The sequence below is a fragment of the Vicia villosa genome, linkage group LG5 (genome assembly GCF_029867415.1).
Source record: "Vicia villosa cultivar HV-30 ecotype Madison, WI linkage group LG5, Vvil1.0, whole genome shotgun sequence".
NCBI classification, from domain to species: Eukaryota; Viridiplantae; Streptophyta; class Magnoliopsida; order Fabales; family Fabaceae; genus Vicia; species Vicia villosa.
This window is the reverse complement of record NC_081184.1, coordinates 113,642,495-113,714,583: the sequence shown is the minus strand read 5'-3', so window position 1 is coordinate 113,714,583 and position 72,089 is coordinate 113,642,495. Positions and strand designations below refer to the sequence as shown.

General features: G+C 35.4%; 4 protein-coding genes across 13 annotated transcripts; 3 read left to right on the top strand and 1 right to left on the bottom strand.

The window, feature by feature from the left end:
- Positions 1-17,655: 17,655 nt before the first annotated feature.
- On the top strand, positions 17,656-26,339 carry LOC131602054 (protein SEMI-ROLLED LEAF 2-like). Of its 6 annotated transcripts, none has more exons than XM_058874041.1 (21): positions 17,656-17,721; positions 18,118-18,176; positions 18,301-18,488; positions 18,633-18,707; positions 18,909-19,024; positions 19,571-19,685; positions 20,006-20,134; positions 20,612-20,659; positions 20,869-21,065; positions 21,159-21,355; positions 21,441-21,733; positions 21,805-21,954; positions 22,051-22,344; positions 22,542-22,691; positions 23,204-23,279; positions 23,877-24,004; positions 24,160-24,354; positions 25,068-25,205; positions 25,287-25,412; positions 25,562-25,768; positions 25,924-26,339. In XM_058874041.1, the coding sequence occupies exons 3-21, from the start codon at positions 18,354-18,356 to the stop codon at positions 26,083-26,085; spliced, it is 2,931 nt and encodes a 976-aa protein (XP_058730024.1). In that variant the 5' UTR covers positions 17,656-17,721; positions 18,118-18,176; positions 18,301-18,353; the 3' UTR covers positions 26,086-26,339. The 6 variants fall into 6 exon arrangements, with proteins under 6 accessions (XP_058730024.1, XP_058730025.1, XP_058730023.1 ...); XM_058874042.1 differs by lacking the exon at positions 17,656-17,721 and adding an exon at positions 17,729-18,032 and having other exon boundaries at positions 25,933-26,339; XM_058874040.1 differs by lacking the exon at positions 17,656-17,721 and adding an exon at positions 17,731-17,974.
- An 8,803-nt stretch (positions 26,340-35,142) lies between these two features.
- LOC131602051 (ATPase family AAA domain-containing protein At1g05910) lies at positions 35,143-44,157 on the top strand. 2 transcript variants are annotated; one of them, XM_058874033.1, is made up of 11 exons: positions 35,143-35,287; positions 36,364-36,651; positions 38,487-38,588; positions 38,680-40,512; positions 40,600-40,788; positions 40,941-41,083; positions 41,885-42,130; positions 42,219-42,405; positions 42,608-42,673; positions 42,777-43,026; positions 43,547-44,157. In XM_058874033.1, the coding sequence occupies exons 2-11, from the start codon at positions 36,427-36,429 to the stop codon at positions 43,921-43,923; spliced, it is 3,618 nt and encodes a 1,205-aa protein (XP_058730016.1). In that variant the 5' UTR covers positions 35,143-35,287; positions 36,364-36,426; the 3' UTR covers positions 43,924-44,157. The 2 variants fall into 2 exon arrangements, with proteins under 2 accessions (XP_058730016.1, XP_058730015.1); XM_058874032.1 differs by having other exon boundaries at positions 43,544-44,157.
- Positions 44,158-44,778: 621 nt separating this feature from the next.
- On the bottom strand, positions 44,779-52,694 carry LOC131602052 (uncharacterized). 3 transcript variants are annotated; one of them, XM_058874034.1, is made up of 16 exons: positions 52,594-52,694; positions 52,385-52,494; positions 51,950-52,105; positions 50,465-50,990; positions 49,917-50,067; positions 49,242-49,352; positions 48,852-49,077; positions 48,238-48,480; positions 48,008-48,160; positions 47,687-47,920; positions 47,367-47,609; positions 47,047-47,289; positions 46,618-46,687; positions 46,270-46,415; positions 45,984-46,051; positions 44,779-45,100 (listed from the first exon to the last, which is right to left on the bottom strand). In XM_058874034.1, exons 3-15 carry the CDS (start codon positions 52,094-52,096, stop codon positions 46,028-46,030), a joined length of 2,517 nt encoding a protein of 838 aa, XP_058730017.1. In that variant the 5' UTR covers positions 52,097-52,105; positions 52,385-52,494; positions 52,594-52,694; the 3' UTR covers positions 44,779-45,100; positions 45,984-46,027. The 3 variants fall into 3 exon arrangements, with proteins under 3 accessions (XP_058730017.1, XP_058730018.1, XP_058730019.1); XM_058874035.1 differs by having other exon boundaries at positions 52,583-52,601; XM_058874036.1 differs by lacking the exon at positions 52,594-52,694 and having other exon boundaries at positions 52,385-52,523.
- Positions 52,695-64,533: 11,839 nt separating this feature from the next.
- Positions 64,534-68,841, top strand: LOC131607072 (endonuclease III homolog 1, chloroplastic). 2 transcript variants are annotated; one of them, XM_058879117.1, is made up of 10 exons: positions 64,534-64,812; positions 64,930-64,990; positions 65,063-65,131; positions 66,034-66,152; positions 66,490-66,556; positions 67,031-67,122; positions 67,308-67,445; positions 67,527-67,631; positions 68,059-68,142; positions 68,331-68,841. In XM_058879117.1, the coding sequence occupies exons 1-10, from the start codon at positions 64,549-64,551 to the stop codon at positions 68,478-68,480; spliced, it is 1,149 nt and encodes a 382-aa protein (XP_058735100.1). In that variant the 5' UTR covers positions 64,534-64,548; the 3' UTR covers positions 68,481-68,841. The 2 variants fall into 2 exon arrangements, with proteins under 2 accessions (XP_058735100.1, XP_058735099.1); XM_058879116.1 differs by having other exon boundaries at positions 64,927-64,990; positions 68,331-68,840.
- Positions 68,842-72,089: the final 3,248 nt, after the last annotated feature.

Here is a 72,089-nt window from a genome sequence, read left to right as displayed (position 1 = left end):
TATACAGTGTGTATTTGTTTGAGGCAAGTCCAACGGTGGACGAGTCCCCTTGTTTACTCCGTATTTGTATCGGAAGTGAGAATAACCCCGAATCCGTGGTGGATTCGTTCATTTTTGTATGATCCCTATAGATCCGAGCGGACTAATAGGATAGGCGGACTCACTGAGATTTAGTAATCTCATCCCATTCCAATTATTTCTTTTCAGGTGGCTCGAGGCAAGATCGCGGTAAGGGAAAGATGGATTAGACCTTTTGGCGATGCTTGGACGTTTCTTTTAGTTTCTTATCGTGCTTGCTAGTTCTTGTATTTTGGATATGTACTGTATGATGTACTTATATTTTGGCCATGATACATTCGGCTTATGTATTCGTGTACTTCTATTTCCGCTGCAAACATTATGTAATTGTTGTCTTATGAACCATATTTAATACTTTATGCATATTATTCTAGATATATATGTGTGGGGTGTTACAGTTGGTATCAGAACAGGTCGATCCAAGACTTTGCTAAGACGCATCATAATGCAGTACAATTCTGCCTCATATGTGTTTAATCAGTATGATTCCTTATGTCTTATTTATGGAATTGAGCCTGATTAACTTGATTCCATGCATAGGACAGACAAAGAGATGGTTGAGCAACACAGAGGTCCCGGAAGGCCCAGAACTAGGAATGTGGAGCCCGAGCATGAAGCCGGAGGTGCAGGCGTGCCTTGGCAACAGATGATGCAACAGAACCAGATGATGGCTCAAATGATGCAAGGCATGCAGGGACAACAACCTCCTACTCAAGTTCCCGTTCCTCAAGCTGCAGCTGGACCGGATTTTCGTGCCTTCTTCAGGATGGATCCCCCAGAGTTTGTTGGCGGACTTGATTCACTTTTGGCTCATGATTGGTTAGCTGGTATGGAAAGGGTGTTCCAAGCTATTCAGTGTACTGAAGAAGAGAAGGTGATTTTTGCTGCTCAGAAGATGAAGGGACCGGCTCTTAGGTGGTGGAACATTGCATCCAGTTATTTCACCACACAAGAGATTCCTAAAGATTGACAGCACTTCAAAGTGGCATTCTTGGAGAAGTATTTCCCTAATAGTGTGAGGACTCAGAAGGAGCGAGAATTCCAGAACTTCAAGCAAGGTGACATGTCTGTTTCTGAATATGCAGAGAAGTTCGAAGACTTGGCTGATTACTCCCGACAAGCTGTTTATGCTCCAGATGAACTATGGAAGATTGACCAGTTTATGATGGGTTTGAGGGCCGGCATTGCTCATAGTGTTTCCCAAAGAGAGTTCACTACTTATGCTGAATGTCTAAGACAATGCTATGTTGCTGAAAACAGCTTGAAGAGGGTTCAAGAAGAGAGGAATCAGAACAGGGCTAACTTTAGGGAACAAGGAAGATCTACTCAACACTTGAGGCCCCGTAATCCTCCACCAAAGAAGAAGCAGGTTTATGGTGACCAATCGGCTCAACCGCCCCATTGTCGCAAGTGTGGAAGGAAGCATACCGGGGAGTGCAAGTACGTTTCTGTGACTTGTTTTAGATGTGGCGAGCAGGGCCGCATAGCTCCACAATGTCCACAAAAGAGGATTCCTGAGAAGACTGCAGGTCATGTTTACACCTTGGATTCAAGAAAGGCCAAGGGAAACCACAATCTCATTGCGGGTACGTGTTATGTTAACAATCAGCCCTTATGTGTTTTAGTTGATTGTGGAGCCACTCATTCTTTTGCCTCTACCGAGTGTGTTTACTGACTTGGTTTGGAAGTTACTCCATTACCCAATCCTATGATTATTTCTTCGGCAACGGATGATACCGTGGAAGCGAGACTAGTTTGTAAGGGTTGTTCGGTGTCTTTTAATGGTCGTGACTTCCCGATTGATCTAATTTGCTTACCCCTCAAGAGGCTTGATGTTATTCTAGGGATGGATTGGTTGTCTCTTAACTCGGTGTACATTGGTTGCAAAGAGAAGGCCATATTCATTCCTGCTGAAGAGACTTCTTCCGATGATGCAATTACCAAGTTGATAGAAGGTACGATCAGCGCGGTTAATTATCTCTTTTCTCAAGAAAGATCCTTTCTTTTAGTTCTTCCCAAGGAACCTTCCGTGAGAGTTGAATTGTCAGAGATTCCAGTGGTGTGTGAATTTCCTGATGTGTTTCCAGAGGATATCACTTCTCTTCCTCCAGAAAGGGAGGCGGAATTCTCAATTGATCTTGTTCCTGGAACAGCCCCAATTTCCATCACTCCTTATAGGATGTCTCCTATTGAACTCAGAGAACTGAAGAGCCAATTGGAAGAGCTTCTTGCTAAGCATTTTATCCAACCCAGTGTTTCTCCATGGGGAGTGTAACACCCTTCTAAAACCCCGCAGAAATTAATAAAATAATTCAGAGTAAAACATGAAAACAAGGGTGCCACAATTCAATTTAAAACAAATTCATCATATGTTCATTGTCATGCTTTCACTAAGGAACAATTCACCATAATACATAAAATCTCATGTTTACACAGCGGAAAATTCATCATACGGATAAGCATAACATCATCTATGCAATATCCCACATAATCTAATACAATAACAACAACACGATAGAGTATCATCATAAACTCTAATCTAACGTTCCCCCAGTGTTACAATATCAGAGCATGACACCTGACGCTACACTAAACAAACTGACTCATGGGCTAATCCTCACCGAGCCAAAAGCCGCTACTCGTCAATCTGAAATCATCAAAGTAAGGGTGAGTCTCATCACAGTTAACAAATGTTATAGCATCTTAAATAACAACACATCATAGTTATATTATTCACCCAATTCATCATATTCAGATTATCAGGAACATCCATCATTTACACAAACGTCAACAAAACACATCTTTCGAACAGATAAGCATACTCAACATTATTTCAACAAAAACACACAACCAACACGTCATCAATATTTATAACACTGGAATACTTCCAATCATGTTATAAACGTATGCATATGTATGAACTGACACTATGCATGTGGTACCAAAATTCGTGAATCATATTCACAGGACTTCTCTCTTTGATACTGCCCTCTAGTCGCTCACACCCCACATGGGCACACGACTACTGCTTCATCGCTCACACCCCACATGGGCACACGATGACTTCCCGCTAATCTCCGCACAATGGGAATTAGCCTTCCAATGCAAATGATTTATGAATAATGCACACATGACACATACTTACATCTTCATACATCATCATCATTCCGATGCTTAACATCGCTTAACACCTCTTACCAATAAGGTCACAACAAGTATGTACATGTTTAAGCATCATTCAATCATTCACATACATACACCACATCATCACAATAACATACACATCATAGTAATGTTAATTGCCACCATAACCAACATATTAATATTAACAGCATATTAATATTCACAATCATCAATCATCACCATCATCATACATCGTTACATCTATCATCATTACACACCATGTAATAATTTGATAAATCAACTCAACAACATAATCACAAAACATGTATTCATTTACGACATGTTATAAACCAACATCACCCAATGAATATCATAATCTCATCACCAATACAAAACATGTATCAATAATCATATATAAATAAGCACATATTTGCTACAATCATCATCATCATCAAGAATAGCAACATATATTTATTATCATTCTAAAACCAATCAAATCATCATCACTTAGATCGTTAAATAAGGTTCAGTTAGCCCAAAACGGCGCATCAAATGAACCAACGGTTAGAAAGTTATGCCTCTTTAAACTTTCATAAAATATCACAAAACATCACAGCACGCGGCGCCATCACACATTCGCGGCGCGGAACGAATCGGAACAACGCCTTCGCGGCGCGGTCACCTGTTCGCGGCGCGTACTGAACTCTACCTTCAGGTTCGCGGCGCCTCCTCTATGTACGCGGCGCGAACCGCGATTCTAAAAACCCCAATCTGCAGAAAAACAGCATTCCATATATCCCAAACACCCCAACACATACCGGTGCGAACATGGAGAATTAGAATGCACAAACAACACAAAAACCACTTCGTAATACATCAATTACACATCAATTGAGATCACAACACCATAGATATCATGGATTCAAACATAGGGATCAAACATCATACAATCCTATCCCAATCCCTAAATCTATCATACGACCCAATTGACTCAACAACATCCCTAATCAACATCATTATCCAAGAACACAATAATAGATGATAATCGGAGAGTCCCCCCTTACCTTAGCCAAGAGTGCTCAATCTTTGGTCTCTCCATCTTCAGCTCTCCTTCGGTTCTTCGTGTTCCCCAGAACCTCTGTTCTTTCACGTTCTTTCTTCTTTCTTTTCCCCAAATTCCAAAATGTTTTATGAAAATAACATTTTAATTAGTAAAGGGCTTTACCAACATAGCACCCCCCTCTTTACTAACACCACACTTGGCCCAATAGCCCATCTCATAATTCTTTCCAAATAATCCCACCAAAATACCGAATAATTCCAAATAGTAATTTAATTTTCAATTAAATTAAATTTAGAAAATATGGGGTGTTACAACTCTCCCCCACTAAAAGAGTTTTCGTCCTCGAAAACATACCTCAAGTAACCAGCTCGTATAAGAGTCCTTCACCTGACTCTCCAGCTCCCAATTAACAGTACCATCAGTCCATCCTCAAAATCCATCTGACATAACCAACAGGAAGCATGTTTCACACATTCAAATCCCAGTTCTTATGTCACCTTTGACTATCCAAAGTATACCACCCGCTATATCTCCAAAAAGATTAGCACAACAGAACATAGGTACAACCTATACAATACGCTCAACAAACGAGTAATACAATTACACAATTTATAGTATGATCACACTGATCAACACTGCAGTAATGCATTCCATCTACCAAACATACCAACCTTAGACACACCTTTCCATCTAAGTGATAATGTAATACTTACATTTTTCATCAACCACTTCCTTCAAGAACTCAATACTCGTATTCTTATACCATTGAATTCCAATTATCTGACTCCTCTTAAGTCACACCAGTAATTATCCAACACGTTACATTCCGCTTTTTCCGCACTACTCTGACTACTCATCACAATCACCTATACCAAATAGATTTCTGAGTTTTACCTGATTCCGACTCTCTTTACTCCTTCGTTTCAAGGATCATTCTTTACCATCCATGGTACTAATCCACCACTCATCAATACTTACTCGCACTTAAAACCAAATTCCTGATTTACTTCATCTATTAAACATTCCAACCATCGGAATGAGTGCACACACAAGTAATTATAATCACGCTCGTCATCCTCGATACACCATTTCTTACAAAACAACTCGATTTGAGTTTCGCTCTTTTCTAAGAATTAAATCAATTTCTCCCTTCATAGAGTATAATTCCTCATTATATCTGGAATCTACAATAACCCCTTGACAACAACACAAAAATATCACAACGTCACATAGCATCAACTCTTCGTTTTAATCCCGCCGAATACGTACTCGTTAATTACGCACAACCATAATAACATATTCATCATCTCGGCAATTATTCAAAGGAGTTATAATTCTCCGACACGACATCCTTACATCCACTGAATTCTGAATCCAACATATAGCTCAATACATATTCTCTATGTAGGCTTCCGACATATTAATTCCTTACTTTCCGCGAGTAGTACTCATAACACTACTCCTCATCACAATTTTGCTGCGCGACTCCGATTACCCATCTTAAGTCATCATCCACCATGTCGCACTCTTTCATATTCACTTCTTCATAAGTTCACACAACATAGTGAGTGATTATTCTCACGGCTCAGTATCCATCACATCTTAAACCATTAAGGTAACAAAACAAGCTTATCTCTTCTATATGATTTCATCTATTACCAACAAGAGATTTAGGGTGATCAAGTCCTAAATTTGTCAATATTAGTTGAAAATCATATTTAAGCATAAACCGTCGTTACTACATAATAGTGTCCCTTTCCGAGTTTGCACCCAAACTCATTAACATCGTCATAGTCCAATAATTCACTACGGTGTCCTGCTAGAATATCCTTCTGAAGCTCAAAACATCAGTTACACAAATCCAATCACTCAACCTCATCACATCGTTTTCGTCGATTCTGAATTCACCGCCTTTACTTTGGTAATTCAAAGTCAACCTATCGATCAACTCAACATCAGCTTTCTGACCTTCTCTAATCTCGTCACGAATACCACTAGTAATCTTCTAGCATACCCAATCAAACACTACTAGGAGTGCCTTCACATACTAACTCAAGTCTCTAAATTGTCCAATTAAATCCAACTCATTCGTCATTAGCACCGACATTTTAAGGACTTCTTACGCAACACAATAGCACAACATTCATAACTCGTGGTTTTAATCCAAATTCTATTACATCCTTCACGTCCAATTATCATCCCACTCGGAATCTCAACAAAGTCTCTCTCACGTCAACAATGTTAGAAATTCCCTACAATCCTTCTTTTATACTTATCGTTATTTTGCCATCACAAATACGATTCCAAGGGTTCTAAAGTTTATTCCATCTTTACTACTAATTCACTCTTCACTAAAATCCATCGGTACTCAAATCATCTTTATTACCGAATATCTCATCGACTTATTCATCAACAACATGTCTTACTCAACTTCGTTCCGAATAATCACGGTAGTAGGCATTCTTATTCAATAAGTTTCACACTTCCATAACCGACTTCAGAACCCCTCCTCATAGGGTCACTCTACTGTATTTATAACTCTTCCGTAACTTAGAACACAATCCCTCCTCCTCGTAGGTTCAAACGGCACATTAATCCGACACTCGGAACCCAAGATGTGAATTTTCCAATCATTGCCCGAAAAATGCAACACTGATATCATGCAGCGACGCTCTATACGATATATCCAAAACTCCTCAATTGGTAAATTCAATTCTTAAAATTACTCCTCAACAACCTGTTAATTGTTCCTTCGATCCCTTCAACACTGACACTGGCATCCCGTGCAGTACCAATAAATAAGTCTAGTTATAGGAACAAGAGTAACCGTAACTCCGCCTCTTACCAACGCCATCCTGTCACAATTAATTATCTTACAGCTGTTGCGACCATTTTTATAACAAAGTTCATCTCGTTAGCTTTCCGACGCTTCAAACGGAACTCAAATCGGATGTCCAGAACTCCAGTTATGAATTTTCGAAGTTCCGCAGCTATTCAGCAATTTTCCTGCGTTTTGCTTACAAAAATCTCTTTCCCAAAACTCATTCTCTTCAACTCTATCACATTCCAAACAGCCCCTTATCATATCTCTTCACTTCCAAACATTCTTATGACTTGAGCAACACATCCCATTGCTGAAGTGCGATTTCTGAAACATTACAACATCAATCCTCTTTGCAACTTGCAGCTGAACCTCTTCTGAGTCGTAAGGCTACTCAACTGACAATTTCGCAGCGCACCAGTAGAGCTGACACATTGCAACTCTCCAATCTCCTTCTCTTACAATAACTGTCAATTACCTCTAATCACCTTCCTTCAAGATGTTCCAACTCAATTCCCAGTGAAGTCTTAATTCCAAGTCACCTTCAACTCGGGAAACAACAAACTCCGACAACGCTCGCACTGTTTCCAACAACAGCTTACTGAATCAATCTTCTTCAACTGAAACATAACCGATAAGCGAAGCTTCTCCCCCACTTGTTTCAATCCAACACCTGCAGCAAACAACCAAGTACCGACAGTGATTCACTCACATGTCGCATACCAAGGATTAAAAAATGCCGACAGTATTCAACCGTCGTGCAACTCAACTGACTCAACAATTGGCCGGACGGACCGACCTGCTCTGATACCACTATTGTAACACCCTTCTAAAACCCCGCAGAAATTAATAAAATAATTCAGAGTAAAACATGAAAACAAGGGTGCCACAATTCAATTTAAAACAAATTCATCATATGTTCATTGTCATGCTTTCACTAAGGAACAATTCACCATAATACATAAAATCTCATGTTTACACAGCGGAAAATTCATCATACGGATAAGCATAACATCATCTATGCAATATCCCACATAATCTAATACAATAACAACAACACGATAGAGTATCATCATAAACTCTAATCTAACGTTCCCCCAGTGTTACAATATCAGAGCATGACACCTGACGCTACACTAAACAAACTGACTCATGGGCTAATCCTCACCGAGCCAAAAGCCGCTACTCGTCAATCTGAAATCATCAAAGTAAGGGTGAGTCTCATCACAGTTAACAAATGTTATAGCATCTTAAATAACAACACATCATAGTTATATTATTCACCCAATTCATCATATTCAGATTATCAGGAACATCCATCATTTACACAAACGTCAACAAAACACATCTTTCGAACAGATAAGCATACTCAACATTATTTCAACAAAAACACACAACCAACACGTCATCAATATTTATAACACTGGAATACTTCCAATCATGTTATAAACGTATGCATATGTATGAACTGACACTATGCATGTGGTACCAAAATTCGTGAATCATATTCACAGGACTTCTCTCTTTGATACTGCCCTCTAGTCGCTCACACCCCACATGGGCACACGACTACTGCTTCATCGCTCACACCCCACATGGGCACACGATGACTTCCCGCTAATCTCCGCACAATGGGAATTAGCCTTCCAATGCAAATGATTTATGAATAATGCACACATGACACATACTTACATCTTCATACATCATCATCATTCCGATGCTTAACATCGCTTAACACCTCTTACCAATAAGGTCACAACAAGTATGTACATGTTTAAGCATCATTCAATCATTCACATACATACACCACATCATCACAATAACATACACATCATAGTAATGTTAATTGCCACCATAACCAACATATTAATATTAACAGCATATTAATATTCACAATCATCAATCATCACCATCATCATACATCGTTACATCTATCATCATTACACACCATGTAATAATTTGATAAATCAACTCAACAACATAATCACAAAACATGTATTCATTTACGACATGTTATAAACCAACATCACCCAATGAATATCATAATCTCATCACCAATACAAAACATGTATCAATAATCATATATAAATAAGCACATATTTGCTACAATCATCATCATCATCAAGAATAGCAACATATATTTATTATCATTCTAAAACCAATCAAATCATCATCACTTAGATCGTTAAATAAGGTTCAGTTAGCCCAAAACGGCGCATCAAATGAACCAACGGTTAGAAAGTTATGCCTCTTTAAACTTTCATAAAATATCACAAAACATCACAGCACGCGGCGCCATCACACATTCGCGGCGCGGAACGAATCGGAACAACGCCTTCGCGGCGCGGTCACCTGTTCGCGGCGCGTACTGAACTCTACCTTCAGGTTCGCGGCGCCTCCTCTATGTACGCGGCGCGAACCGCGATTCTAAAAACCCCAATCTGCAGAAAAACAGCATTCCATATATCCCAAACACCCCAACACATACCGGTGCGAACATGGAGAATTAGAATGCACAAACAACACAAAAACCACTTCGTAATACATCAATTACACATCAATTGAGATCACAACACCATAGATATCATGGATTCAAACATAGGGATCAAACATCATACAATCCTATCCCAATCCCTAAATCTATCATACGACCCAATTGACTCAACAACATCCCTAATCAACATCATTATCCAAGAACACAATAATAGATGATAACCGGAGAGTCCCCCCCTTACCTTAGCCAAGAGTGCTCAATCTTTGGTCTCTCCATCTTCAGCTCTCCTTCGGTTCTTCGTGTTCCCCAGAACCTCTGTTCTTTCACGTTCTTTCTTCTTTCTTTTCCCCAAATTCCAAAATGTTTTATGAAAATAACATTTTAATTAGTAAAGGGCTTTACCAACATAGCACCCCCCTCTTTACTAACACCACACTTGGCCCAATAGCCCATCTCATAATTCTTTCCAAATAATCCCACCAAAATACCGAATAATTCCAAATAGTAATTTAATTTTCAATTAAATTAAATTTAGAAAATATGGGGTGTTACAGGGAGCTCCTGTTCTTTTGGTAAAGAAGAAAGACGGAAGTATGCGTCTTTGCATCGATTACCGTCAACTGAACAAAGTTACCATAAAGAACAAATATCCTTTACCACGGATTGATGACCTCCTAGATCAGTTGAAAGGAGCTAGTGTGTTCTCGAAGATTGATCTTAGGTCAGGGTACCATCAAATCCGAGTGAAGAGCTCAGATGTACCTAAGACTGCATTCAGGACCCGATATGGTCACTACGAGTTTTTAGTTATGCCATTTGGTGTGACTAATGCTCCGGCGGTTTTCATGGATTACATGAATCAAATCTTTCAGCCATATCTGGACCAATTTGTAGTAATCTTCATTGACGACATTCTGGTGTATTCTCGTACTCCCGAAGATCATGAAGAGCATTTGCGGATTGTGTTATCTACTCTTCGAGAGAAACAGTTGTATGCCAAATTCAGTAAGTGTGAATTTTGGCTATCCGAAGTAAGTTTCCTCGGTCACGTCATCTCGGGAGGAGGCGTGGCGGTGGATCCTTCTAAAGTAGAAGCGGTGGTGAACTGGGATCGGCCAAAGAATGTGACTGAAGTCAGAAGCTTCTTAGGTTTGGCAGGCTATTACCGGAGATTTATTATGGGGTTTACTAAGTTAGCCTTACCATTGACAAAGCTTATGCGAAAGGAGGTTGCTTTTGAATGGAATTCCGAGTGTGAGCAAAGTTTCCAGAAACTTAAGAAGAAGTTGACTAATGCACCCGTGTTAGTGATTCCAGACCCAAACCGATCCTATGAGGTGCTCTGCGACGCTTCTAAGAAAGGTTTAGGCGGAGTATTGATGCAAGATGGCCAGGTGGTAGCTTATGCGTCTCGGCAATTGAGATCTCATGAAGAGAATTACCCGACCCATGATCTTGAGCTTGCTGCAATAGTTTTTGCACTCAAAGTGTGGCGACATTACTTGTATGGCGTTCACTTCGAGATGTTCAGTGACCATAAAAGCTTGAGATATCTTTTTTACCAGAAGGAATTGAATATGCGACAAAGGAGATGGATGGAGTACCTTAAAGATTATGACTTTGAATTGAAGTATCATCCAGGAAAGGCTAACAAAGTGGCAGATGCCTTAAGTAGGAAGGAATTTCGAGTTGCGGAGTTGATGATGTTAGAACATGGATTATTGGAAAGGTTTCGAAATCTTAACCTTCAGTTTGAATGGACGCCCAATGGTGTGTTGATCAGTAGCTTGAGCATCCAAAATGAACTGCGAGAAAGAATTCGGATATCACAGGGGTTTGATGAGCAATTGCAAGCAAGTGGAGGCATGTCTGATTTTGTGAGAGCACCTGATGGAGTAATCTTGTTTAAGCAACGAATGTGTATACCGAATGATTCTGAGTTGAAGCGTTCGATTCTGGATGAAGCACACAAGAGTAGATTTTCTATTCATCCTGGATCGACCAAAATGTATCAAGACTTGAGGAAAGACTTTTGGTGGCCAGGAATGAAGAAGGAGATTGCAGAGTATTATCACAATGTTCCATTTGTCAACAAGTTAAGATTGAACATCAGAGGCCAGGAAGAATGTTACAACCACTAGAGATACCAACGTGGAAATGGGATTCTATCTCCATGGATTTCATTGTGGGATTACCTCGTACTCGAGGCGGGTATGATTCTATATGGGTAATAGTGGATAAGTTGACTAAGTCTGCTCACTTTTTACCTGTAAAGACAACTCACAAGGTGATTCATCTCGCAAGGCTTTTCATAGCGGAGATTGTACGGTTGCATGGTGTGCCATCTAGTATAGTGTCTGATCGTGATCCAAAATTCACTTCAAGATTTTGGAATATGTTTCATAAGGAATTGGGGACTAGACTAGATATGAGTACGTCTAACCATCCTCAATCCGATGGGCAGACGGAGAGGACAATCCAGAAGACATGTTGAGAGCTTGCTTTCTAGAAGAAGGTGGGAGTTGGAAGGATCATTTGCCTTTAGTGGAGTTTGCATATAATAACAGTTACCATACTAGTTTAGGTATGGCTCCCTATGAGGCTCTATACGGGAGGCAGTGTCGATCGCCTTTATGTTGGGCCGAAGTAGGGGAGAAGAGTATTCTTGGACCGGAGATTATACAAGAAACTACCGAGAAAGTCAAGATGATTCAGAATAATCTCAAGAAAGCCCAAGACCGACAAAAGAATTATGCGGACAAACGGAGGAGGCCTTCAGAATTTGAAGTTGGTGATCATGTGTATTTGAAGGTCACTCCAAGATTGAGGTTGGGAGGACCGTGCAAAACGCGAAAACTCAGTCCGAGATATGTGGGACCATATCAGATTATGAGCCGGGTAAGTGAAGTGGCTTATCAGTTGGCATTACCGCCTTCACTATCCGGGCTGCATGACGTATTCCACGTATCTCAGCTCCGGAAGTTCGTGCCCGATACTTTCCATCCTATCCTTCCGGATTCTATTGAAGTAGAACCAGATCTTTCCTATGATCCTCAACCTTACCGTATCTTAGAGCGTGCTAGCAAGTCCCTACGGAGTAAGGAGATACCTATCGTGAAGGTGATGTGCGATGAGACGCGTCCTGAGGAAGCTACTTGGGAGCTTGAGTCAGAGATGCGGGAATCCTATCCTCACTTGTTTTGGTAAGTTTTCGAATTCGAGGACGAATTCTATTTAAGGGGGGAGAATGTAATACCCGATATTATATTTATTCAATCTTTATTATTACTAATGTGATTGGTATAAAATAAGATGGATAAATATGATATATATTTCTACTAATTGGTCTTTTGTGCTAACTAAACCTATTAGTGGCAATAGAAGGGGTATAATGGTACTTTCACTCTTAAATGGAATTGGGACTTGTTGGGATCCCTCATTCTTTTCTTGATCAAAAACAGAATTTTGTGAGGGAGAGAAAGAGGAAAGGAAGCGTGGAAAGAGAGGAAGAGGAAGAAAGTTTCAAAACTTGGTCCAAGCTCACTTCTTGCATGCAGCAAATTCTGTCCAACCCTTGCTCCTATCATCATCTCCATCTTGCTTTCAGCTCTATCATCATCTTCATCTCCTCTTAAGGTGAGTCCCTAGTTAGTAGCCATGGGGTTTTGCATGTCGGGATTCAATTGGGGTTTAGGGATTGTGAATGAATCTATGAATCAATGATGCTAAATCTGTTTGCTTTGCTCTAATCATTGCATGCTGATGTTCTTAATGGTATTTGTATGATGAAATTCCGTTTGGACTGTTATGCAAGTGTAGGGGATCAACTATAGGTTGTTTGGGACTGGTTTAGAACTCCTAAAACGCAGAAAATTGATTCTGCATCAGAGTAATCGGTTACTGGATCCTGGGTAATCGGTTACCTTGTGTAAAATGGCGTGGCTGGGCATTTTTGATGTCAGTAATCGGTTACTGGTCCCAGAGTAACCGATTACCCTGGGCGCAGGGTGAAAATTCAGCAATCTTGGGAAATTCATATCTCCCGTTTCGTGTATCCGTTTGACGCGTACCATACATCGTTAGAAAGCTAATTAAGTGTACTATCTAGGAAAATTAGCCTTAGTGTCTAAATAATATTTTTCGATATATCTGACGCACCTTCAGTTAAGTGCGACACTGATAACATGTGAAGTATGTGTATTTAGACCGAATTTTCTTCATTATTCTTGATAGTTGTGTTATGTCATTGCGTACTATGCTGGAAATATGAAAACTCCGTCGTTTTGGTTAAACGATTGAATTGTTTGCCTTGTTTGTGACCTTGACATTACGTCATATTTCTGTATGCTTGAATCGAAGTGGCCGGAAGGCTAGATTGGGACGCTGCTCTGACTATTTAGTCTATGAGCCCTCCCGGGCCGTGTAGTCCAATGGAATAACCCGTTCATGTGTATTGTTCGATATGGTGTGCATCTAAGCTACCGTTGCAGTGTGCTCGTGAGTTTCCGTACGGGGTTCTACTCACTTGGCGTTAACACACTTGCGTGCTCGGTATGGTGGGGTTATGCGGCCAAGTAGGCTAATGCATAATGAGGTAACTCACCTCTAGTGAAGTCACGTAGACTAATACTAGGCTTTCGCCCGATGGGCTCAGGCGTCAAGGTGGCGGTTTGTACTCGGCGTAACTCACTAGCGTGAAGAAGGTTAACGAGACAATGACGCCAATTAGGCTAAGGTCATCTCGCGGCCATTTAGGCTTGTGCGAGCCTGTTTAACCATCTTGCAGTGTGCTTGTACAAGTCCCTTGACAATAGGCAGGAGGTTACTCATCGAGGATGCATTTATTCCATAATCTAGCCGAGGTTGTTTACGCTTCTGGATTCCCCGTGTGTGGATGCGGGTTTGCATACTTGTTTGCTATACAGTGTGTATTTGTTTGAGGCAAGTCCAATGGTGGACGGGTCCCCTTGTTTACTCCGTATTTGTACCGGAAGTGAGAATAACCCTGAATCCGTGGTGGATTCGTTCATTTTTGTATGATCCCTATAGATCCGAGCGGACTAATAGGATAGACGGACTCACTGAGATTTAGTAATCTCATCCCATTCCAATTATTTCTTTTCAGGTGGCTCGAGGCAAGATCGCGGTAAGGGAAAGATGGATTAGACCTTTTGGCGATGCTTGGACGTTTCTTTTAGTTTCTTATCGTGCTTGCTAGTTCTTGTATTTTGGATATGTACTGTATGATGTACTTATATTTTGGCCATGATACATTCGGCTTATGTATTCGTGTACTTCTATTTCCGCTGCAAACATTATGTAATTGTTGTCTTATAAACCATATTTAATACTTTATGCATATTATTCTAGATATATATGTGTGGGGTGTTACATCCAAAGCCTCTGGTCAAGTTTTTAATCTCTTCGAATCTTTCATATATTTTAGAGTTATTTATAATACAAGGCTTAAGAGAATTATTGGAAAAAAAGATGTATCAATAATTTGATATGGGCTTAGGTCTTTAATCAAGACTAATGAAGCTACCAACCTAAATATTGGTTGGGAGATAATGAATAACTCAAAGTCATAAGCAATTTTGTTTATGAAAAGGGTTCTTTGACCTCATGGGATAATCAACTATCACACTTACTCTACTTTGTGAATTGGAATCTGGTATGAGTTTTCTCTACTTGGTCCCTTGGTACATGTACTACTACCAATTTCTGGTTGTAGTCGTTGTGTGGCCAACCACTCATTCAAGCTACATGCAGGGAGCTTATGAGGCCCCATAATGTCAAAGTTTCATCAATTGTTTCTGATTTCATCCAGGACGGGTTCCATGTATGAGTTCATTATTTTAAATGCATTTGAGTTTAACATCTGCCCCTCTAGAGCTCCATCCATTAAAGAAGTCATTTTGAGGCAACCTAACACTGGTTGGATAAATTGCAATTGCCTAGCCTTCAACTCTCCCTCTGCTAGTTTGGGGTGTGGGAGAATGTTTATAAATCACAAAGGTGGATTTTTATTGGCATTTGTTGATCAAATTAATATATGGTCTGGTAATGAGATATATATTGAAGTTGCAAATCGCAATGGTTGGCACAAGCTTTGCTGCTTAAGAAATGGGTGGGGCAATTGCATTGATTTGTCTAACAATACTAATCTTTTCATCGTTCACATTTACAGACAGTTGTGCAAATTTTTAATTTTTTTTTGTAAATATGGGTCTCATTGCTAATCCAATTGAGGATTGCTATCCTTACCGTGGATTTTTTACACCATATATATATATATACACCATATAAAATACCATATGGCATGTGTGTGTTTTTTTATTAAAAAAATTGAACAATTATTATTAAATATAGTAAAAGAAATCTAACCGTATAAAAATACGGTGCAGTTGTATCATCTAGTGTAGAATTATCATTTCTCAATCCAATTATATTTTTTTATTCCAATTATATTTTTTGATTCCATCCCATTTGTGATTGAAAAAGATTTTGTAAAAAATATGATAGGTATACTGTATACCTTTCTTTTGGTTCACTTCTTTCTTTTGATGGAGTTTTTAATTCCATCTACTACTGTTTGTAATGTTTCTTTTTACAATATATGAGTCTTATTAAAAAAATGAATATTAAAAGTTTTATTTTATAATTTTAAAGTATTGCATTTAAATTTTAAATTTTTTAGAATAGTTATAAAAATTAAATTTAATTATAGTTTTGATAAATTCAAAAAGAAAATTGTGTTTTTTAAAACATTTTTAAACTCAAATTTGATTACAAGCTTCTTTTTTTATAGTACTTATCTTATCTTATATTGTTATATATTATTCTCTATGTTTCTTTTTAAGTGTTATTTTAGCATAAATTTCTCCAACCAAGACAGTGGATTGTTAGAGTTATTTTTCCTATTATACTGTTATTTATTTTTCTCTTTCTAAATAAATTCAATCACACATTCTCTTTTTCTAATAACTAATTAAAAAATGTGAGGTGAAGTTATTAGAAAAATAAGGGTATAATTGACAAATTATAACATTAAATTATAAAACGACACTTAAATAGGAACAAAAAAAAATTCTTCTAAAACGACACTTAAAAAGAAACAAAGGGAGTATGTTTTATTGTAAATTAATAATCATCAAGCTCAGATTTTGAATACGACGAATGAATTCGACTAAAATTTATTAGCCAACAACTTACTCGCAAACTGCACTAAACAGTCACTATCATTTCAGAACAAACAATTCAAAATCAATCAACTTGACTGAAGTGAATTTTAAGACCGCAGAAGTAGCAAACTCGAATCGGAGATAGAATCCACAAACCGCCACTAGTCCGAACAACCTAAAATCATTCGACACAATCAAACAAAGAGTCAAGGGTCAGAAAAGTCAACACACATAACTAGAGAAGATGAGGTTGAGATGTAATAAAAATTGACGTAGAAAGAGTCTCAAAACCACGACAAATCGAAACTCCCAAACCTCAGTAAAACAAAGCTAAAACCACCATCGTAGAGGAAGGAAGAACGTCGAGTCACTGTCGAAATAAAAAACCACTCGAGTTATGGCAGAAAACCAACACAATACAACCATGGGAAAACTAAGGACGAGGTGGTGCGAAACATTGTTAATACCTAGAATATGGTTATTTCGAGTAGATGAAACTTATAAAAACAAAATAAAATTTCATGATTTTTAAAAAAAAATATTGTTAACTTTTTTGCTATATAAATTAAAAATTGAAATACTCTCTTAAAACATTCAATTGTTTAAAACTTAAATAATACTTCCTCTTATCTTATTTATAAAAGAAAATTTACTTTCTTATTTAATCTGACATTTATATTGTTTAAATACATTAATTACTTAATATATTTAAAAAATAATTTTTTTCTTATAAATAAGACCAGAGTAATATTATTAGTATATCTGTTAAAAAAAAAAAAAAAAAAAAAAAGTTAACATGACTTTTTTAATGTAAAAACAAAAAACTAAGAAATGATTAAAGCAACCAAAGTTGTTGCCATTTGGCACGACGCTTAGCCGTTTGCGCGTATAAACAACAATAATCACATTGCTTAATCAACTCATCGTGCTGTCAAGTTCCCCGATCACACCACCAACGGTTACTTTAACTTTTTCTTTTTCTTTTCTTTTCCTTTTCACATTTTCTTCTTTTCTTTATCTCTTCATTACAAAAAAGTTACATTGTTTTAACTTCATTAATTTCCCACTTCAATAGTTTGTTAGTAGCTGTAAACTAATAACTACCCAGAAAATATCGCTGAAAATGATATAACAAAACGTTACTGTTTTCTAACGACGTTGATATGTAACCGAAAACACCACAAACTGTCGGCGATTAATTGATTATTTTGGTATATCTCGAATATCTTTATTGTCTGCGTGCAATTGCAGAGACTAATCTGGAGTCCGGTAGAACCACAAGTTCCGTTAATTAATTCCTTTGAATTTGATCTTTAGCCTTTCATTTCTGAAATGTGTGTTTACTTTTTATCAGATCGCGGTTTGAGGCACTTGAATTTGCTATCAAGTAGAGTTTCTTCGTTTTGATTTGAAGTAAGTCAATGTTGTAATTAATTTTTAATTTTCAGCTCAGTGAATTATATATAGGTTTTAATTTTGATGAATTGTTGTGAATTTAAGTTTTGATTGAGGGAATGGAATGTGTGAATTGTGGTAGGTTTGTTTGTGAGGAGATTCTTGAGTGAAGGAGGTTTGTGATTAAGTAGGAAAATGGGGGTTATGTCGAGGCGGGTTGTGCCTGCCTGTGGCAACCTCTGTTGTGTTTGTCCGGCTCTTCGTGCTAGCTCGAGGCAACCGGTGAAGCGTTACAAGAAATTGTTGGCTGATATTTTCCCTCGCAATCAGGTGAGATTTTCAGATTATTTACAGCATTTTTGTTTTCGATATCAGCTTCCTTTGCTGGTTGTTGTTTCTTGTTTGAGTTGCCAGCTCACAACACCAAACAAGTTTACTACTATCTATGTGTATGATGGGTGCTGTTTTTGGCAGGAGGCTGAACCCAATGATAGGAAAATTGGAAAGCTATGTGACTATGCATCTAAAAATCCATTGAGAATTCCTAAGGTAAAATGCTTTTAATCTTGTAAGTCTTTAGATTTCTTCAGTGCCTCTGTTCTCGTTCGCATGTATCATTTAATCAAGATAAACTATGATTTGGTGGTAGAACTATTTATTGGATTGTTATCTAAGTCCAAAGTTACATTTGTTTGGGGATAAAATCATATTGGCTTCCACCTAAGTTTTTCTGGTGTTTTATCTTTGCAGATTACTGATAACTTGGAGCAAATGTGTTACAAGGATTTGCGTAATGAAGTCTTTGGTTCAGTGAAAGTTGTCTTGTGCATATACAGGAAACTCTTATCGTCATGTAAGGAGCAGATGTAAGTTTATTGACATATACATTGATATTCATCAATTCTTACATAACCACTTCTATCAAGTAGATTTAGTCTGCCATAAGAAAGTTGAACACTTTGAACTAAATTACACTTCGCATTTACAGGAAATATTTCAATCTGAAAACATCTTGTCATTGTTTCTGTAAACACTATATGTACCCTCTTGATTCTAATCCAATGAGAAAATTTCCTTTTTTAACTTCGGCATCCATCGAATGCTTGTATGTGTTGATTTCCCTAGATGTTATTATTTATTTATGATCATATCATATATAAGTTTCATTATACATTTTGAGGAGTGTGAAAAGATATAAAATATGATGTCAGTAGAAACCTTTATTTCTATAATGATATTGGCACTTTTATATTTTGATGCAATATAAACAGTACTATTAAGTTGCTGTTCTTCTATTTTCTATTGCTGGATTGCCAATTTTTTCTTCTTCTTTTGAATGTGTGATGATATTCAAGTAATGCTTCTTAATCTTGTAGGTCATGATATTCAAGTAATGCTTCTTAATCTTGTAGGTCACTTTTTGCGGGTAGTTTATTAGAGATTATTCGGACTCTTCTAGAACAAACTCGAATGGATGAAATCAGGATTTTAGGCTGCAACACTCTTTCTGATTTTATAGATTGTCAGGTATTTGGTTGATAAACCTTTCTAAATTGTTGAAGTTGATATCACAGTGTGGTTGCTTTCTATGGGTGTTGTGTAGTAAGATATATGCCACCCATTGACGAAAAATTCGTTTACTTAATTTTTAACTTTTTGAGCTCTGGGTGGAAGTTGATGGTGATAGTAAAAATAGATACGCCCTAGCTCAAAAACCGGGCTGGCTTGGTGATAATTACATTCTAACTGATCCGTGACCATTATGTATATTTTGTCCATATCTTTTTTTATTATTATGAATTGAATAACTTTTTGTGATCCTGATTATTTTTTAAAATTGAAAATAGACAGATGGTACATACATGTTCAACTTAGAGGGTTTTATTCCTAAGCTATGTCAATTGGCTCAAGAAATGGGGGAAGATGAACGCATTCTACGTCTCCGTTCAGCTGGACTACAAGCTCTATCCTATATGGTACTGCTTTGTTCTGTGTGTCACTTGTTACATTTTCTGGAAAATTATTGGTTATGCATTCGTGTAACTTGATGACACGAGGATTAAGGACTTCACTATTTTTTTTATTCATCAAATACACACCAGAATTTGCACGCCTTGACTATTCTTTTAATGAATATGAATTCAATGAAGAGAAGTAGAATGCAAATGAGAGGTTAAGGATAAACTTATGGTCCTCACTCCTCAGATACTCTAGTGATTACTGATCGTGTAATCAATAATAGTAGCAATAGTAATAATAATTTTAGCTGTAGAAGGATAGAAGTTTTAATTTTGCATATGATAGTAAGAGCGAGACATCTAAATAGTTTGAAATTTTTGAACTGATTAGTATTTACCTTATTCCTACCACAGTATCATTTTCTCAGTTGAGTTTTAGGTTGTTTATGCCATCTGTTATTGATACCTCTTTGCTCATGTGTTTTCCGTGGTTAGGTGCGTTTCATGGGTGAGCAATCACATCTTTCACTGGATTTGGATGAAGTGAGCACTGTTTTCATACAAAAACTATTCTATTATATTTATATTTAGTTTGTTATTTATATTCTTGTTTTTCCAAACTTTGAACCAAAACTTGTGCATCAATTTTTGAAGCAGGTTTCTACTTGTAGCAACAGACAATTTATCTTTCCAATTCTAATTATTTCCTTTTCTTTCTTGTTGGGACTTTTGGTTTGTGGGATCTAACACAGATCATGCTAGTGACTTTGGAGAATTACGTGGGTCTTCAATCTAACTCCAATACCCCCAAAGAACACAAACTGAATTCAATGTCCATGGACCAGTTTGTACGTGAATTTCCCATAGAGGACTGCTCCTCGACAGATACCTCCAAGAAGGATCATTTGTGGCTGAAACTCGTGGCGGGGAGTGGGATGGACTCTATGTTGTATGTCTTACTTCACTTTTTCCCCCTCCTTTATTATGAAGCCTGAGGTCATCATCATTTTAAACAGGTCATGTATCTTTATCACTTTTACAGGGATACTGCTAAAGATCCAGCATATTGGTCAAAGGCTTGCTTGTATAATATGGTCAAACTGGCAAAGGAAGCTACAACTCTGCGGCGTGTCCTTGAACCTCTTTTTCATTATTTTGATACTCAAAATCAATGGTCATCTGAAAAAGGAGAGGCTGCCCGTGTTTTAACGTATTTACAATCTCTTTTAGAAGATTCAGGTACCCTGCAACATTTAGAGGCATAATTTTCTGAAAAAGGTTATTCTTCAATTTCAGTATACTGATTGTCTTTTTTGCAAACCAGGACATAACTCCTATCTTCTGTTGTCTATTTTGGTCAAGCACTTGGATCATAAGAATGTTTCCAAGCATCCTATCCTTCAGATTAATATTACTAAAACCACAACACAACTTGCACAAAACATGAAGCAACATGCTTCAGTTGCAATAATTGGTGCAATATCTGACCTTGTTAAACACTTAAGGAAGTGCCTACAAAATTTAGCTGCATCTTCCAGTATTGGGAATGACGAGTATAAGTTGAATACTGAACTTCAATCTGCCTTAGAAACATGTATATTACAACTTTCAAACAAGGTATGCATGCTATATTATTTGTTTTTCAAACTTTATATACTGCTTCGACTGTAACATTTTGAGAATAACAGGTTGGAGATGTAGGGCCTGTCCTTGATTTGATGGCTGTGGTATTAGAGAATATCTCAACTACGACCATTGTAGCAAGAACAACTATCTATGCCATTTATCAAATTGTAAAGTTAGTTACATCCATCCCTAATGTGTCATATCACAAAAAGGCAAGTATTTTTACTTTGACATGAAATGGTCCTTTCCATATGCTCAGCTCTAGTAAGATAATATTAACTCTTGTGTTGCATTTTTGTCCATTCCAGGCTTTTCCTGATGCCTTGTTTCATCAATTGCTCCTGGTGATGGCTCATCCTGACCAAGAAACGCGAATTGGGGCGCACTCTGTCTTTTCTACAGTGCTTTCTCCCCAGTTAGACCATAAAACAGTGACGGCTCAGAATATACCAAGTGAGAGCTTCTCCATTCAGCATAAAAGCTTTTTAGGGGCAGATCAGATGAATAGGAAACATATGGAAGGAAGGGCAGTAGTTGATATCAGCAGTAGGATTCCATACCGTGTTTACAGCTTTTCTGATGCTCTAAATCATGGGAATGATGTATAGTTTTTCTTTTACTTCACACTTTTTAGTCTATATCATATTAATTTAACTTATCTTTTCATATAACATTTATTGATTTCAGTTGTATTACTAATATTATTAAGTGGCTCAGTCCGTTTAGTTTTTTTACAGACAATGGGGACTTTTCTTTTTGCTGTAATATTAGCTCAAATATTGAATGAACACTCTTTCAGGAGCTAAGTTCCTTTCGGTTAAGCAGCCACCAAGTGAGTCTCTTGCTTTCTTCAATCTGGGTTCAGGCAACATCTATGGACAATGGCCCGGAAAATTTTGAGGCTATGGCTCACACTTTTAGCATTGCTTTATTGTTCACTCGTTCAAAGGTGAGATTGGTATAACACAAACACACAGGTTTTCACTCCATGTCAATTTACATTTATAAATGTACTATCATTTCTTACTCATATGCATGTTAGTATAAAGCAGCATAGTTCCTATTCTTATGAGTGAAATTTCGACATTTTATGGTTGTAATTCAGACAATTTAAGTCAACATCGTTGAACTTAAATTTAATCAGGCAACTAGATTATTCTTGTATCAGAACCACTATAACTGAGTATTTCAATTTGGTATGAAATTGTCACTCGTATTTAGTGGGGTGGATAGTATTCTAACTGCTTTAACCTTTCAAGAATGAATAATGTTAGTTAGTGCACAGGATGCATAGTGTAAACCACCTGCAGTTCTGTTACTTTAGCTTATGAGATTCAAATATTATGGTTTTCTCTCAATTCTCCTAACAGTTTTCTTTAAAAAAATTACCTTATTTTCATATTTTTTTATATCTCCTGGTAACCTGTCCAAGTTCATGATTGTTTAAATTGCTTTAAACAGACATCCAGTTACATGGCTTTAGTAAGATGTTTCCAACTGGCATTCTCCCTCATGATCATCGCATTGGATCAAGAAGGTAAGTTGAACATATAAATGATCTTTTATCTAATCATGTTGATGTGTTTCCTTTCTTGTCCACTTGTTTTCTACATCTACTTGAATTGGAAAAGTTATCAATCACCTATTTTAAGGTGTAATTTCTTGAGTAAGCCCCAAACCACTTCCTGCATCTAATCTTCTGCATCCTAGGAGCCTCATAAGCACCTCTTGACATTTTTGAGCAATTGCAAATTTTTATACATGCTGCATTTTATAATTTATTTCAATTTTATCCTACTATTTTCCGAGCAATAATGTAAAGCTTTTTCTTGCTTAACAAATTATTGTAGAATGTGTGGTTCTAAGTTCTCACAAAATACAACCAACTTTCTACTACTCCAAATGGCATAGTTTAAAGCCTTTTGGGAAATTTGTTGACTGTGTTTTACTTTAGAAAACAAGTACAAATCTACATTATTGATTTACAAATTCCGTGGTTTGTTATTGTAAAACGGTGTATATAAGTCTATCTATGCATGCTATAATTTTTTTTCATTATGTTGCAAAGTTGTTGGATTAACATTTTTCTGATGCTAAGTTTCTGACATGTTCATTCTCTGCATGCTTGTTAAAGGAGGTTTACAGCCATCTCGCAGGAGGTCTCTTTTCACCTTGGCATCATACATGCTTATATTCTCTGCCAGGACAGGCAATTTCCCTAAGCTAATTCCAATAGTTAAAGCATCCTTGATACACTCAACTGTTAGTTTCTTCCCCTAACCTCTTTCAATCCCCATTTCATGTCCTTGCTATTCAGCTTCCTTTTCAAGATTGATTTGCATTACCTACTGTCTGTTTTCCTTTTTTTTTTTTTTTAAATTTAATTAGGTAAATTAATCAATGTTAAAAATACACAGGTAGATCCTTTTCTTGAGTTGGTCGATGATGTCAGGCTGCAGGCTGTTCATATAGAATCCGAGAAGATAATCTATGGATCTCAAGAAGATGATGTTGCTGCTATTGAGTCACTTTCGGCAGTAGAGTTGGATGATAAGCAGTTGAAAGAAACTGTAATCTCGTACTTCCTGACTAAATATTCAAAACTACCGGAGGTAATATATGAGTTCATTTTCCATTTTTCTTATATTCAAGATTAGGATATAGCCGGGGTTAGTTCGGAGTACCTGAAAGTAAGAGACTACTGTATGTCAACTTTTCATTTATTTTTGCATATCAAACAGTAAAAATCACATTGAAGTTGGTTTGGCAGATGCAATCTATGCTTATGCTCAAATGATGGTTGAGTTGCATCTTTGAAAGTGCAAATGTCAATATTATGACCCTACTCTTGGTTAATGTATAAAACAACATCTAGCTTTAAGCTTCTTACTATAAATTACGAGGGTGCCATGCCACTGCCTTGGCAAAGGACTAGCCATCAGTAATTTAACTGTGGAATATATTATTTTATCTCAAATTGAAAACTTATTCACCAGTTTTACTTGGGCTGACAAATAATACAGTGATATGCTGTTCATTAATAATTGAATTTATTTAGTAAGCTAAACAGCTATTTGGGTTTCTTTTCGTTTAAGTTTCTACCTCAGAATTTGTACCATGTATCTGTACTGCACATGCACACGATTATCCTGGAAACTATGGATTGAACCATTCATTTTCTTGTGGAGAACAATATTTGCAAGTATTATATTAGGTGTCAGCAGAATGTGGAATGTTCTATAAAATGGAGGCAGAGTTGTTTGCGGAGCAATGTGAGTAGTATTTGTAAATAACCTGGTCTTTTTCCATATTATGAATTATCCAGGATGAGTTGTCAAGCATAAAGAATCAACTTGCAGAGGGGTTTTCTCCGGATGATGCATACCCATCGGGACCTCCATTATTTATTGAGACACCAACTACATCTCCACTTGCTCAGATTGACTTTCCAGATTTTGATGAGGTTAAATTCTTCATAATTGTATCTGCATTTATGCGACCTTGAAATTTTTGTTTCACTATATCTGTGATGAATTGTTTCTAGATGGCTTCGGTAGCTTTGATGGATGAAGAGATTGGTCGTGAACCAAGTGAAAGTCAGTTAGACTGCAAATCCTCGCTATCTCTCAATAACCTGGCCATTTTAAGTGTTAATCAACTCTTAGAATCGGTAAAATTTGTCATCCTTTTCATTTTATTATTCTTAGTTGTTGATGGTTGATTGTGATTGCATTTTAAAATCAAACTTTTCATATTTTGCTCGAGTGATGTCGGTTTCTTCTTCAGTTAAAGGCCCCATAAGGATTGTTGTATTGACAGGTTTTGGAAACCGCACGGCAAGTCGCTAGTTTCCCCATTTCTGCAAACCCTGTACCATATGACCAAATGAAGAACCAGTGTCAGGCCCTTGTATCAGGGAAACAACAGAAAATGTCAGTTCTTCACAGTTTTAAGCACCAACAGGAGACTAGAGCATTAGTTCTTTCTAGCGCAAATGAAACAGAAGTCACCTCTCTACCAATTAAGGTTAGTAAATTTTTTATCATGGAAGTTCGATTTTTCTGCAAAAGACTAAGAAAATATTGTATCTCGAGAGCTCTTGGCAATATACCTTGGACATAGAGTTCGGTTATTTGTGCACCGCCTCACTTTATCACATTTTTTTGCCTGTCATTGTGTAGACACTGCAGTACTCAGAAGTTGATCTGAAGTTAGTGAGTCAGGAGCAGTTACAGGCGCTGTATCCAGCACACCCGTGTTCGTACGACTATAGACAACAACATTCTTTGATACTACCACCTGCGAGCCCTTACGATAAATTCTTGAAAGCTGCTGGATGCTAATGATACTAGATTTCCACAATTGATGTGTATTGTTTGGTTGTCATCCCCATGCAGTAGGTCTTTTTTTCTCTCTTGTTCTTTGCATTGTGGTAAAATGGTTGTTTCTTTAGCAGCTTTGTTCCCTTCATGCCCAAACCCCAACACTGAGTTAAATGTGAGGTGCAGATTCTGTTTTTGGGGTGTTTGGAATTTGGATGTACAATTTAGTTAGGCTGTTATTCTATAAATGTTTATTGCATAATTTGTTTATACTATTGAAGAGAGTGAAAGTTAAACTCTACACAAATTTAAAAAAAACTTATGACTATATTTGAAATAAGAGAGTGAAAGTACAACTTAATTCCTAATCATTTTACTCGTTCCATTGCTCTCGGAGTATGTGCCCGACCTCTTAAATTTTGAGAAATGGAGAACTTCATTATTAAATTTTTGATGCATAATGCATCAATGTTCTTGAAAAGTGTGACATGTATTTGTATAAGTTAATTTTTATATCATAAAAACTTTAGTAATGGAGCTCTCTATTTCTTTTGAAAAATTGAGAGAATCTTAACTCTTAAATTTCCATTAGCATAGGCCACGAAGTTATACATTATATTATAAATAAATTACCATTTCTGCAACTTAAATAGAATTTAAAGAGAGAAATCGCAAAATCAATTATAGAGTACTATAATAATTAGATAAAAACCAAATAGCAGAGGCTATAAATTTTTTACATAAATTAAAAAAAAAATCATGAAAAGTAGTCTCATTTATTTTTTACTAAATAAAATAATGAATAAAAAGTCTTCTTAATAGTACTAACAATTTTCACCAATGATAAATACACAACTAAACAATACCTCTACTAAAATGGATATACAGGAGAGGTTTGTTCCGTGGATTGAAAATTTATTCTCAAAAAAAAAAATGTGGTATGGAAAATCTTTCATTTTTTATTAGTTATGCTCAGATACTTGAATGATTTGTGCATGTATAGATGCAATGTAAAATATGTGCCATAGTATATTAGATGAAGAAAAATCAAATAACTAAAGGTGGATGAAGACTTAAAAAAAATTATAAAAAAAAAAAACTATTAAAAAATATTTTGAGATTTACAATTTAATTTAAATATAAGTATGGTTATAGATAGAACATTGTGACGGAAGTTGATCTTTGTCAATCTTATTTAATGGAATAAGACTTGATTTTTGTTGTTATTTGTTTAGATTTTTTTATTCTCAAGAATTTAATATATAAATAGCTCTATTACTTTCTATTCCCATACTATAGGTCGAGAACCTTACATTCACGTGGAATAAGAAACAAATACCTATAACTTCTCATTCATAAATATTTTAACTCTTTTATTTTTTATTTTTAAATTTTAATTTAAATATATTTTATAAATATTTTTAGAAAATTAAATTTGTAGTACCCTTCCAATATATATTTAGAATCATATTAGTAAAATATTATCAAACGGGTATTGAATACATACAAAAGTAAGTAAATGACATTTCATTTTTACATACATTACAAATACCACATCTAGTATGTATACAACATGAATGTCTAAAATAAAACTCTAAAGAATAAGCACAACGACAGGTGTGGTCTTCACGCAATCTGATCGCAAAGCTCCTGACCCAAGCTTTCTAGCGAAACCTCGAGCTTCTGCATAGTACCTGAAAAATAATAATACGATTGGGGTGAGATTGCTAAATCTCATTGTGTCCACCTATCTTATAGGTACACTAAGCTCTACAAGGTAAACTATCATATCTCATTTTGTTAGTAATCACGTATATACTATTTCATGGGTCTTAAGGAACAAGGCGTAATACGCTTCACAATAACGTATAAGCTAATAGATTAAACGTACGAGCCACGTAGAACAATAGGAGCTACAAATCTATCATGTCGAAGCCTTTAACGAACCTCTAGCCCAGCTAGTGTTTCCAACGTTATTGACGGTCGACAACCCGTTGCCCATCATGGCAAGGTTTTACGGAAGTTCCTGCCCCCTTCTAATATAACTAAGTCCTATAAGGTGGTTTCTGGAAATGATATGTCGCCTTATTTCAGAACTAGCCTAGCAATGAGGTATCCAGAGTTCTCCTACCTTCCATCTAATGCGACTTACTCTCTTACGTTTTGAACTACGCATTAACATTAGTCGGGCAATCCCAACTCTCACTCCCTTAATTCCATTATCTCAGAATTAGGCTTTACGGATAATACCAAAGTTTCTTCTTTTTAGTTCTAAACAATTCCCTATTTTGGATAACATTGATCTTAGGGTTCCACTCATCAGGTAATTTCTATTGGGCAAGCATTTTATGTATGTATTCTAAAACTAAATATCTAACTTCATAATAGTACGAGAAATACATGATAAAATTATGAAACTTTTCAGTATAAAAGTACATCTAATTATATTTCAAACCCAATTGGTTTCATCCAAATGCAAATATCATCTTTTACATTATTAAACAAATACACACATGATAGGGTCAACATAGCCTAAGTGTATTTACTTCATAATCACTTACTTAGTCAAGTTGGTTCTAGGATTCACGTCGCATACGATGAATGTTCTAATATTTCCACAAGCACATTGTGGTCACACTCAGTGAGTATACAAGTGGTTACACTATCACATCGTTAATGGACTCCTAGTAACCTAAGATTCTTTAAACATAATAACAAGGGAGTGTCAAGGTGTTCAATCTTCATCACACTAAGCGGTAATATTCTCTTAAGGATTCCTTTCCTTTACTCGTAGTTATCCTCTTACTCAAACTCCCAAAATGTGTCTCTTTGAGACTCATACAACCTAAAATGATCCATACAATGTATTATAGGGATTAAGGTATGAAATTTGGTCGAGTTGGGAAGTTTTTGCCATTTTGCATTTTCTCTTTATTTTACCTGCATACAACTAGTCCCAAGCATGTCCAGACATGAATGTGATTCCTAAACCTCTTGAAATCAAAGAATCACATTAATACATGCATTCTCATCATAATTTTCATGTTTCATGAGATCAAGTTATGATTCTTATGTAGGGATGTAAATGAATATTCGTGGGGACGGATAATATGATATTCATGTATGTCCCGTTGAATAAATTTGATATCCGTGTCCACTTCATATTCATTCGGATATCCAATAAGCGTGTAATCCATGGGTTTTAAGATACCCGCATATATTTACAAATCTTCATGGATAACATTTTTTCTAAATTTTTTTTTTTGAAGAAAATATTTTCAACTTCTTTTAAAGACAAAAAAATATTATCATGTGACATTCATACAATTCACTCTAAATTTAACAACAACATTTTATCATATTAATATTATTCTTTTCCACCAAAACATAATATTCATACATTTCATTTTTAACCAAAACAAAATTCATCATACAATTTAATAATTCTTCCAAACAAAACAAAAAGTGATGATGCAAATAGTTTTCATCAATTATTACAAAATTCCATATTATACATTCCTTGCTTCAATAATCCCATTTTGATTTTCTAGCTCTTGTAATAAAAGCATGAAAATGTTCAAATAAAAATTTAAATAATCAACATAATAATGATATTTGAAATTAAACATTTAACATCCACTAACAATGTCATTCACTAATAATGTCGGCATCCATATCTTCCAATACTGAATTAACTTTAATGATATCAACTTTTGATTTTGTATAACTTGAAAAAAATAAAAAGTATAAGTCAAATACTAACTTTTTATAATTAATCTGTGTAAAAAAATTGTTATTAATTTGATTACCATTCACACTTGTCCATAGCCAATCCTAAACACACATCAATGCCTCTAAAGTATCTGAACGCAATTTACTATGGTGAGGAGTAAGAATACGACCATTTATGCTAAAAGAAGACTTTGAAGCAACCGTTGAAATAGGAATTGCTAAGAAATCTCTTGCAATCATTTGCAATATTATATACTTTAATCCATTAGCCTTCCATCAACCTAAGATATCAACATTTTCATCATTCGGCAATATTTTCTCCTCTCTATATATACGTCAAATTTGGACCTACTAGATGTGACACTTTTTTTTCGCACTAATATGTTTTGCAAAATTAGACCTCCAAGCTTCTTTTTTGCCCACAACAATTACATCAAATTCATTTTGAGTTTGATTTATGGATGAAGAAACATTCTCCTTCTCCTTGAATTTCAAATCATACTCAATTACCATATTTTGAAAAAAAGATTTTACCTTCTCAATTTCATTTTCAACTCAATCTCCGTAAATTAAAGGAAAAAGATTATCTAACAAATTAACTTTGTACCTTGGATCTAACACAATGTCTATTGCCATCAGTCCATTGACCGCCTTCTAATATTTGTCAAACTTTGATCAATGCTTGCTTTATATCTCGATATTTTCAACGTAGGCAAGACTTAACATGTGACTTAAAGTGTGACGTTCCTTGAGATGAAACACTAAATAGTTTTGTACCACAATAGTTGCAAATGACCTTCATATTTCCATCTATTTTTTGCCTTTTAAAATGATTCCAAACTTCATAAAGTTAACTTTCTTTTAGAACCTCCAATATCAACTTCACATAAAAGGGAGTGTCAAGTTTCTGAAAAATCAAGAATCATCTTGTTCTGAGTTACAGGGAGAAAGTTATTACCTTATGAATGGAGAAAGTTCCAGAATTCCAAATTCAACATAACTCTTCAACTCTTGAACACCTATTCATACCTCTTGATCCTTATAACCCCAACTCTTCTTGGAGGATGATGGAGATAAATTAACAAATGATGATGATGCTTCACTTGGGGAATGAATGCTCTTAAAGAATTCTCACTTTATTCTCACATGCAGCCTTGATGATGAGAGTGGAACTCCAAAACCCTCTTCTTCTCTTTCAATTTTGTAGCTCTCTCTCTCTCTCTCTCTCTCTCTCTCTCTCTCTCCCACCAAAGCTTACCAAGATTATGATATGTAGAAAGAGTGTTATGAGAAAATTATGAGATAATTCCTCTTTATGACACTTTTAAACAATTTAGCAAAAATGACATCTTTGCCCTTTGTAACTAATATTTACTAATCATGCCCTTCTTGGATTACAAAGGTCATTAGTCCCACTAATTTGGTAATTTACCTCATTAAATGGTTAAAAATAGGGTTAGGAGCTTAGGGTTATTACAAAATTACTTACCAAACGCATACATTTGAAATTAAATTAAGAATAAATTTTTTGTAATAATGTTCTCGAGAATAATTTTCACATAATTATAGTTGTAATCCTTGAAACAAACTCATCGTAAGAAAAGGTAGAACTATTTAGAAAATACATAAAGATAATTGATTAAGTAATAAAAATAACATTCTAAGTTTGTAGCTAAAAATTAAGTGAAATTTGTTACACGCTCATCTATCACTTTAAACCAAATTATCTTCTTTACATTCTTCTCTCACTACATGTTCCTTTTTCTTTTTTACTTTTGCGGAAATTATTTGATTTCCTACTCCATGTTGTTGTTGTCTTATTTTTTATATGGGAATTATTCACTACATCCCATGCAATTACTCATTCACCCGATGAAAAATTCAAAAATATCTCTTTCGCATTGTCCAAATTTTGAAATTTGGATATACTACAATAATACAAATCCAATAGCAGAACCACACTAAGATCTATAAAAGAGATGTTCTCTGTGATCTTAAATTCAAAAAGAGGATTCGTGTTGATAAACTAAACAAATGCAATATACCAATATTGAATCATTTTGAAGTGTTTATGCTAACAAATATGAGACATATTCATATAATTTTTAGATCATTATGGACCATACAAATGCAATCATGTCTTATGGGTTAATCCGAATATTGAAATCCAGATTCACCGTTATCATATACGAAGTAGATACTACTAGGCTTGTCCCATGGGTGTATCAGGAGAATGAAATTTGAATTCACCCCATATAAGAAGACACAAGTGGGCCTGACCTATGGGACTATCTGGAGATTGAAATTCATATTCACCCTTATCATATAGGAAATGGACATAAGTAGGCTTGTCCCATGAGTGTATCCGGATATTGAAATCCAGATTCACCCTGATTCCCACATACCAAATGACAATAGGTATTTTATGATATACAAACACATCAAAACCTTAATTCCAATGTTTATACAAGTAATGTCAGATATACAGTAAAATACATTCAAATGTATCGTGATTACATCCTAGGAAATACAAAAACTAACATTACATCCATGAAGCATTGTATGATAAAAATTAAAATGCATCAAAAATATTTCACCACCTAAATCTACTGGTGGTTCCGCCTTTGTCTTTTTATGATTTGTTTCTTGTACTCGCTAAAAGTACAACGAGTGACAATCTCTAGCTATGTAAGGTTGTTAGAGGGTTTTAGAGTTGTTGTGGGGTAAGAGCAAGTTCATGCATGAATGGTGAAAAACTTTGTATACTCGTGAATTCTGGAGGACATGACTATTTTGTTTGATTGTTTTCCACACCCCTATGAGAAAGGCACGCCATTCCCCACGTTCTCATGAGTGGGCGAGTGTACCGGGTAATGGGTGCACGTTATGGTAAAAGGCTACACAAATCAAGAAATAAGCTACTAGTAGCCCTATTATAGGGGGGACATTAATATCAATTATCCTTAGAGAATCATATATCACCTCATTTGAGCCCTCTATAATATATTGATACACAATCCCTTAAGAAAACTTGTAAATGATGAAGTGATTTAGTTTTATCTCCTATTCGAATTTAGATAAGTCCCTCAAGTATGCTTTGGCGAGTCCCTCAGAAGTTCTCGGGGCGAGTCCCTTATGCGTACTTGGGACGAGTCCCTTAAATATGGCATAGGATAAGGCTTCAGGTGTCAGTAAGGAGAATTCTCAATCATAAGTTGAGGTGAGTGTATGTGTAACATTAAATGCGATTAATGATGACTTAATCTTGGGAAGTTAAATTAACCTTGATGCACAAACATGTTGATTTCTCTTAGTTGTATATTTTAGTTTTTTTGTAAAAATAGAACACATGTACCTTTTTGGTTTCAATATAAACAATGTATTTGGTACATTATGTATATATAGTTTTGTTTCACAAATGTTTCATTTGGTTATGTTTTACAAAATGTGTAATTTATGTTAGGTTATGTTTCAGAAAAATACAAATTAAAAAGATAATTATGTAAAATTAAAAAAATTATATTTAAAAAAACAAGGGATTTCCTCACTTGAAACTCTTAACCGAGGTAGAAACCATTTTATTTAAACAAAATGTTCACATATCACCTCACGTATTAAAATCAACCAAGAGTAAAAGTGGAGTTTTTTTCCATCGGTTAACATATCCAATTGAGAGAAAAAATAACGTGCTTTTAATTGATTTACCTCGACCAATTGTCTGAGGAAAAAATAACGCACTTTTTATTATACCATTCGTTATCATCTCCACTCGACCGAGATAAAAGCCCTATTTTATCTGAGGTAAAAGTTCATTTCTATAGTAGTGCGTATTCTTTTTAAAGACTACATTTCAAAATATATTGTTCAATAAATTAATGATTAAAACTCTTTTTCAATATGTTTAGAAACACTCAACAAAATGGAAAACTCTAATACTATAATTTTGTGTGTGTAAAGTCATATACATATTGATTCGTCAGGGAACTAGAATTTCTTGGTGAAATGATGGAATAGAGCCTTGATGTTGTGGAGAGGATCTTCTGTATGATAGTGCGGGGATGGACATGCAAGGTTAGCTCTCCAACGCATAATTTAGTAAGAGAATGAAAAATATAATAAGTTGCGGGTAGGTGTCAGATAAGACGTAGACTCTGTCAAGCCAGAGCCTGACCTACCAAAAACATCAAAGTCTAAGATTGACTTGTAGCCTATCATAGGCTTATTTTTTAGGTCTGATCCTAGCCTTTTCGAAGGCCTGATTGACATACTAGTCTACTTAAAAGCCTGCTTCATTTAAACATTTGTAAATACGAAATCTAACTATTGTAAAATAGATTAACAAATTAAAAGATCAATAAGATTAAAATGTTTGTTTTTATTGACTTATTCAAGTTCACATATTAGCGTAAATTTTGTGATGATATTTATTTGAGAGAACTTATGAAAATAACTTACGACAACAACTTATGACAATGTTCATACGGTTTTTCATAAGTTCTTCAAGATAACTAAGCTTTATTTACATCTTTTAATTCTAAGTAAAAAAAATACAATGTAGTAATAATAAAGTTATATGTGCTTATTGAAATAGGTTAGTCTGATAGGTTTAAAAGACTTTTTTTATGGTATATGACCTAGCCTTTTTAGTTAAATATGATTATAAAAAAGGTTAAGCTTTTTCTATTTTAAAAAAGCTTAGGCCTACGCAGATTAGGTCGTAGATCCTTATTAGTTGGTCTGACATATTTCCACTCCTAGTTGCTGGTTAGAGAGAGAATTAGAGAGAGAATGCTTCAAATCTCACATGATACTTTAAATATAAATAACATTTATGGATGTTCTTTACCATTTTGGCGTGTAATGCAAGATAATTCCTAATAACATTTAATGGTAAGCAGCAGCCCTTTACGTGAATTCAATGTTTAGTTCTAGAGTAGCATTGCAATATATCGTCAATATTTAAGTGAAATTGTCAAGACTAATGATTGAAATTCCTCTTTTTGGATTCATAGTCGACTCTGAACACACATTAAATATATGTCACATATTTTACAAATATATGTTATTTATTTATATCAAACTATATTGAAAAAAAAAAGAAGAGAGGGATCTTAATCATGTATAGTGAAAGCAAAGGTATTTTGGTAAAATAATTTATAATGAGAGAAGTGCATGAAATAAATTCAGATGGTGTATTAGTAAGCTCCTAGAATATTTGAGTTTCCCAACGGCCCAATAAACTCCTATTAACCGAGCGGGTCATGCACAACGGATCGAGTTACGGATCCGGGTTATACTACAGTATACAAAAAAATATTGGCTATATGTGAACGGAGAAGAGAAAAATAAACAAAAGCAGAGAAAAAACCAGAACACACAGAGAAAGGGTTTTTGGTTTTGGCCTCTGAAAAACTCAAAACTCACTCTCCTCTCTCCGCTAAACCTTCTGCGAAACCCTAACCTAATGCATTCGTTCATTCCTCGCGATCAGGTTTTCACTTTTACTTTCTCTAATCGTTCGTTCATCGTTTTCTGTTTCCAATAAACTGAACTGAACTTCACTTAATGGAATGGACTTGGTTTTATGAACTTTGTCATGTAATGGATTTAATGGATTTTGTTTTTTACTTCATTGTTTTGTTGAAGTCTTCATATTGCAAATCCTTGTTTATTTATTTGTTTATTTTGTTTTTTAATTTATTTTTTATTTATTTTTGTGAATGGTAAATGTGGTTTGTGTTTATAGGTTGGTTTGATGTATGCATGTTGGAATTTCTAACTTGCAGTTATGTTAAATGTTGTGCCCTAATTTGAGAATGGAGTTTATGGTTTTAGTTTTGGCTTCATTGTCTTCTTAAGATTTGCACTTGCACATGTTTTGTGTTGTAGGATAGAAATTATCAGATTATAGTTTTGAAATTTTCATTATTATGCACGTTTAGCGTGTGATTTGTGCTTACTTTCATTGGACTTATAATAGGTTTGTTTGTAGAGCGTGAATAAGTCATGATTATAGGACAAATGTTTGAAATGTTACTCTGCAACAGTGTTGTCGACGGAGGAGAACCAAAATCCTGCTATACCGGCGCTTCGCGGTGCAGTTCTGATTATGTCAGAAAAACCCACAATATCGGCCAGCATTTACCATTGCGCTGAGCCCCAAAACCGCCATGTATATCTGTCATAGCACCTCCATGGCAGATATTGATAACACTGCTCTGCAAGTGGGAAAGGCTTTTGTCAATGTCAATGTCATTGTCATTGTTGTCTTTCTGGTTTTTGTTTCTTCAAGTGTAGTTGTACATGTTTCTAAATGTTTTTGCATGAATCTTTGGTGAAGTCTCTAATTGTTCCATGCCCATGTCAATAATACGCCTTAGTCAAGAAGAAAATGTTCAAGAAATAATTTCCTATTGGTATTCTTTATGCATTTAAGCATGAGCTTGCATATAAATGTATAATTACCTCTGGTTTGTTGTTTTTAGTAAAGTTTTTGATATTTTCTGGTCCTTACTGAATGTGAGTCTTGTGAAAATGTAACTGTGGTAGGCTCTGCTCTCTATGCAGGTGTAACTGACTGAGATATGCTGATTATGTGATTTTTTAAATCACAAAACTTAGCATTCTTTCATGTATCCCAAACGTTCTAGTCAGGATGATCCTGTTTCCGGGCCAGTACGCACAAGTGATAGGATTAAAACAAGGCCACCAGGCTATAACCGTGCACCATTCTTGTATTACAACTCAAATCTTAGGCGTCCTAGGAAAAGCAAGAATAAAACGAGAACAGCAGCTTCACAGATTGCTAAGATGCTGCGTCCAGGGAATCGGAAAGCACACGACTCAAATGCTAATGTAAGTGCCTGCATCTCAAAATATGTTCAAGGAGCATAATTGCTCAAAATATCATTATTTTATTTATTTTAAGTACAATGTTTATTCTTAAATAGCTAGGACTATCAGGCATGACATCATGTCATGCATTTCCCCCCTCTAAGTTTGGAGATATATGAAAACCTATGGAATTATTAAGAACATTTATAATGAGTCAAAATTTGTTTATATTCCTTGTGTCAATTTAACCTTGTCGTATTACAATTTGTCCAGTGGGTCGAGTCTATTGTGAAAGAACTATATCTTAAAGAACTAGTATACCTGTGGGTTCCTAAGTTTCAGATCACATTTTTAGCCAATATAAAACTTGTCAGAATCTTTTATTTCAGGGATCAATAACTGGGTTTCTATATCTCTTAAAATTTCTCCTGTTTTCTGTAAACCCTAATTATTGACAGAGGAGCCGATGGACCTAGTATTTATTAGATAGCTTTGCTGCTTTCCGCAGTTCTCATTCGTTTAACTATTACCTATTATTTGTTAGATAGCTTTGCTGCTTTCCGCAGTTCTCATTCGTTTAACTATTAGCTGTGATTTTTTTATGCATCTCCTTATTATACATGTAAATCCATGTTCCATTTTCTGACTCATAGCCCTCCAGCCCTCCAGATCAGAATGTTTCTCTATGTCTTATTATTTCAAATGTTAAAGTTCCCATCAAGGCTAATATAATGACATTTATTTGGGCAATGGTGATTAGTCGAACAGAATCAGCACAAATGATCTGCCTGTATATTTATAGGTCGTAAACTGATGTTTTTCTTTATGTTTAAGCATGGGTACTTCTAAAATCGTGAAGTACCAGTATCGGGCGGTACTTCATTTTTTCTCATTATTCAGTTTCGAGTGAAATTTGTGATTTTCTTCAATATCATAGTATATTTATGTACTTTTATTTCTTCATTATTGTATCTCAACATTATTTTTTATTTTTTAAAACTTTTATGGTGATGTTTTGTTCTGAACTTAACAGTTTAGTTCTCTACTCAGATATTTTATAGAAAACTCTTATTTTCTTATTAACGTACCCGTACTTTGATTGTTTTTAAAATTTCGTATCCTATACCGGTATCGGTACCCGCATAGGGTACCCTACCTGTACCTATGCATCATAGTTTAGGTTATTTCAAAGTTTTGGGGGGAAATGACAATCTTTGCTTCATGAAGTTGCTTTTCTACTTTGCAGTTTGCACAATTGCACTTCACTAATTTTCTTCTATGTTCTTCTTTTATTCTGAAAGAGCATTGGTGGAGTGGGTGTGAATCCCATCACACTCAAAATGATTGTCTGCACCTAGTAGTGTAAGTTGGGGTTTCATTGTTTGTGTGTTTGTACTGAAATGAACTATAACTAAACATGCAAATTTTGTCTCTTTAGTGTGCTTAAAAATGTGTTTGGTATATTATGATTGTCTGCATATGATGCATGTGGCCAAGTTGTGAAGTTATGTATGTTTGCCAACCATCGACTTGCATGAAGATCATCAACCTCTGCTTTCTTTGATAACAGTAGATCTCTCCTCATTTCTCTGTTTTGTCCTCTGTCGGTATCTTTGATGGCTGCGACTAGTTTTTGATATTATTTTTTTAATTGAAATGACTTCAAAAAGCAAGCTGAATGTGTAATGTCAGATTCAATTATTATTCTAATATTGCACTTCTGTGTGTATTTCTCTTTCGTATTGCTTATAAACATGTCTTGTGCTGAGGTTGATATGATGTTAACATTAATTCTCAGTTTTGTTATGTTAGACGTTTTAAATCCTGAGATGTGTTATCTGTGTTTCTATTGACAGTCTGGCTCTGCCAACCTTCGGCGCTCAACCAGGGAAAGAAGAGTTAATGTAAATCTTATTGAGTTTGCAGACAGCTCTGGATCTGAGGATGCAGACTTAATGGTGAGTTGTTGTACTCTATTAAATCTAAATATTGGGTTATAAAGCATGAAATATCTGTAATTATGGCTTAATGTATGTAGCCATGTTTCAGAGACCTACATTTCGACCATTAAGAAACCGGATTGGCAACAGCGTCAGCCGAGATGATGTAGCATCTTCTAAGCGCAAACGTGCATCGGATACTAAACAAGCACCTCGACGGGAAGGTCTAAGGCCTCGTCGATCGAAGGCTGCTGGTAGAGAAAGATTAATTTCAGAATCAGATGATGGTCAAGACCTTTCAGAGGAGAAAGTTGAACAAGATGAAACAGAAAATGGAGATGATGTTGAGGAAAATGATGCAGAAGATGGTCATGAGAGGGAGGGGGATGCTGAGGGTGAAGATGAAGGTGAGGATGAAGGTGAGGATGAAGGTGATGAGGATGGTGATGATGAAGACGGTGAAGAAGAGCAGGATGGAAGAAGGCGCTATGATCTTCGAAATCGTGCAGATGTCCGCAGGTTCTCTATGGAGGAAGGGAAGACGCGGCCAAGGTCACCTCGAAGAGTGTTACATCAAGGTATGGGAACTAAGGTCAGCAGGGATGTAAGGAAGGGTGGATCACGTGTTCACAAGCGCCACCGTTCAACAAGGCCTGAAGATTCGGATGACTCCCTTCTTGTGGATGAGTTGGACCAAGGCCCTGCTATTCCATGGGGTCGAGGTGGCGGCAGATCTGGCCCACCTTTTCTTTTTGGGGGCCTAGACACACATGGAACAGCAGCTTGGGGATTAAACCTTGCTGCATCGGGCTGGGGTCATCAGGGCGATGCTTTTGCTACTCTAACTTCAGGGGTTCAAACTGCTGGTCCAAGCTCTAAGGGAGGGGCTGATATCCAGCCCTTGCAGGTTGATGATAGTGTGAGTTTTGATGATATAGGCGGGCTCTCTGAATACATTGATGCTCTGAAGGAAATGGTTTTCTTTCCATTGTTGTATCCAGATTTTTTTGCAAGTTACCATATAACTCCACCTAGGGGGGTGTTGTTATGTGGCCCCCCTGGCACGGGAAAAACATTGATCGCTAGAGCTTTGGCTTGCTCTGCTTCAAAAGCTGGTCAGAAGGTTAGCTTTTACATGCGCAAAGGAGCAGACGTGCTAAGCAAGTGGGTAGGTGAGGCTGAAAGACAACTGAAACTTCTTTTTGAGGAGGCACAGAGGAATCAACCTTCTATTATCTTCTTTGATGAAATTGATGGACTTGCACCCGTGAGATCTAGCAAGCAAGAACAAATTCACAATTCCATTGTGTCCACTTTGCTTGCTTTGATGGATGGCCTTGATTCTCGTGGACAAGTTGTTTTAATTGGTGCTACCAACAGGATTGATGCTATTGACGGAGCCTTGCGACGTCCTGGCAGATTTGATCGAGAATTTAACTTTCCCTTACCTGGTTGTGAGGCACGTGCTGAAATATTAAATATTCATACTCGTAAGTGGAAACATCCTCCTCCAGAGGAACTGAAAAAGGAACTTGCAGCTAGTTGTGTAGGTTACTGTGGTGCTGACCTAAAGGCTCTCTGTACTGAAGCTGCCATTCGTGCTTTCCGTGTAAAATATCCACAGGTTTATACAAGCGATGACAAATTTCTCATTGATGTTGATTCTATTAAAGTAGAAAAGTGTCATTTTATTGAAGCAATGTCTACGATTACTCCTGCCGCTCATAGAGGAGCTACTGTGCACTCTAGGCCATTGTCACTAGTAGTTCAACCATGTCTTCAGAGATACCTGGAGAAAGCCATGAGTACAATATCTGATATTTTCCCTCCAGTATCTGTTGCATCTGAGTTAACCAAACTTTCCATGCTTTCGTACGGGTCTGCAATTCCACTTGTATATCGACCTAGGCTTCTACTTTGTGGTGGTGAAGGCACAGGGCTGGTAATTATTTTGGAACCTTTTTATATTACTGAAGCTATGCTTTAGAGCAACTTAAGACTGAATATACTTACTGCTCTAGTGTAACAGGATCATCTTGGGCCTGCGGTTTTACATGAACTGGAAAAATTTCCTGTGCATTCATTAGGACTTCCATCTCTTCTGTCAGATCCCAGTGCAAAGACGCCGGAGGAGGCGTTGGTACATATATTTGGTGAAGCTAGAAGAACAACACCATCAATTCTCTATTTACCACAGTTTGATGTTTGGTGGGAAACTGTGAGTACACATATCTTAGTTATCTGTAAATTTCTCTAAATGAACTGATCTGCAGGCTCAAGTTTTATATTTCATTCTGATGAGTTCCCTAATTATTGTATTGCTTCTTTATTATGGCCACTGAGTTTGATTGGCTTTTACTAATCATGCAGGCTCATGAACAGCTCAGAGCCGTTCTCCTGACTATGCTAGAAGAATTGCCATCTGACTTACCTATCTTACTTCTTGGTACATCTTCAGCTGCACTTGCTGATGTTGAGGAAGTGCCTACATCAGTTTTCCCTCATCGCTCCGTGTATGATTAATCTAAATTATAGGAATTCTTTGATTTGAGTTTGTCAAGGTTTCCTTTTTATAAAAGCACTATGGATGTACATAATTATTTTTTGGTTGTGTATAGGGAAAACTAGTAACGCGGTTCCTCGAGAAAACATGTTTTTTATATAGAAAAGAAAACATTTAAGTTTTGCTGATAGTAGTTATTTTGAGAAACCTTTTATCTGTTTCTTAGTAATTTTCTCAAAATCTTAATTTATTGAAGAGTAGACCAGAAATCTTCATACATCACGATTAAATGTATTTCAGATGCTTTAGCAAGGGGTGTAAATCACATCATTGCAAATACTAATGCTTCTTATATTTGGTGCAATCTTTCTATACTGAAGTTTCTATAGTTGGTGTTTATTCCTACTAGTATTTCAATAAAAGTTGGTTCAAAAAACTAATGCAGTAGGCTAAATGAATACTCCCTCCGTCTCTAATTGTAGGTACCTCCAACAAAAATCGTGAGTATTAGAAAAAGTCATAAGAGTAATAAATTTGTTTGAATTGTATGTTAGTTTTATATATTTGCCCCAATATTTATTATTTCACGAGAGAGAATGAATTTACATTTTTCAATGATAAATTAGCAAGGACATTTTTGTAAAGTCATTAATGCGTGTTGAGTTGTGTAAAAGGTCAAAGAATTTTTGTAAAGGGTCTTATAATTAGGGATGTAGGGAGTTTTAGGTTATTATTTTTCTTTTAACTTGAAAAGCATATTGCCGAGGATTTTGTTTCTGATTACATGTGTTCATCTCTCCCTTTTGAACAGTTATCAAGTGAACATGCCATCTACCGAAGACAGGACCTTGTTTTTTACTCGTTTAATAGAAGCTGCTATGTCGATATTATTGGAGAGAATCAGCAACAAATCCCAGGATACAGGACGCCGTTCTGAACTTCCCAGGGCACCAAAATTGGCGAGTGGCCCAAAGGCATCTGAGCTAAAAGCAAAGGTTGAAGCTGAGCAGCATGCACTTAGAAGATTGCGAATGTGCCTTAGAGATGTCTGCAACCGGTAGGTTTGCCTGTGCTTGATGTACAATTGCTGTCTTCACTCAGCTTATTGACACCTTTATTAAATCCATGTTGTGATTCTACTGCAGGATATTGTATGACAAACGGTTTAATGCCTTCCATTTTCCCGTCTCAGATGAAGATGCGCCTAATTATCGCTCAATTATACAAAACCCAATGGACATTGCTACCATCTTGCAGCATGTTGATAACGGCAACTATATTGCATGTGCAGCATTTCTGCAGGACATTGATCTTATTGTTTCCAATGCAAAGGCAAGCATCCTGTACCTCTAGTTCTATTTCTGATTTAATTGGGTCATGTATATGTCTGTGGGTAATGGAGAAGGTGTGATATTTTATATTGTTTTAACCAAGTTCAATCAGTGTTGAAATAAATTTGTTGGAAATGCTTCAAACAGTACTTTCAAATTACATCCTGGTTTGATCCTTTTTTTTTTTTATGAATGTAATTCAGGCTTACAATGGAGATGACTACAATGGCACTAGGATTGTCAGTAGAGCTTGTGAGCTCCGTGATACGGTACTTCAACTTTCTCGAAGATTTACATTGCCGTTTTGTTTAGATGTTGATTATTGGCTGGAAAATGTATTTTATCTTGCTCTTTTCTTTCGTTACTTTTCAGGTGCATGGGATGCTCTCTCAAATGGATCCAGCACTGGTTGCATTTTGTGACAAGATTGCTAGCCAAGGTGGCCCAGTTCAGTTGCCTGAGGAATTAGGGGATTCTACGTTCCCCGCTACTCCTGTTGTGCAGCTGAGTACCACTACTAGAACGAGTGCTCGACTTCGTCATGTCCAACCAGAGGTTAACATGGATCAGGGTTACGAAGTATTGAAGCGGACTAAAAAGATCGGTGATACTGTACATGCAGGTATAGCCAAACCGCCTTTACACTTGCCGTTCGAATTTGTTCTCAATGTCAAATGGTTGTAATTCAAATGTTTGTGATTCATATGCACAACTGATATTGCTATTCTGATATCGTGATTCTGAAACATTTGTAAGTTATCCTACATACCCAACTAACAAAAGCAATAACAAAGAATGACTGGATGTTTTAACTTTTAACCATAACTGTTATTTTGTCATAAGCTTGGAATGAGGCATGATAATCACAAATGGTAATGTTCTGTCTCTGAAAATTGTGGAATCTCTATACTTGATCAAATCCTTTCATTGTGGAATCTCTATACTTGATCAAATCCTTTCATATTGGTGTTGTTGCTCTATATGCTTGGTTATACTTGCAAACACAATGATATTGGTTCTGCTTTTTATGACTGGTCATGTTTATAAGCCTTATGATGTTTGTTATTTGATTTCCAATTATCAATATATTCCGTATCAAATGCTGATTTTAATGTTTATTAAAAAAATGGGTTTTACAGCAGAAAGCAAATCCCAAGATTCAATACCAGTAAAGTCCTCCCAGGAGCAGCATCAGGCACATGACGAGGATTCTGAAAGAATGGAACCTGAAGCAATTGATGGAGATTTGCCTGGATCTTGTACAAATAACCTTGCTGATGGCAGCAGCCTTCATGATATTACAATGCAAGATAGTGAATTTTCAAGACAGGTTGAGTCTGTTAAACAGCATTTCGTTAAGCGCAGTGAAAAATACAGCATCCCACAACTTGAAAGGCTGTACACAAGAATCATGAAGGGTGTCTTTGAAACCAAAGATAAAGGAATGAATGATGATGACCTCAAGAATTCGGTTTTGGGGTTTTTGTTGAAATTTGTAGAGGATGATGCGAATTTCTGACGACTAAGTTTTCCCTTCCTTGCATGATTTAGAAAAAGGATAGGTTTTTACTGTAAATTCGGGATTTTTTTTTTAATTTCAATTCAATGTTATTTGATTGAGCATTGGAGTTCCTCTCTTTTTCCCTGAGACAGTCCAAACCGATGTACAGAGGAGTAAGAATTTATTCTTTCTATATATTCCGTGAGATTGTAATTTTAGATTATCATGATTAAATGTTTTAGTTTATGCTAACCTACTTAAGCTAAAGTTAGCTAGAGCTTAGAAATTTCAGCTAGAGTGGATGGACCCTTTTTTTTTATTGCTCATGTTTTCAGTCCCTAGCTTACCTTACCGTAAAGAACTTGCAAAACTTATTCTGATGTTACATTTTACTCTGGATGTTAATTACAATATCTTTTGTCAAAAAAATTGTACACGCGAAAAGTAGTCTTGCTCCATATTCCAAGTTGTATTTTTATAAAACTTTGAATATACCTTGCTATTGATGAAATTTACTGTTTTTTTCTTAGTTTCTAACTTTATGAAATTTACTGTTTTTTTCCTTCTTTCTCGTAGTTTACCCCGTTCACATTTATTCATTCACTGTTGGATTTTTAAAATTTAAATTGAAAGGGAGATTGGTGATACTTCCCTTCTATCTTATCTTTTAACTCTTTATTCTCTCCACCTTTTCCTTGTATTCTGAAGATCTAAATAGTTTTGTTATTGCACATAGATCATAAAGACAGTTTGCACTGTAGTTACTTAATTGCCACAAATAAGGTTACTAAGTTGTAATGTTATTGTAATATTTAGCAAAAAACAAGCCAGACCATGCAAGATAATAGCTGTAAGAAGTTAATACCATGTTAATTTTTCCAGGAAATCACTGAACAAACACATTATGCAGCATTACAACGAGTCATTTGCTTCGTGCAGTCATCGTGTATTCAAACACATGTTGGTTGACAACATGCCCTATCATGGTTATTGTTGAGTCCACATAATACAGCCATATGAAAATGCAGTTTTCTTCATATTGTTAATATTCTAAACTACTGGTAAAAACTACTACTACAGAAGCATGCATTTCTAAGCTTCCAACATTGCTTGGTTAATTTTCCCCTACATGTTACCCTCATCTGAAATCTGAATCTCGGCTCCCTTAATAGTAGTATGTTAGCTGGGAATCCACCTTCAAAGAAACATCAATCAAATGAAATTATGATGCAGATCAGGACACCAAATATAATATTCTCTCATCATAGACATATAAGTAAACTAGTCATCTTTAGTATCATTGACAACATTCATTTTAATTATAAGAAAACAAATGTTATTAAATAATTTGCAGGATCTAGGTGGTATTATGTCATGAAAACAGTTTCTAACACCATCTAGATCCCAAAAAAATGTCTTTTAATTATAGACACCGAGGTAAAAAGAAAGTGTATGGAATGAAAATCACTGTATCTCATTGAATATAATTAAACTGAATGTGGTTAATAATGCATTACTTGATTTATGAGGAGAATTTAAGCTGTTCAAGGATTCTACATCTAGATTAAAGACGACAAATAAAAGGTTGATCCAACAGCTACACGTTTGATGATTTTATCAAGAAAAATCATTTTGTAAAACCAAATTTAGACAAGTTTACAAGTGTTTAACGCAATTCAAATAGGTGGTTAATTACGTTACATAGATGGTTAATGGATATATCCGGTGTTGAAACACATTAACTACTAGTATAACTTCATTAACCACAATTTAAATGCGGTTGACCATAATTTTCAGGGGTTCAATTACATGTAGATTTGAACACATGAAAATTGTGGTTAATGAAGTTACGGTAACGGTTAATGAGATTTAATATCTAGTATATCCCTTGACCAAACATAATTACCCACTTATTTGAACTACGTTACCACACCTAGATTGTTGTTGCGTACAATGTTCAATTTTTTTGTTGTTCAAATAACACAACTATTTTAGCAATCATATTAACTTTTTTAACCTGGACAAAACCAGAATCTTCGGATTTCTCAATAAACAATCTACTCACTAGATAGGCTTACCATCTGATTGAGATAGATGATAAGTTGGTAGGACCCAACTGTTTTCATGACATAGCACCATCTCGATCCTGCAAGATTAAGTGAGTTAGTAGTTGTTTTCAATGAAGATGAAGGAGATGATGACATGTAATGTCCAATAAGTCATGTTCTTGCATATTTCTTTAGATGGATTCTAGCATATTTCTCTTAAGACAATAGATTACTCTCAAAATATATAAAAAATCCAAGTCTAGCTTAGTCATAAAAAATTCAAATACAAAAACTAGCAAGTAAATGAATGTCTTGCCTGGCATGAACTTTGCAGCTCTGAGAAATCTCTCTTCTTACGAGGGAAGCTTTGTTGTCCACCCATGCCTTCTTGATTTGTTACAGATACATCATTACATCCTTCCATAATGCATTCTATCATCGATTCATAGTCATCTTTCCCATCTACACATGTCAACAAGACCCAATAAAATAAATAGCTATTCAGAGTAAAGAGTAAATGTAGGCCTAATCTAGCATCAGATCCATTCATAGAATCAGCAGAGAGGATAAACCTCAAAAAACACTACAGGGAGAAAAGTCATATTGACAGAATAATGAACCTGAGAATCAAAACAAAGAACAATACAGTGAAAAGAAAACATACCAGTTAGCATTCTCTGAATTTTTTCATCACAACTAGCGATCTCATCATCAATTTTGTGCTGCTGAAGGGCCTGAATGGTGTAAATAAGTCTAAGATGAGTGCAAATATAGTTTTCTTGGCTTTCAAAAGTAGCGATAAGAAGTTAATTTCAAAATTAAGTTGAAACCAATAATTTATGACCAGGGGGGTAGTCAATGGGTGAAAGAAGCAAAATAATACTGTAATCGTTCAAAGAAAACATTTCAACATTTGACACACATTGTATGGGAGTGTAAGCTGTGAACTATGTGCCACTCTTTTTTTTTTATCTCACTGGCTTTCCACAACAAAGTATATTTGTATTTAGGTGCAAATGCATAGCTACGGAAATGAGTAGAGTATAAAGTATTATTGTCATTAGAATGAAAAAAACAATGCAAAATTTATTACCAGCTCATTCCTCTTTCGTATTAGAGAGGATATGGCAGTTCGCGACAGTGTCTTTTTAGAATCTTGAAGACTTTGGAGCTTCGCTGTATTTGAGTTAGAATGATTTGAATTTTGAGGACAGGCATCTGTTGTTTCTTTTTCATACGAGGTGTTTGGACTATTGACACAAAGCTTGCCGCAAGAAACAATATTGTTGCTTTCACCACCATCGACGATCATATTTGTCGAATCAACCTTCATAGCCTGCCAAACCAGAAATGAGTATAGAGTATAAAGTATTATTGTCATTGGAAAGAAAAAAACAATGCAAAATTTTTTACCAGCTCATTCCTCTTTCCTATTTGAGAAGATATGGCAATTCGCGACAGTGTCTTTTTAGAATCTTTAAGACTTTGGAGCTTCTCTGTATCTGAGTTAGAGTTATTTGAATTTTGAGGACAGGCATCTGTTGTTTCTTTTTCATACGAGGTATTTGGACTATTGACATAAAGCTTGCCGCGAGAAACAATATTGTTGGTTTCACCTCCATCGACGATCATATTTGTCGAAACAACCTTCATAGCCTGCCAAACCAAAAATGGGCATATAGTATATAGCATTATTGTCATTAGAAAGAAAAAAGCAATGCAAAAACTTTTACCGGATAATTCCTCTTTCCTATTTGAGAAGATATGGCAATTCGCGACAGTGTCTTTTTAGAATCTTTAAGACTTTGGAGCTTCTCTGTATCGGAGTTAGAATTATTTAAACGTTGAGTACAGGCATCTGTTGTTTCTTTTTCATACGAGGTATTTGGACTATTGGCACAAAGCTTGCCGCGAGAAACAATATTGTTGGTTTCACCTCCATTGACGATCATATTTGTCGAATCAACCTTCATAGCTTGCCAAATCAGAAATGAGTATAGAGTATATAGCATTATTGTCATTAGAAAGAAAAAAAGTGATGCAAAAAGTTTTACCAGATCATTCCTCTTTTGTTTTAGAGAAGAAATGGCAGTTTGCGACAGTGTCTTTTTAGAATCTTGAAGACTTTGGAGCTTCTCTGTATCTGAGTTAGAATTATTTGAGTTTTGAGTACAGGCATCAGTTGTTTCTTTTTCATCCTTCATAGCCTGCCAAACCAGAAATGAGTATAGAGTATATAGCATTATTGTCATTAGAAAGAAAAAAGCGATGCAAAAAGTTTTACCAGATCATTCCTCTTTCCTATTTGAGAAGATATGGCAATTCGCGACAGTGTCTTTTTAGAATCTTGAAGACTTTGGAGCTTCTCTATATCTGAGTTAGAATTATTTAATCGTTGAGTACAGGCATCTGTTGTTTCTTTTTCATACGAGGTATTTGGACTATTGGCACAAAGCTTGCCGCAAGACACAATATCACTGGTTTCACCTTCATTGATGATCATATTTTTCGAATCAACCTTCATAGCCTGCCAAACCAATGACATTACGCAAGGTGGGAAGATGTAATAAACAAGTGAATCAAACATGGATGGGCAGAAAACTATTTCTTGATCAGAAACACAATTGTGTGGATCTTTTACAAAGGTCAATTTACCTGAAGTTGTTTAATAGTATATGAAATTTATCGCTAAACATGTCGATTAAAGTATAGAAAACCAAGATGAAGTTCAATCTTAAGGGGATAGACATGCATAATAAAGAAAATTTTTTTGGTACATATAAAGGACAGCCATGGTGCTATAAATATATTTCTCCCATATAAACAGACCTAGATTACAATATTAAACATGGTAATAGGCTATATTTTTCATATTACTTTCTACAAATAATCCCATACCTGAATAGCACTGGCAGAGCCATTGGAGTCACAATGCTCAGATGCATTGTTTTTTTCTTGATTTTCACCGACTTGTATAGTTTTTGTGATATTCTGTCGTTTTTCTCTATTTTGAGATGGATAAATTGAAGATCCGTTGACATCCATTTCATGGGTCTTCTTGACAAAATCGCATGGACTGGGAGCACAGCTTCCATTGTTCTCTCTCTGCTCCAGCGGTTCTTTTCTGCCAAGGTAAAATATATTATACAAATAGTTAGCCGCAATATATTACAAATAGTTGCCAAAGAAAATATAACAGTTTGTTATGGTTTTGAGAATGACAATAAATGGTTCAGGCATGCTAAACAGGTATAAACAAAGTTTTTTAGAACGGAGAACCACACCAACCTAGAAATGCACTGTGAGATTATTTCAGAATAAGGAAGCACGTGGAAGTAAGCCACAGCTGGAGTGATCGTCCAACTGCTAGAACCCTTTTTGACCAAAGGACCCTGCAAGCTATGCAAAAGAAGACATACATGTTATTCAGAAGCAAATGCTAAGTTTATTAAATATCGATTTTACTTCTTTAAGATGATCATATAATTTCAAAGTATGGGGACAAACATCTAAGAATTAAATCCATACAACCAAGTAATACTTCAGGGTACACAGAACATGTATCCCTAATTACAGTAAACATCATTCTATAATGATCTCTAAAATACACCTTCACAATAAGATTGTAACATTCTGGTTCATAATCCTGTCAATCAAAAACCTTTGTGCAAAATTATTTTTAAAAAATCAAAATGAAAGGTTAATATGTCATTAATTCTCAAAGATAATAAAAATTAAACTAGTTCATAGTAACTTGATGTAGTAGTAACTAGAAAGTGACATTAATGTGTAGTTTGAACACAGCTACACAAGTATATTTGATTTGGCATAAAAAAATACTCCACTTAAATGGCCAACAGAAATAGGCATTAATGCCATTATTTTATCAATCAGAAAAATGACGTCATTAATGCCATTATTGAGTAACCATCCAGTAGCAAATAGATAACAACTAAAACGAACCTTTCAATTACATCTTTGAGGGGAACTTTAATAATATCCTGATTGACTGACTGGGAGCACTGCATTATAAAAAAGCGAGAAGCCGCCTTCTCTTTGCTTTGGGAATAGACAGTGTAGCTTTCCAAAAGCATAATATCAGTGTTATTGATACCTGTACCACATTACACGAATCATGTGTTAGACATTTTAGGCAGTTATTGAATAAATATTAAATAGGGAAATTAAAAGAAAAGCCAGTAGGCAATTAATTGGGACTATATTGGTTGGGAGAGACCAAAGTGGGAAGGACAGAACAAAGTGATTAAACAATAATAACCTTAAATAGATTGGAACATAAACCCTATGTGTATGCATCATGATGAGTGTACTAATGCCCCTTTGTTGTATTGACATCATCTCTTGTTAAATAAATTGGAAAGTGGGAAATCTTGAAAAACATGAATGTCCTTTGATTTGTGATGCCAATTTATGCATAAACACAAACTTAAAATTGAAATACAGCAGTTGCAAAGCAATGGCGATCTTTTCCCAATGACAAGAATGATTACCTGTGGCTTCCTTTACAGCAGAATACCCAATTTGTAGAAGTCCGTCTTCATCAACTTTTAATTCATCTTTTTTAGACTTTTTAATGACTCTTTTCCTTTTGTATGCATTTTTCATTTCTGGTGTAACTTCAGAACTTTGACTAGAGGCATCTACACTTTTTTCAACTACAGACCATACCCCCTCGGTGATGGAACCAAACAGCAAAAAGCAGTTCTCCTTCTTTCCGTCGATTAAAAGGATAGAAACTTTCGAAATGGGCCATCCCTCCACATTAGGAGCATTCTTTGATGCATCTAAACATTTACAAACATCACATGCATCCATGATCATTTTTTCTGTTAATGATAGCTGCTTTTCCACATCAATAAGCTCTACTTCATTAAAAGTTTGCATGAATTGCATATATGCCAGTAAAGGTGGCCTTAGAACAACAATCAACTTGCAAAATTCGTTAAATGGCAGGTATTCTAGTTCTGGATGTTGTTTCCTGTGGTAGTAGTTGTACAGTAAAACAGCAGAACGCACCTAAAAACAACCTCAAAACACAGAAAAATCAGTAACTAGAGAAGATGGTCAAGCGTATTCTTATATATCTACAACATATGTATGTATGACTTGTAAGTTGTAACTTATAATGAAATGAGAACTTGGATATTTTTCTTTCATTTTTAGGCAGTTACACAAGACAAGTACATATGCACCAGAAGGCTACATAGTCATCGAGGAGCTCTTTGGGTGCTAGAAAGTTCCCACCATGATAAAATTCAAAGAAGAGCTGAAGCATTTTGGACCGGGTAGCAGTACGAGATACGGCATTTTGAAAAAAGGAGAGTTTTTTTTTTTTTACATAATGTAACATGAGAAGACTAAATTGTTTAGTTCACAGCAAAACATCACAAGAAAAGTTTTAAAAGTCAAAATTTGTGTTAAGTTACAATAATAAAGAAACTATAATACATAAATAATAAGTCAAATACAGCTTTTGATCCTTTAAATTTGATGTTTTTAACAAGTTAGTCCTTTAAGTTTTTCTTGTAAATATTGGTCCTTTAAGTCATAAAATGTATGCACCATTACCCCATTTTCATCCAACTCCGTCAAAATGTGTTTACGTAGTCGTTTAAATTTGAGGTGGCATGTCCAAATTCATATGTGTATTACCCAATCTTGATTTGAAACGATACAGATCGATTAGTTGATTTATGATGTTGGTGATGATATTTTCATCTGTCAAATCAGGTTTAAATTTAGAAAGAAAAAAAAAAAAAGTGTAACAAATCATGTTTGGTGTCATAAGCAACATTAAATGACTACATAACCACTTTTTATTACGACCTGTGTCGCAAGGAAACCATAACATGCAAAAAAATAAAAATAAACATTTCCAACAATCCTCTAAACAAGAAGTAAAACCAACCAAAAAGAGAAACAGCATCACCGCTAAATCTTCGAATTAAAATCATCGTAAAAGAAGAAAAACACACCTGTTTAGCCATTGTTTCCTGTTGAGGAGGTGTGGGATTATCTTTGACAGAAGATTTTTCTGGCAACAATGGATCAACCAAATGTTGCAAAAATACCTCAATTGCATCCTCAGTTGAACACACATCTGATGATTCCACCATATTCATTTATATCCACTGATTTTCAAAACCAATCACCCAACAAAAACACACATTACTATTTGACCTAATAGCATTTCTCAAAAGAAATTAATCAAAAATAAATATAATAAATCAAAGAACAATTGCAAAAATCGTATACAAATATAATCCACATTATCATTATGAAAATCAAACACATAAAGTTATCAATTAAAAAATAAATAAATTTATATTAAAAATTATGATAAAAAAAATAACAGTTTTTGATTGAACATGCATGTGTGATCCCAAAAAGTGAGAGAAAAAAAGATTTACCTGAGAATTAGAGAGTTGAAGCAATGTGTAAAGTTTGCACCTTTTCAGCTTAGTTAAATATTGAACCTGAGGCTGAGAGCATGTTTGAAGTTTATAATAATCTGAAAACACTGAAGAAGAAAAAAGTAAAAATTAAAAATAAATAATTTGTTCAGATTTCAATGTGGAAATTTAAATCGATAATAATAAGAGAAATACTAGACGAGTACGTAGATTTGAGAGATTCGAGTGTAACTGTAGAGTGAAGTAGTCAAAGAACTCCTCAATTATATTGAGCAAAGAAGGGAAATATTGGAGGAGTACTTTTTAAATTCGTACAAGTATTATAGCCATTCGTGATCATGGGTAGGTTTTTTTAACTTTTACCATTCATTAATATTATACTGTTTTTTTTTTTTAATTTGGATTATGTGTAAAAAAAATTGTTTAATATTTACTTTTAGTCTGTGATGTCAAGTTACCGCAACAAAACACCATATTATCGTTCTATTGATTAATTCTAGTTCTGAATTTAACAACGACATTGTCTATGGGAACCGACATGTGATTCATGCGAATTTTCACGATCAGAGTTGTTTGCTTTGAGTCACGATCGTTGTAGTAGTCACATTGAGATGAAGAAATCAGCTCTCGATCTTGTTTTCGTGAGCTCCCCAGATCCTTTCAACTACGAATCGTCTCTGATCTTCGTTGTTGATTCAATCGGTGAAAAGAACTATCTTAAATCAACGTGTAAATCGAGAAGCAAATGAAGGATAATATGATTTTGGGATTTCAAACTATAAAAAGGTGGATGGAATCTGTTCTAGGGTGGGAAAGGCCAATATTAAAGACGAATCTTGCACAAGCCCATTAGAGATTATCTAAGGTATATAGTCAGCATATGTAAGATTCAAAATAATCTTTTCATTATCTTGGACCCTCTAACTGATTTAGGCGTCAGAGCGCTAACCTTACAGATCCACCACATGCCATCATATTGGAAATAAGCATCCCCAATTATAGAGTCTTACATAATCAATCAACACCAATATTGGTTCCATAATAGAACAGATGCACCATCTATGGGAATCAACATTGAGTTCCCGCAAAATTCTATGATCAAATTCCACAAATAAATTATTCTCAATCACAATCCATATCTTCATCAATACCACCGTAAGATGGAGAGAATAACCACAAGTGTCACACTCAAGAACTCTGGTGAACTCTCCTATCTTGCACCACTTCAATTCTCTCTCATCAATGAGATCTACGCAAAAGGAATGTTTGACGCAGATCCATCACCAGAGAACATCATCCAAGCAACGACTGAAACTAAATTACAAAGTAAGAACATGTCGATGCTAGGATTTTGAGATCACAGGAAGGTTCGTGGAGTCCCAATTGCGGATTTTCGTCACTGATAACACTCACTGCGCATATCACACAGTAGCAAAATTCCTCGTAGACAACAAAAATTTGGGTAATGTCCTCTACACTGACACACTCGAGCAGTTGGGACTCCGTAAGCTAGATCAGGGCCCGTGCAATGGCGGAGATATTTTGGCTTTCAATGATTCCATAATTCTCTTAGCATCAATCTACGCTAGAAGGTAAAAGTCCCAAGTGGAATTCTAGATGTACCATTATTATTTGAAGAAGGAGAAAGTGAAGGAAAGACGAAGGTTTAGAGAGAGAGACGATAGGTTTAACTTTGACGCGTGCAAAGGAAAGTTGGACTAAATTTGAACAGTGATTTCAAATATATTCAGCTTGATGATAATCCGACCAAATTCGAGAAGATAGGATTCAGGTTCCCTTCCAAGGGAAATAATACATTGATTAAATGTCTCCACGCTAACGTTGATATCTTTGTTGTTTAGCCACATAAAATTCCTGACACTGACCCCACTGTAACTTGCCATCAGTTGAATGTAGATCCCAATGCCTGGTATGTACCATAATAAAAAGGAAGGAAAACTCTAGAGAAATCCAAAACTATCGTCGGGGAACTCGAAGAACTGTTATACACGATGACTCTCCAATGTGGTATTGGTTGAAGAAATCCTCCGGTAAGTGGAGAAGGCGTGTGTAAAATATGTTGATCTTAACCGAACACGCGTGAAAGGCTCTAAATTAATGCCTAACACGAAGGAACGATAAACACTCAGTCGACCGGACGCCATCTTTATCCAAGATCAAGTGAGTCGATCATAAATACATTGGTCGCACGGGTGTGTCCCTCATACGAGGGTACACAGTGGCTACACACTAAAGGAAGGTAGATAAGGTCTTCCGATAGGAAATACGATAATGCCAATGACATACCAAAACTCGCGACATTTCAAGTATAAACGGTTCGCTAGGTGGCAGGACTAAGAACCACTATAGTCGATGGTCTAGGGAACGCGTGTCAATATCCCCAGGCTATGGAGTTAATCAGGGAAGAAAATGGAAATAAGTTGCATGTGTCGTACATGTAATTCCCCCAACAAGATATGTACCCCTTAAAGCTCTTCGAAATTCAAATAAATAAATCTTTTTAACTAAAGAATATTGCGTATATGAATACAATTATAACCTTCGCCAATATAGTATAGCTGGTTCATAAAATAGGCTACACACTTAGCAAAACAAGCTTAAAGCACAACTGACATGCCCATTCTTAAAAATTGGCCATTCCAATAGTGTTGGTGGTGGAGCCTGGAGTCGTCTACCCTGAACCAGAACATTGTCTAGGGGTAGGGACCAGAACCCCACCTTTAGTCTGGGAGGTTCCTAGTGACACTAAAGAATAACATCATCTCCTCTCAATCAAATTAGTTACCATTTTGGGTCGCACATGTCAGGACTTTAAAATGCATCAAAACATTGAATCTCATCAGTACGACAAGTGACAATTGGCTTCAAAGACCTATAGAGGATAACATCAATGGGAAAACCCCCACTTATAGAAACAATATGGTTCGTGCACGGTAAAAGCAGGAACTACCAGTTGGTTCGAAGCTCAAAAACTAAACTGACAACAACCAGAGTATTAAAGAAGAAAGATCTTAGAGAAAATTTAATAAATCATATTGTACACAAAGAAAGCATCAAAAGGAAAGGTGAATACATAAATATAATCATTTATACATATAATAAGAAAGAATAAAGGCACATTATCCTATTAACATTAGAATAAAAAAGGTAGGAAGTTAAGCTTCTTCACCCTAATACTTCACCCTAATACGCGACACCGAGGTTTTCCACCAAGGCTCCATCTCGGACGACCTTGAAAGGGTAAAGTAGTGAGTGGGAAATATAGAAGGTCGGGTAAAGGATTTCCACTTGGTCGACCGCCTGATCTAATTCCATATACACATTTTTACGAGTTTGTTGGACAGAATCATCAACATTCTTCTTTAGCGCATCCACCCGGTCACCATGGACCTCACGGTCTCTAGTTGAGGTTCCTTCTTCTGTTGAATAAATTTCAATGCCTCGTAAGCACTAATGATGTGAGCTCGCCGTTTGCCAAATTATGGCAAAAAGGGGGAGTATCGGCGTAGGGTGTAGTATGATCTATGTTACCAATAATAAATAATAATAGGTAACATGTAATTGCTTAGTTCTGACCATCTTGGTAAGTATAAACGATATGAGCTCATACACTGGAGCATCGGGTAAGACATTTGGCCCTTTAAGTGAGCTTTTGTGTTAGTAGTTTCTTACATATCCTATACGAACTGCTAATTGTTTTTGTTGTGCATGATTGAGTATGTGAATGTTTGTATTTTAATAATTGTTTGTAGGTAGTATTGTATGCTACTGACTAAATGCTACTAGGGTTCATGCATGACTAAGTTTGTGAATGATTGCAAGATAGATTGTATTGTCAGTTTGGTTTGAAGAAACTAAATAGATTGTGTGTAAGCATTTGAATGTTGTTGATGCTACTGATTTATGATGATGTTTTTGTGCTTAACTCTGATATTTGGAAGAATGTTGTTGCTGCTGATTAGATGCTCTTATAAGTCTAGTACTCATACAGGTTGTCACTTGTTCAGTTCTGATTAAGTGCTATATCTTGAAGAGTTATTTTGCCGAAATTTTCTAAAGGGGGTGATTGAAGTTCCTAGCGGAATAGCTTTTTGGATTGGTTGCATTTTTCAAAACAAAAACATGAAGAAGTGTTCAATATTGATCTAGCTTGATTAAGATGTATATGGAAGTGAAGAAGGGACATGTGATGGACACGATGTCCCAGCATGTTGGTACGACATCCAGGCATTGCGCAACAAGGAATTACTGATGCGTGTTGAAGATTCTCTAGTCAAAGATTCAATGAGATTTTATTGTTATTGATTTAACAATATGATGAAGTGGTTTGTTTAACGGTTGTATAAAGATCAATTTAGATTTAAATAGAGATTTAAATTTGAATTTAAATTGAAATAAATCATATATTGTTGTAGAGATTTAAGAAACAAATAATATCCAACAAATTTTGTATTATTTCTTGACGAAATCAAATCAAATATTTATGAAGAAAAACCCATGGTCATTTGTAAGAACAAGATCTGGTTCTGCATCTGGCCTTATGTTTTGATGATAACATTACATGATATCTTAGAGAACAATTCAGTACTCTAACGGTTTCTGTCTAGTGTGTAGCTTTTGCTAACATGTCCTAACTCTAGAGAAAAGTCGTGTGACGTCATCAGGTTCTAAACTTTACACACTTCGACTCTGGAAGAAACTAGTGTGTTTACAAATCATTCAATTTCTAGAATGCTTCTATAACAACGGTTTTGATGAACGATAGTGATAGAGTTTATGATTGAGACTCTCGTAAAAGAACTTTTGGGGATTCCTCTAGCTCAAAGATTTTGTTCTCTAAGTTCTAAAGATTCTGAAGCAATGTTCTGGAAGAACAAGTTTTAAATATTCTGAAGACAAAGCTTCTGAAGACCAAGTGTTGAAGTTCTGAAGACAAGGTTCTGGATGAACAATTCTGAAGACAAGGTTCTGGATGAATAAGTTTTGAATACTCTAAAGACTTAGGCTCTAAAGTTTCAAAATACCAAGTACTGAAGTTCTGTAGACAAGGTTCTAAGTGAATAAGTTCTGAAGACTCTTAAGACTTAGGTTCTAAAGTTTCAAAAGACCAAGTGCTGAATACTATGAAGACAGAGTTCCAATTGAACAAGTTTCGAAGACTCTGAAGACTTAGGTTTTGGTAACTCATTATTTTGGTCCATCAAAACATGCTTCAACATCTACTATCAGAAGCCTCTGAAGATTAGAAGATAAAAGATCAAATTTGGATTCCCATGAGGAAATAATAAGTGGTATATACTTTTCCACTACTCGGATAGGGTGGTGCTAGGTCAGTACTAACGTGTCATACTGCCTACCACTCCCTAACTAACCATTGGAACAATACAGCTGGAATTAAGTATTCCAATTCTATCCTTCAACGAACTTCTCTTCTTTCGCTATAAAAAAATGACTTAGAAGGAGAATTCAAATGTAGTAGTTGTTGTGGATAGAACATCGATAAACTCTACAAAACTAATGCTTAAACACTACGAAAATCACTCTGATTGTTACTTTGTATAATTATGTAAGCAAATAAATGTTTGTTCATCAACTTGCAAAAAGTGAGCTTTTGTTCGATACTTGCTTAATACTTTTGTATTATTTGGTTGTATTTCAAATTTGTGTAATCTGTTTTCAAGAAGCAACTCTATAAACACAAAACATTTGTATTCAATGACTGAAGTTGATAGTTCCTTGAGAGACTAGGGTTTTAATCAGAATTCTTAAGAAGATATTGACAATTAGTCTTTGTGGTTTATAACAAGTGATAATTAGTTTTTGTTTTGGTTTCTGTAATCAGTTTGATTAAAGTGGACTAAGTCCTTGCTGATTAGACGAAATCACCTTGGTAGGTGGAATGGAGTAACTTCGTTAACAGTGAACCAGGATAAAAATAATTGTGTTATTTATTTTTGTTCTTGTGTTCTTGCATTATGATTTGGGAATAAATTGATGTTAAACCTTGAAACCCAATTCAAATACCCCTTTCTTGTGTTTCACGCACCTTCAATTGGCATCCAGAGCTCTATTTATGGTATTGACTTCTCTCAAACACTTAACCGTGTTAGATAAATATCTGGAATTTTTTTGTGAAACACAATGGCCATTCCACCACCAGCATCACCACCAATTATCAATGAAAGAGAAAACTATAACGCTAAACCTCCAATATTTGATGGAGAAAGAATTGATTACTAGAAGGACATAATAGAAAGTTTATTTCTTAGTTATGATGTTGATCTATGGTATATAGTAGTTGATTGCTACGAACATCCTATTGATACAAGTGGAAACAAGGTCCAAAGAAGAAGTATGAACGACCAATAAAAGAAAGAATATAAGACTCATCAAAAAGCTAGAACCATTGCGTTGAATGTGATTTCTTATATGGAGTATGAAAATATAGCAAATAGAGACTCTGGTAAGTCTATATTTGATTCTTTGAGAATGACTCGTAAAGGAAATGCTCAAGTAAAGGAGACCAATGTTCTTGCCTTGATTCAGAAGTATGGATTAGTCAACATTGATGACCATAATCGATGGAATTGGGTTAAATTTCTTAGACACAAGGATGAGTCACATTCTGTATTCATCACCTTCAGTACTCAAGTGTAAAATGAGAAAGACTCTAAAATTGTCAGAGTTAGAAGTGATCATGGTGGCAAATTCAAAAACAAATATTTTGAGAAGCTGTTTGATGAGGATGACATTTCCCATGATTTCTCCTGCCCTAGAACTCCACAACAAAATGAGGTTGTAAAGAGGAAAAATAAGACTCTGCAAGAGATGGCCAAAACCATGATCAACGAGACTAACATGGCAAAGCACTTCTGGGTATAGGCTGTTAACACAACTTGTTACATTCAGAATATAATCTCTATCAGACCTATTATGGCAATACTCCTTATGAATTATGGAAGAATAAGAAACCCAATATTTCATATTTCCATCCGTTTGGATGTAATTGGTTTATTTTGAACACTAAGAACAATCTTAACAAGTTTGATTCTAAAACACAAAAATGTATCATGTTGGAATACTCTAAACGCTCAAAAGGGTATAAAGTATACAACAACAAGACACGCATTATTGAAGAATATATTCATGTTAGATAGATGATAAGCTTGACCCTGAAAAGTCAAAGCTAATTGAGAAATTTGTAGATTTGGAAATTACCTATTCAGGTTCTGAAGGTAATGAAGTTGCTGCAGAAGAATAAGAGGTAAAGGACTTTGGAGATGTTCAACCATAAGTTGTTGCTATCTAGACCCCCTTTAAGAAATCACAAACCTAGATCATCACATTCTGAAGAATTGATTCTGGGCGATAAAACTGAGCATGTCAGATCCAAATCCTCATTAAAACCATCTGAAAAAAGACTCTTATAGGTTTGGTATCCTTTACAAAACCAACATCTATATATGAAGTACTTTTGCCCATAGAGTGGATTCAAGGATTATGAGAAAAACTAAATCAACTTTCTGAAAGAATCTGAGGTATGTATTTTCTTAAGTTGTTTCGCTTTTAAAATGCGAGGCTTTTGAAAAGTGAACTTCTCATGTATCAGAATCGTCCTAGGTCAAAATATTTTTCTTTTTGAAAAAATTATGTTCTTAGGAATCTGAAGAGTTTACTTCATCAATGAGGTGTCATGATAGTGAAAGGTTAGTAAATTAGCAAAAGACATTTGTCTTGTTGTAAAGCACGCTTTTCCTTGATGTGACATTTTGGGAGACGAGATTTTTCTTTTGGGATTACATTAAAATCTTTTTGTTTTACCCCTTGGCATAAAGTTTTAAACTATTCAAGGTTTTGTCATCATTTCAAAACTGTATTTAAAATCCACTCACTCCACTTCACATACTTTCGCTACCATTACACTACACTTTCGTGTTTTGAGCTCTAAAATCTCTCAAACCCTAAAAACCTTATTGTGTTCCTGTCCATCTTCAGCAATGTCTCAACAACAACAACAAGATGCTCAACCGACTATTCAAATTTCTTAGTCTTAACAACAACAAATGGGAACGACTCAACAACAATAATCTGAACAAAACCTGAACATTCATCTTTCCATTCCAGTTGAACAGCTAAATATTCTCTGTGAGTTACGAGTGGATTTCGATTATCTGGAAGCAAATGGGTACGATTTCACTAATGTCTTGAAAACCCAAGGATGGGATACCTTCTTCGATCGCTTGAAAGGTCCAGCTTATCCTAAACGGGTCAAATATTTATGGATTCAATCGTTCATCTCCCCAGGTGATTACATTTGCTCAAAATTCTTTGGAAAATACATATGCATTTTTGAAAGAGACATTGCAAAACTTCTTCAACATGATGGATATGTAGATATGTGCTTCGACTATGAATCTTCTATTGAGAAAGAAAGTGGGATTGCTTATGCAAAAAAAAACTTGAGACCAATCCTCTCATCTTCTCAAATGGAGAGGATTCTGTTTGCACCTTTGATCTTCCCATGAATCTAAGAATTTGGTTCAGAATTCTCCCAGGATGTGTACAACACAGAAGATCCTCTGACTCTATTGAGGTGGATCTAAAGTATACATTGTATTTCATTACTATTGGATAAAAGGTCTGGCTGCCAGCAATCTTGTTCAGATATCTGGTAGATACCATCAAGAATACCAGATATGGTAATAAAAATATAAAACACTAGATTCTTATGGGAAGGCTGATCACATACATTCTCGTAGAAAGCCGGCTAGTGGTAGCGTTAAACTTAGCTGGTAACCTGGAAGTCTTGATTTGAAATCCTCTAGATGGAATAAACTTAGTGAATATGGGAATAATATCTAAAGCCATCGTCCCTTTAGTAATCTGGACGAAGACTTTATCTCTAAAAGAAGAATAGTTACGTCAGATTATCCAGCATACAATCTTGCAAGATTTCATGAACCTCCTCCTCAAATATACACAACTTTGTTTCCAAGGAAGATCTTCCCCATTCCTTATTTGTCTTTTGTTATGAAGAAGAAAAGAAAGTTGTTTAGAACGCAACCTAAAGATAGTTCATCTGGGTGTGCCAAGAAGAAAAGGAAACATAAGTTTCACTCCAGTAAGGACTCCTCATCTACTCTTCCTATTCTTAATGAAAGTAGTAATTCATGTTCTTATATCCAAACCACTTCCACTCCAACCACTATAACTAATTTGAACCCTCAATCCAATATTTCTCCTAAAAAACCTTTAACCACCACAAACACCTTATCTGTTAAACCTCAAAACCCCCCTTTACCATCTTACATGGATAAACCTGTGACTGAATCAGAAGACTTTCTAACCGACTCTAAACATCTAGAACCAGTTCAATATTCTGAAGAAGAAATTATCGGAATCATTTTTTTCAAGAAAGAGACCCACATCTCTACTTAATTCTTCTAATCAACTCTTTCTTTGAACTAACATACTTCCACTCCCTTTAATGAATTATTACTTAATTTTGAATATAAGGCTGTAGACCGTCTGCGGATCTTGGCAGCTGCTACTTCAGAAGGATTGGGTCTGGAAGAGACTGACTTCCTCTATAATGACTTTAAGTAATGGATGCACCCCATCACTTCTAGAGTTCAGTTCTTCTGCTTCAAGGAAGCTATGAGGAAGAGGAATGCTAAGATTGATGCATGCCAGTCTACTCTTACTCTTCCAGTATTATTTATGTCGGCTCTAGAAGTTCCCATTCTTGAATAGCCTACTTTTGTTCAATAGGATCTCATTCTTACTGAGATTCCTTCTGAGCGGCTAGTTGGAGATACTTCTGGTATGGAGAAGACACATGCATCTGGTTCTGGGGATGTGTTTGTTATGCTTCAACAAACTCTGGAAGAGTTTAGGACAGAAAAGGCCTCTTCTAGGAAAAAGTTTGCAGAAGAAGAGAAGCAGCATGAAGAACAATAGGCATTGAACACTGGGTTTTCTAAGATGCTACAGGAGATATCCTCGAAGTTATCTGAAAAACCTTAGCCTTGTTTTTTTTCCCTTTTCCTTTTGGGACCCTATCTTCTTTTGTTTCTTTTGTCTTTATGTAAAATTTTATACTTTATTAACTTAATCAATGAAGTGTTATTTTTTTTGGTTATCTTGTTAAAGTCTTTTTAATTTCTGACAAAGGGGGGGAATTAAAAGATGATTTTGATATATCTAATTCTCATAAAAATATTTCCCATAAATGATATAAGACAATTTTGCATGTAACATGGTTGACTCAAGAACTTTGCAAAAGTTCACTGAAATTTATAGACAGCCAAAACTCTAGAAGAAAGTCAAAAGATTAAGAAGGCAGAAAGTTCAGATGTTCTGAACATGGTAAAAATTATGATGAACCTCGCTCTAAAGTTTAGTGCATATTCACAAACAAGTTATGTCAACAAGGTTCAACCAGTATCTGTCAATTCATCGCGTTCTGATAGCAATCCAGGATCTGAGATGAAGAACCAGACATTTCTAGTTAGACTCTGATGGAACTATAAACAGGGAAGTATTCTTTTCATACTACTTTCTTATACTTCAAAATAATTTTGTAAGGCTTGTGCTCAGGGGCCCCCTCTATATGAGCTTACATGAATTTTGAGAATATTATTCTAAGGGGGAGTTGCTTAGCTAACTCCGAATAACTTTTTATGTGATTTAAACATAGTATAAATTGTTCATCAAAATACATGGTTTTTTCATCATAAAAAAGAGATAGAGTGTAAGCACAAGATTTGGTTATGCATATGACCTTATGTTTTGATGATAGCATAAAATGATATCTTAGAGAATAATTTAGTATTCTAACAATTTAATGTCTAGTGTATAGTTTTTGTTAACAGGTTCTAACTCTGAAGAAAAGGCGTGTGACGTCATCGGGTTCTGAAGTAACTATGTAAACACAAAATCTTTGTGTACAACGAGTGAAGTCGATAGTTCGTTGAGACACTATGGCTTTAGTCATAAATCTCAAGAAGACATTGACAATTAGTTTTTATAGTTTGCAACAAGTGACAATTAGTCTTTATTGTGGTTTCTGTAATTAGTTCGGTTATAGTGGATTAAGTCCTTGTTGATAAGGCGAAATCACCTTGGCGGGTGGACTGAAGTAACTTCGTTAATACTGAACCAATATAAAAATAATTGTGTTATTTATTTTGTGTTCTTGCGTTTTGATTTGGGAAGAACTTTATTTTAAACCTTTAAACCCAATTCAACCCCCCCTTTCTTGTATTTCACGCACCTTTAATTATGATATATAAGGAGCTCAAACCTACATTGAAACTCAAACATTCACATTGAAGATCTTAGAGTGCTAGGTTTACAAGAGAGTCCTTGTTATTTTATTTACATCATACTATGTTTCAGTAACTTGACATAGTTGAAGGTTTGTCTAGTTGAATTGTAAGATTCAACATCACTCATAGTTGTGATTGAAGTTGATCATTAGGGTTTAGTGATTGGAGTTAAAACACTTGGGTTAGTGTTTGAGAGAAAGTGAAAGGGTTTTCTCAAGCATAATTTGTCCCACCTAACGAGAACCATCACGTGGAATTCACACAAAGGTAGTGATATGATTTTGAATATTGATGGTAGTAGTCTCGGTAATTCCGATGTCTCGAGTTTTGGTAAATTGATTCAAAATGCTGATGGTGCTTGAGTTCACGGTTTTGTACGTAATATTGATTATTTCAACATTCTTCATGTTGAGCTGATGTCGCTATATCATAATTTGCATATGACACGTGAACTTGACATCAAAGACCTGATATGTTATTCTGACTTCAACTCTATCATCAAACTTATCACAAAGTCTATTAATATTTGACATCACAATGATTTGATTCTTTACAACCGTAAAGAGCTTCTCTTTAAGTAATGACGAATTCAAATATTTTATATTTTAAAAAAAAATTAAATGCATGTGCTGACTCTAGCAAAACATAAAACTAATAATAATACGGTACTAGTATTTTGTGAAGCCTCATGTTTAGAATCATGTTTTTTTTCTTTCTTTTCCTACTTGTACCAAAAATAAATAAACCAAAATAGAGATTAAAATTAAAATTAAACCAAAATATTTAAATCATAAATTAATTCATAACACCATGCTAGTTCTTCCCTCTTCTCCTCCGTTTGTTTTGGGAAGTTGGAGAATCAACGTCGCGATCATGTCCGAGACAAGACGTTTCCGTCACAAATCTCCTCTCTCCAACACCAATAACGCACCCGCTTCCGTCAAGCCCAGCGCTTCACTGTCCCAACAACTTCACGTCTATGTCAGAAGAAACAAGAGAGCCAAAGGAATCACCACTACGTCAAAGCTTCAAGACAATCATCATCATCTTTTACCCCCAACTCAGACTCACAAAGTAACCATCTTTTTCCCCATTGCTTGCTCCTTTTGTTTCTCACTATCTGTCTTTAGGAATACAATGCAGGATGATTATCTTCTGATTCTAATTCTATGTATTGTTTAAATACAGAAGTTAGGTCTTCCTGAAATTGAAGATTTTGCTTACAGAGGAGCAAATGAGTTGACTCATCGCAGTAAGTAATGTTTGTTAAGGTGTTACAGATTTTTGTATATGACAATCTTATAGAAGAATATTTCCTTTGCAGGAAAATCAGAAATGAGCTCAGATGTGACTCCAACTGAAAGTGAAGTTGCTTCTTCTACAACACAAAGGAGTAAGTAGTAAGAAACGATTCGGTAAATATTTGTGAAATGAGTTTGTTTTAGGCAATTGCTCGAGTGTGGAACGGTTGTCAACGGTGATCCGATGCTTGAAAATTGCTCGAGACACTGATGATGACCTACATTGTTACCTTAAGTAGAACTTCAGTGTTCTCGATGTTATTACGACTGAGAAGGTGACTTGAGTTGAGTCTGGAGGCATTAATATTTGTTTTCCTTGTTATTTGCCAACCTGACATTAGGTTACGGTCTCAATCGTGATGACTGAGTAATACCTCGTGCTTCTATTTGCGGAAGGTGACAGTGATTGTTGTTGGAGTTTGGATGGTTTTTAGTATTGGTCTACCGTAGTATATCATGTGAGACACTTCCTTACCCTAAAAACCACCATTGCTTTAGGTGTTTTAAAATTTTTTATTTTTGGAGATGTCTGTCTTCTCTTTTGGTATGAGAAAATGCTTTAAGAATTATTGTTAAATCAGGAAAATTAGGCAACAATTAAGGTAGCAAAACGGGTTTTCGCTCACTGTTTTAAATATGCTGGCTATTTAAATCTTTGTTAAATTTTAAAATATGCTGACTATCTTAAAAGGGGTTTATTTGAACTTTGCGATTTTTATTTTGCCCAACTTCGTTTTGATCTCTCCTTTGTGTATATATATTCTAGTACTACCTGTTTATGTGTTGGTGAAATTCCATGACATTTTCTCAGGAATGTATGTAATGAAGAATATTCTTTTACTGTCACCTATAACAATTAAGATAGTCATGTAATCATGTTTTCATTTTGTGACCATATTAGTTTGAGACTAATATACTCCCTACTGTTTGTCCAATAGCATTGTTACACCATTACTCTAAGATGCTTTAATTGTTTAGTTTATATATGATATAGGTGGATTACCTGCTCACTGGGAAGAGACGCTTGAAGGTATTCGCAAAATGAGGTGTTCTGCAGATGCACCAGTAGACACTATGGGATGTGAGAAAGCTGGTTCTACACTACCCCCTAAGGTCTTACTCTGTATAATAAGTGGAGATCAGATAAGCATTAATTTGTTGATTTTGGTCCTGATGCTTTTAGAGTATGGCTCATTTGATGAGTATGGCTCTCCACAACATTTTTTTTTCTGGCAGAATAAAACAATGCTGTAACTGCTATTGAATTGATAAATCAATTTCCATCATCAATCCTCAACCGATATTGCCACTACTCATTTGATGAGTTAACGGCAATGTTGTCTGACCTTGTCAACTGTCCATACAATCTTGTTTTGAATTTATTGGTTTGCTAGACATAGGGTTTTGTGAACGAATTTACGCATATTAAAATTCCTGTGTGTATAATCAGGAAAGAAGATTTGCTGTCCTGGTATCTTCCCTTTTATCAAGTCAAACCAAGGATCATATTAATCACGGTGAGTACATATGCCTTCTAAAGTATATAGTAAATAAAAGCTGTTAAGTTTCCTGGCTTCTGTACATAGCAATGCACTCCGAGATAATAATGCTATTTGTTTTTAAGATCAAATACTGATTTACACCAGATAGTTAAATGGGTTTGATTACTTTGATGAAAGAAGAAAAATAATGCATGAAATCAGAATGTCTAAACATGTCTTTATAAAACATGACATAACAAGAAGAAATAGTAGAAGAAAGTAACTAAGTGAGGAAGTACCATAATAAAACTAATAGTTTATATATTTCTTGATATGGATGATTGAATTGAAAAATTAAGTTTATTGCAAGTTGATTGCTAATTTGACTAACATCATTATGTCATTTTACTTTTGATGCATGTGATTCATACTGTGTAGTTGCTAAAAAATGTATGTCTTATTTCAACGTATGAAACGGTTTTAGTTACAAGTGTGTCTTTAAGAATATAGGAGCAATCCAACGTCTTCTTCAAAATGATCTGCTTACTCCTGATGCAATCAACAATGCTGACGAAGAAACAATCAAAAAGTTGATTTACCCAGTACGTTTCTTGTTTCTTTTCAACATATTGTATCTTGCGTGGTTCAAATGATTTGAAGATTCAAGTTTTTTCCTAGCTTGCATGTTACAGTGTCAATTTTTAAAGGTTATGTTTGTTTTTTGGCTGTATTAATTGAACATGTGCTTGTAATTTTGGGTGTTCTTTTCTTTGTTTTTTTTTTCCAGGTTGGATTTTATACAAGAAAAGCCACTAATTTGAAAAAAATCGCAAATATTTGTCTCATGAAGTATGGGGGAGACATACCTAACACAATTGAGCAACTACTCGTACTTCCGGGCATAGGTCCTAAGATGGCTCATTTGGTATGCGTAATAGATTTTCTAACACAAGCAATATGTTTCATGAATTTTTTTCTGAAACTGATTTTGTTAGTGGCATATTAGGTTATGAATGTTGCATGGAACAATGTCCAAGGTATATGTGTAGATACTCATGTCCATCGCATTTGCAATCGGCTAGGCTGGGTGTCAAAATTGGGCACGAAACAGGTTCCTTTATGTTTGGTGGCATCACATTACTTGTTGAATCATTAATACCTAATCTATTTGTTCTCACAGCATCTTGGACTCTTGGTGCTGGTACAGATATGTAATGTGTTTCAATATATTTGCCGCATCCAGTTAAAGAAGTGCAAATTATTTTTCATAATTATGAAAATATATATACATGAAATCAACTCACATCTATTTTTGTTAGATTTCTAGGATTGGCAGCAACATAAAGATACCCTATTCTATTTAACAAAAATATAACAGAATTCCCAACAGCTTCAATAACTGATTGTAACATGTTTCGAGACATTTGAACACTTATAAGTTATAACAAAAAACTCTTTGTAAGTGACATGGATTTAGTTTGTCACTTGGTTATAAAGTCGAGAATTGAAGTTTACTAGCTATTTTTCACTTGTGCTAGAAAACTTCGACACCTGAAGAGACTAGAGTGTCACTGCAGCTGTGGCTTCCAAGGGAAGAATGGGATCCAATAAATCCTCTATTGGTAATTAGCAAACCCATTGTCCAAATTTTACCTCTACTGTTTCACTTATATTTTGCTACGAGCCTATGAATGACAACTTCATTACTTTACAAGCAAAAGATCAACACAAGAAATTTTCAGTATGTCATCTTATTTCATACAAAGTCGTATTATATCTATTTATCTATCTATCTATTGAATATGAACAGGTAGGATTTGGACAAACAATTTGTACACCTCTAAGACCTCGATGTGGAGAATGTGGTATCAGTCACTTGTGTCCATCGGCGTTCAAGGAGGCCTCAGGTTCAAGCCCAGTATCAAAGTCCACAAAGTCACGAAAGAGCAAGAAGCTTTAACCAAGGAAAAAACTTTCTTCACTCCACACATGAATTCAGATGTACATATCTGATAAAACTCTAATTTTGTGCTATCCAAAACTACAATTTCAGAAATATGTGAGTTCTTCTAGAAGGGAAGGGGTAAAAACGTAGCACCCTTAACAATTTGGACTTCATTTGGATTGGCTTTTTTTTGTTAGCCATCTTGTGCTATTCTAACGTGCACTTACAGGCATGTATGCTTCTGTGATTAATTTGTTTTGGTTATTAATTAGGCTAACATTGTGCACAGCAACACATCTAAAAATTAGATGTGTTTTTTTGTGTGTAGAAAATGCTTGTTTAATTTATGGAGAACACTGAGATTTTTCTGTTTCATTGTTTATATAAGTGATTACTTTTTACCAGCATAGTGTGAGGAGAGTTGACAACATGCATTTCTTCCAAGACTTTGTACAAAATGTCATTCACGATTTCTTAAAGAATACAGTAACTTTTAAGCTTGACCTGTCACACTCTCTATCATAGATTCCAATTTATAATCAACTATTTTTACTTGAGAAGTAAAAATACCGAGTAGTTATGCTTGAAAGATATGCATTGACAATAAGCTATTTTTAACATGAATATCAAATATCTATTTATTTCAACTAGCAAGATACCCGTGCATCCCGACAAGTAAATTTATGTGTTACGATATAAATTTTATTTAAATATACATGTAAATTTGAAATGAGTTATTTAATTATAAAGTAAATAATAATAATAATAATAATATGAATTTAATTTTTGACATTTAAAAATAATAATTTTGTTTATCAAATAAAGACAATTGTTAATTAAAATAAAATTGGTATTTCGCTGATAGTGGTCTGTGAAAAAAAAAGAGAAATTTTAATATTTAAAAATAAAAATTTTGTGTCTCAAAGAAAGATATTTGTTAATTAAAATAAAATAGGTATTTTACTGATTTGCTGATAGTAGCTTGTGAGAAAAATAGAAAATTTCACATTTAAAAATAATTTTTTAATAATTATGAATAATTTTTTAATAATCATAATATAATTATATTTTCGGTTATGTGTTCCTCTTCATTTAATTAAAAAAATTTATTTATTTATTTATTTATGTTACAAAAATTAAAAAAGAAAAAGAAAATAGAGAGAGAAAATTAAAATGAAAGTGAAAAAAAATGTAGAAAAGAGAAATGGAGAGTGAAAGAGTGAAAAGTGGAGAAAAAGTAAAAGTTGAAAAAATATCAAATAAGAATTTAATACTTTGTAGCATTTGGTGGAAATAAAATAAACTAATTGATAAATTATGTTTTTACTATGTTAACCTTTTGCAAGTGTTAAGAAATTTAAAGTGAAAAGTATTATTAGTAGTTTACAAGCATGTTCTTTTAATAATAAATAGATAGTTAACTTGTGTCCAATAACTTATACTTTATTGTTTAAAGAATTCTTACATAGCAATTATGTATTAAAAAATTATTTTTTATTATTTGAAAAATTAAATGTACAATTTGTTTTTTTTTTTTGAAAAATTATTAATTTTGATGCATTAGCAAGTGTGTTAAAAGCACATTTAACATTTTTATAAAAATAAAATATTGTACTTCATTAAACTTTTGTAAGAGGATTTTGACATTGATAATATGACGATGATATCTCATAAGGATAAAATTCCTTTCCATTTTTAAAAAACATTACTCCTTCTGTTTTAAAATAAATGTCAACCAATCGTTAGTTGGTTTAGTAGTGATTGACCCTGAATTTGATAGGGAGGACCACAGTTCGATCCCCACAACTGCTATTGGGAGTGGGCTAGAACCACTTGATTGTTTTCTCACTTAATATTAATGTTAGGAACCCTGGCCAGAGAATTGTCGTCAATCTTGCATCCTTTAGCAACAAATATTGCTAGTACAAATCGGGAGAATGTGGAAACTTTTCAAAAAATATCCTCCCAAATGAATCGAATGACAGAATTCATGGGTGTTCCACAACCCAAACGGAGAAATAATCAATCCTCCTATCGAGAAGGAGAACCCGTTCTAGAACGTATCCAAAGTACGGTGCCGCCGCCTGGTGCAACAACTGCTGGCGTGACTCCCTCGTCTGGTACAACTACTGCTGGCATAATTCCTCCACAAAGAACAACAACGGTCGAAAGGAATCGAATAATAGATTTAGAGGCTTCGAACCGAAGAACTGTCCCTGTTCAGCAAGAGTTTGAGGAGGAAAGACCCAGATTAAGGATAGTAGGTAGGGACGAACATCCAGACGAAGTAGTTTAGAGAGTCAGGAGAGAAAACCTAGCCATTGAGAATAACCTAACTGCCATGATAGAGAGAGTTATGGCTAATAATGGCCTCAGTAATGGACTTCAACGCCCAAATTATACATCTCCCATAGCGGATTATATCATGCAGACAGAATTACCAAGAGGCACCAAAGTACCAAAATTTACTAAGTTTTTAGGGGACACTAATGAATCAACGGTGGAACATATCGCTAGATATCTGACAGAAGCGGGAGATTTAGCGGGAAACGAGGATTTAAGAATTAAGTACTTCCCTAGTTCGCTGACAAAAAATGCGTTCGTTTGGTTCACTACCTTACCTCCAAATTCCATAGATGCATGGGCCCACTTGGAGAGATTATTCCATGAACAGTTTTACATGGGTCAAACCAAGATAAGTTTGAAAGAATTGGCTAGCATCAAGAGGAAATTCACTGAGTCTATTGATGATTACTTAAACAGGTTTCGCTTGCTGAAATCAAGATGCTTCACGACTGTCCCAGAGCATGAATTAGTTGAAATGGCTGCAGGTGGTCTAGATTATTCAATTCGAAAGAAACTAGATACTCAATACCTGAGAGATATGGTCCAATTGGCAGATAGGGTTCGACAAGTCGAACGATTAAAAGCAGAGAAGGCCAGAGCAAGTAAAAGTTATAAGAAGGAAAGAGTAGCATACGTCGAAGCAGACGAAGTTGATGGCGAAACTTTCGAAGACTCATAAGACATGGAAGAGGTCGAAATAGATCTCGGTGAGTTAAAGGAAGCGCCACCTTATGCTTGCAAATTACTCACCCCTTCTAATGGAAAAAATCCTGTAGATAATGATAAAAGTGATAGATTTCCCAAGAAAACTTATACGTTTGATGTCACTAAGTGTGACGAAATATTTGATTTACTAGTAAAAGATGGCCAAATGATAGTGCCTCCTAATTCTAAAATTCCTCCGTTAGAACAATGGAAGAAGAGAGGTTTTTGTAAATATCATGGTTTCCTAGGCCACAAAACCTCACAGTGTTTTCTTTTCAGGGATCTAATCCAGAATGCTATCAAGGATGGACGTTTGAAATTCGCTGACAAAAGCAAGAACCCTATGAAGGTTGACGCCGATCCTCTGAACGTGGCTGACACTAACTTGTGTGAACCATTTGATGTTAACATGGTGGAAGTATCTGAAATTCATGCTGTTGAAATAAAGATATCTTCAGATGGAAAGCAGGCTACTGAAAGCCTAAATGACAACCTGACCCTCAATACTGATGTTGAAGGATCCTTCGATGCTGAAATGACTGAAGATCCGAAAGGAAAAACAAGTGAGGCCAC

Excerpts from the sequence above, each read along its gene's own strand:
- LOC131602054 (XM_058874041.1), top strand. The coding sequence starts at position 18,354 with ATGGGGGTTATGTCGAGGCGGGTTGTGCCTGCCTGTGGCAACCTCTGT. Across the intron at positions 23,280-23,876 it reads CATCGCATTGGATCAAGAAG|GAGGTTTACAGCCATCTCGC; the intron begins GTAAGTTGAACA and ends TGCTTGTTAAAG. Across the intron at positions 24,005-24,159 it reads CATCCTTGATACACTCAACT|GTAGATCCTTTTCTTGAGTT; the intron begins GTTAGTTTCTTC and ends AAAAATACACAG.
- LOC131602051 (XM_058874032.1), top strand. The coding sequence starts at position 36,427 with ATGTATCCCAAACGTTCTAGTCAGGATGATCCTGTTTCCGGGCCAGTA. Across the intron at positions 40,513-40,599 it reads GTGGTGAAGGCACAGGGCTG|GATCATCTTGGGCCTGCGGT; the intron begins GTAATTATTTTG and ends CTAGTGTAACAG. Across the intron at positions 42,674-42,776 it reads CTTGTGAGCTCCGTGATACG|GTGCATGGGATGCTCTCTCA; the intron begins GTACTTCAACTT and ends GTTACTTTTCAG.
- LOC131602052 (XM_058874034.1), bottom strand. The coding sequence starts at position 52,096 with ATGAATATGGTGGAATCATCAGATGTGTGTTCAACTGAGGATGCAATT. Across the intron at positions 49,078-49,241 it reads ATCTCACAGTGCATTTCTAG|AAAAGAACCGCTGGAGCAGA; the intron begins GTTGGTGTGGTT and ends TTACCTTGGCAG. Across the intron at positions 48,161-48,237 it reads TAGGAAAGAGGAATGATCTG|GCTATGAAGGATGAAAAAGA; the intron begins GTAAAACTTTTT and ends CTGGTTTGGCAG.
- LOC131607072 (XM_058879116.1), top strand. The coding sequence starts at position 64,549 with ATGCTAGTTCTTCCCTCTTCTCCTCCGTTTGTTTTGGGAAGTTGGAGA. Across the intron at positions 66,557-67,030 it reads CAAGGATCATATTAATCACG|GAGCAATCCAACGTCTTCTT; the intron begins GTGAGTACATAT and ends TTAAGAATATAG. Across the intron at positions 67,632-68,058 it reads CAAAATTGGGCACGAAACAG|AAAACTTCGACACCTGAAGA; the intron begins GTTCCTTTATGT and ends CACTTGTGCTAG.